Source organism: Sphaerodactylus townsendi, linkage group LG01 (genome assembly GCF_021028975.2).
Source record: "Sphaerodactylus townsendi isolate TG3544 linkage group LG01, MPM_Stown_v2.3, whole genome shotgun sequence".
NCBI classification, from domain to species: domain Eukaryota; kingdom Metazoa; phylum Chordata; class Lepidosauria; order Squamata; family Sphaerodactylidae; genus Sphaerodactylus; species Sphaerodactylus townsendi.
Window position 1 is genome coordinate 19,664,883 of NC_059425.1, and position 70,371 is coordinate 19,735,253.

General features: G+C 46.0%; 3 protein-coding genes across 7 annotated transcripts; 1 reads left to right on the top strand and 2 right to left on the bottom strand.

Moving 5' to 3' along the window:
• Positions 1–562: 562 nt before the first annotated feature.
• GNG3 (G protein subunit gamma 3) lies at positions 563–12,509 on the top strand. Its single transcript, XM_048512727.1, has 3 exons — positions 563–849; positions 7,256–7,370; positions 11,763–12,509. Exons 2-3 carry the CDS (start codon positions 7,263–7,265, stop codon positions 11,889–11,891), a joined length of 237 nt encoding a protein of 78 aa, XP_048368684.1. The 5' UTR covers positions 563–849; positions 7,256–7,262; the 3' UTR covers positions 11,892–12,509.
• Positions 12,510–15,741: 3,232 nt separating this feature from the next.
• LOC125441837 (adenylosuccinate synthetase isozyme 2-like) lies at positions 15,742–32,603 on the bottom strand. Of its 2 annotated transcripts, none has more exons than XM_048512784.1 (14): positions 32,328–32,603; positions 30,551–30,653; positions 30,202–30,270; positions 28,042–28,092; positions 27,892–27,958; positions 26,127–26,234; positions 23,810–23,891; positions 21,880–22,006; positions 20,932–21,086; positions 19,995–20,119; positions 18,979–19,000; positions 17,605–17,686; positions 16,224–16,373; positions 15,742–16,043 (listed from the first exon to the last, which is right to left on the bottom strand). In XM_048512784.1, the coding sequence occupies exons 1-12, from the start codon at positions 32,550–32,552 to the stop codon at positions 17,669–17,671; spliced, it is 1,152 nt and encodes a 383-aa protein (XP_048368741.1). In that variant the 5' UTR covers positions 32,553–32,603; the 3' UTR covers positions 15,742–16,043; positions 16,224–16,373; positions 17,605–17,668. The 2 variants fall into 2 exon arrangements, with proteins under 2 accessions (XP_048368741.1, XP_048368732.1); XM_048512775.1 differs by having other exon boundaries at positions 17,605–17,660; positions 18,955–19,000; positions 32,328–32,602.
• Positions 32,604–34,026: 1,423 nt separating this feature from the next.
• On the bottom strand, positions 34,027–59,818 carry HNRNPUL2 (heterogeneous nuclear ribonucleoprotein U like 2). 4 transcript variants are annotated; one of them, XM_048512738.1, is made up of 16 exons: positions 59,001–59,818; positions 54,997–55,129; positions 54,037–54,110; positions 53,121–53,260; positions 48,904–49,119; positions 45,704–45,794; positions 45,482–45,594; positions 44,563–44,826; positions 43,615–43,737; positions 42,995–43,123; positions 41,231–41,399; positions 40,888–41,088; positions 39,817–39,861; positions 39,228–39,328; positions 38,932–39,039; positions 34,027–36,978 (listed from the first exon to the last, which is right to left on the bottom strand). In XM_048512738.1, the coding sequence occupies exons 1-16, from the start codon at positions 59,497–59,499 to the stop codon at positions 36,910–36,912; spliced, it is 2,475 nt and encodes an 824-aa protein (XP_048368695.1). In that variant the 5' UTR covers positions 59,500–59,818; the 3' UTR covers positions 34,027–36,909. The 4 variants fall into 4 exon arrangements, with proteins under 4 accessions (XP_048368695.1, XP_048368702.1, XP_048368710.1 ...); XM_048512745.1 differs by lacking the exon at positions 39,817–39,861 and having other exon boundaries at positions 59,001–59,816; XM_048512753.1 differs by lacking the exon at positions 48,904–49,119 and having other exon boundaries at positions 59,001–59,815.
• Between the last annotated feature and the right edge of the window lie 10,553 nt (positions 59,819–70,371).

Here is a 70,371-nt window from a genome sequence, read left to right on the forward strand (position 1 = left end):
GGCGTGGAAATGAGACTCCCTCCCCCTCTCTCCTTGCCCACCTGTTTTGTTTTTAATATTAGAAGCCAAAGGCTTTCTGCCCTCCTAAAACAAGGATGCGAGCTTCCAAGTCGCAACGAATGCTTTGTCACCTGTAACTGAAAAGCAGGTCTCTGATGCCTCCTTTTCATTGCTGTGCAAATACACAGAATACCATCATCACTAACCTAACGTGTCAACAGGAAAGGAGGCAGTTTTGGGTGCTGAAGTCCACCAGAAAGTGTGGAGGGGGTCTGGAAGAAGGAAAAAAAGTGGGCAGTGCCCTGATGTCAGATTTCCAAATGAAAGGGAGATGCAGGCACTGTACTGCAGCTCTCATGCGCTCGTACCACTATGTGCACAGGGGGGTGTTAGCCTCCCCCCAAACCCTAGCTGTTTTCTTCCTGTTTTGCTGTCTGCTGCCTCTCGATCTCCTCAATGGAAAGACTCCCCATGTGCCAACCAGACCCGTTCAGCCCAGTGAAGCAGCTGTCTTTTCAACTGGGTGTGGGCAACTGCACCACCACCACCCCCTGCCACAGAGATGGTTTGTTCCCAGCCTTAAGTGGCTTGTAGCATCCTCAAGGTACCGGTCCATTGAATTAAGCTTCATCCTGGAAGAGGTGGGGGAGACACCGGTGTGGAGTCATCAGAGATCAGGGAGGGGAGAGAACGGCTGCTAAGGGGCTGTGGGGAGAAACACCCCACTCCTTCCTCTACCAACCAGGCCAGTGGGAGGAAGAGTCTCCCACCAGCCAGATCATCACCACCCGAGGCTGAAACCTGAATTTTCCTCCATCTCTTCATTGCCAGCAGGCATCATCAAAAGAGGTCAGTCGCTTCAGCTGGTGCAGTTATTTGGCAAATGGAGACTCTTCAGGGCAGAGACCTAAAAGGGTACAGAGGGTAGACAAAAGGAGTCAGGAGCGCGGTAGCAATGATAGTCTTGTGTATCTCACCAGAGCACTGTAGGAATTTCAGATTTCCTAGCTGGTGAATGGCAGGGGGTGGGGAAGAACTGGAAAAAGCAGAAGGTAACTGGGAAGGGCTTTGGAGCAGAGATTTCTCCCTGCCAGGTATACCAGAAGAGGGTGGGATAGATATACTGACATGTGGCCAAAATAACAGGCGTACTGCTGTTCTGGTTTTTTTATGCCAGGGACTGCCATGATTTCTGCGTTGTAACATTCCTTCCCTCTTCAATGGATTTTCCACCCGTTTGCTTTCTACCTGCAGAGAAAGGAATGTGACATATGGAGGGAGATGGGTAGGGCAGAAAAATTGGGCACTGCCTAGGTACATTTGCAGAGGTGGGTACTTCTTCTTGAGGTAGAGGTTATTAAACATGGAAGAAAAAAACCCAGCTTCTTTGTCTAGAAAAAAAATCCCTAGCGGGGAAAATTAAGCCTCACCACACAGTATAAATTGATTACGCTACTGTGGATAACATAGGAGCCAAGGCCCCAAAAGAAAAACCTTAAGGGGGGAGAGGGGAACACAGGATGAGAGAATACTCTCTGAGGGGTTAATTTAGAAAAGAACCCCAAAAATGGTTTATTTCTGATCGTTTTACAATCCACCCTGTTGCTCAGAGGGAAGGAAATATTTCCTGGTGTTCTCCATCATAACAACTCTCTTACGAGGTTGAACACCATCACGTTTGTACTGTTATGCAGGCTGTAAAAGCAGCTAATTTCTAAATAGAGAACTGTTATGGCTTTAGCAAGCTTCGCAGCCAGACACCGAGGCCTGGAATCCTTTCTCCCAAGTGGTGTGAGAAAAACATTCAGGCCATGCGCAGAGACGCTCTTGTGAGTTATTACTTCCTGTGACCCAGGTGTGTGGGGTTTGTTTTTTTTTCAAAGACAAGCTTCAGGTATAAATTAAGCCACATGAATGTGAGGGATTCCTCCCACTGGTTAGCGCTGCTGAAAGGTAATATTTGTGCTTCAGCTAATGTGCATTTTATACACAGCTTTGGTATGGAGACTATATACATGTCAGGATGAGTGGAACATAAAGGAGCTCAGGGTAATGCGTACGCACGTCCTGAACCTTCAGTGTGGACAAGGGCTTAGACCTCAATCCTAAGCATACTTATTAGGGAGTAAATATTGTTGGATTCAGAATACACGCTTAGCCTGTTTCCCATGCAGGTCTTGGCTATGATGTAATTCTAGTACAACCGCAGCATGCAGACAAAAGGCTATAAACAGAATTGGTGTACTGTAAGTGGTCAGCAAACTGGTTTTTTGCCAGGATTTGAACATAAGAACATAAGAACTAGCCTGCTGGATCAGACCAGAGTCCATCTAGTCCAGCACTCTGCTACTCGCAGTGGCCCACCAGGTGCCTTTGGGAGCTCACCTGCAGGATGTGAAAGCAATGGCCTTCTGCTGCTGCTGCTCCTGAGCACCTGGTCTGCTAAGGCATTTGCAATCTGAGATCAAGGAGGATCAAGATTGAATCCTTGTTTGCCTGGATCCTGCTGGCTGACCTGGACCAGGCATTTGCACGTATTCAGACTAACTGCTGCAGTACTTAGGAGTGTTAAAACTATGACCAAAGAGATCCCAGTTCAAATTTACCTTCAGCTGCCAAGCAACAAGTGACTTTGGGAATCATTCTCTCTAGAGCCAGCCTCACAAGATGGTTGCAGAAATAAAAGTTGAGTGGGAAATCTGTGCCAATAAGTCATAAACAATAGTAAAGAAAACCCACTTGATGGGGCTATGGCAAGGGCTTATACACAATTTCAGTGGGGAACTCGCCTTGCAGAACTGTTCTGAGACCCCTAACAATGCCCTAAAAATATCTGCCAAGCTTGGGGGTCCTAGTAGTTGGGAATCAGGCAGCAGCCTCCATTTTTACAGGGAAACACCTGCAAGGCAGCCTTTTGCTAGGAAGCAGGGCTGGCATCAGTTTATCCTGAGGTGGGGCAGCTGCCAGGGCCCAGAGCTTCCAATGAGGTCCAGTATTGCTGACCCCACCCATGCATGGTCAGGTGAGGGAGACACATAGGTGGGTGGTCCAAAAGGCATGAGGAAAGCTTGGTGACAGGCAGAAGGAGGTCCCAGCCCCCCTGCCCAAGACCTGGAACCTGGAAACCCTTCAGCGCAATTCCACATTTTGTTTGTGGGATTGTTGTTCATTGGGATCACTCCACACCTGTTCAAAGGCACGTCCATCTTAATTATTATGGTTTCTAGCATCTGAAATAGATTCCTGAACCAACTGACCCCAAATTCTATTTAAAAGCTTTGATCAGGACACGTGGCAATGTTTTTACTATCTAGTGTTGCCAACCTCTAGGTGGGGCCTGGAGATTTCCTATTTTTGCTGATCTCCAGCCAGTAGAGGTCAGTTTCCCTAGAGAAAATGGCTACTTTGGAAGGTGGACTCTATGATATTATGATCTTCCCAAACCCCACCCTCCCAGTCCACCCTGAAAATTTCCAGGTTTTTCCCAACCTAAAGCTGGTAATCCTAAACCGTCCTCTTAAAAGCTGTGTATACAGTGGTGAGATTCAAATCATTTAACAACTGGTTCCGCTGGTGGGATTCAAATAATTTAATAACTGGTTGTTTACAAGCACCCTTTTAACAACCGGTTCTGCCGAAGTAGCGCGAACCACCACTGTGTGTATATGACGTGAATTCGTGGTAGTAATAATAATTTCTGACTTACCTTCATATTAAAACCAGATACCCTGTTTTCCCGAATATAAGACATCCCCTGAAAATAAGACGTAGTAGAGGTTTTGCTGAAGTGCGAAATATAAGGCATCCCCGGAAAGTAAGACGTAGCAAAGTTTTTGTTTGGAAGCATGCCCGACGAACAGAACACAGAAAAAATAAGACATCCCCTGAAAATAAGACTTAGCGCATCTTTGGGAGCAAAAATTAATATAAGACACTGTCTTATTTTCGGGGAAACACGGTAGTAATATTCGTGGTTTGAATTCCCTCTTCAAACCTGTGCTAGTTAACAATTTAAATATGCGTATGTGTGTTTGTGATTTGGTAATTTATCTGTGCTTTCCGTTTCTCTGAGAATCCAATGTGGCTTACATGGTTCTCCCTTCATTTTGTCCTCACAGCAGCCCCATGAGGTAGGTTATGCTGAGAGAGGGAGTGGCCTGAAAAAGAGGGTGCCCAAAGTTCCCCTCAGGACTGGCAGATCCTCATCTTACATTCCAGGGTTCCCCAACCCTGTTGAGCCTGTGGACATTTCGAATTCTGCCATGGCATGATGGTGGGTTCAGCAACAAAATGGCTGCTACTGGAGGTGTAGCCAGCCACAAAATGATTACTACAGCTCAGTTTCAGTAACAGAGGTAGATTCTTGTGCTGTGGTAGCAGCTGCTGCCAAAGCAACATTTTAAAAAATCCTTATGGCCAATCAAATCCCCAATAGTTGATCAGAAGCCTTGCTACGCAAATGCCCTACCTGGCCTCACCCACTTTCTAAAAACACCCGAAAATATATTGGTGGGTGCCATGGGGATCCCTGCTCTAATCGCTACATTACATCGCTGGCTCTCATTTAGACAGAAGCTATATCAGAGTGTGAATTCAAGTAGACTGTGGAGATATGTGCATTGGGCGGGGGGGGGGGGGCAGCTTTCAAAACTGGGCCCTTCAACACAAATTTGGTAAGGCTACATCACTGAAGATATGGAGTTCCCTTCAAAGGTCCATCTAGTCCAGCCTCCTGTTTCCAAGATTGGCTGTAGAAATGCCTTGCCTCCAGAAGATCCACAGCCAGGAGATAGGGTTACCCACTCTGAGTTGAAAAATACCTGGAGGTTTTGGGAGTGGAGGGTGGGTTTGAAGAAGGAATGGACTTCAGTGGGATATAATGCCATAGAGGCCATTTCTCAAGTAAGCTAATCTCTGTTGCCTGGGGATCACTTGTAATCCCAGGGCATCTCCAGCCACCAACTGGAGGTTGGAAGCCCTAATGATGAAGGAAACAATGCTTCCCTATTGAACATCCCCAGAATTTGGTATCAAAAGCACACTGTGTCTTATCATGGAGCTTCTATTTCACTATCACAGATAAGAGAGTGATCTTCCAGAAGTTCTACAGCATGGGTGTCCAACTCTGGTGCTTCAGATGTTTATGGACTACAATTCCCATAAGCCTTGTTTCCAAGATTGCAGATGTTCTCTGAGCTTACCACTGCCTGCTGGTGTGTAGCAACTCTAGCCTTTCTTGGTGATTTCCCATCCAAAAACTAACCTGATTAGCTTCCTTGATCAGGCTAGCCTAGGACCCCACTGAAGTCCATTCCTTCTTCAAACCCGCCCTCCACTCCCAAAATCTCCAGGTATTTTTCAACTCAGAGCGGGTAACCCTATCTCCTGGCTGTGGACTTTCTGGAGACAAGGCATTTCTACAGCCAATCTTGGAAACAGGGCCATGCCAGCAGGGGCTGATGGAAATTGTAGTCCATGAACATCTGGAGCACTAGAGTTGGACACCCTCCACAGCATTTAAGTTCCCACCATAGAATGGTAGTGCTTTGCATGACATTAAAAAACATAAGCACATAAACACATACAGTGAAATCAAAACAGTTAAAAGCAACCCCGAATTTCACTCCCCGCCCCCATTAAGTTGCACCTGACTTATGGCAACCCATCATGTGTTTTTCAAGGGAACAGGTGTTCTCTCTCAAAACATAAGGACTGGAGAGCAGATGTTCTCTGAGCTTACCACTGCCTGCGGGTGTGTAGCAACTCTAGCCTTTCTTGGAGACTTCCCATCCAAACACTAACCTGATTAGCCTCCTTGATCAGGCTAGCCTAGGCCACCCAGGATCATACCACTCTAGTCTTCTTCCACCTACACTGACTTCCAGTTTGCTTCTGGGCTCAATTCAAAGTACTGGTATTGACCTTTTAAGCCCTGTACCACCTGGGACCAAAGTACCTTAAGGATTCCTTCCATATGAACCTATCTGCCCATTCCAGTTGTCTCTGGAAGCCCTGCTTCAGTTGCCCCCACCCTCCAAAGCTAGATGGGTGGCAGCTCGAGAAAGCTCTTCTTGGTTGTGGCCCCCAAACTCTGAAACTTCCTCTCCAGAAAGAACTGTCCGCCTCTCTCTATTGCTGTCCTTCACCTGCAGGTGAATACTTTCTTATTTTGACTGGCATATCCCCAATAATGGTTCCTGGCTCTGCTTCTAGTGTCGTTGAATTGTTTTAACTGTATTTTTAATTACTCTATTTTTTAAAAAAAATTTGTAACATTCACTGCCTTGTGGATCCTGGTTAGGTGGAAAGTTGGCTTCATTTTAAAAAAATAGCCATAATTTAATGCTACAATTTTAAGATTCTGAATCAAAAGAATCTAATCTTATTCCCCAGATAAGCCTCCACAGCTCAGGCAGCAGAGCGGGGAATCAAAGCTGGTTCCTCCAGATCAAAGTACACCTGCTGATAATCACTATGCCACTGCTGCTCCTGTAAAGTTATAGTTGTAAGCATAACTTTAAAAGGGGATTAGACAGATTCACTGAAAAGAGGCCTATTAGTGGCTACTAGCCATGGTGACTAAAGGGAACATCCTCATTCAGAGACAATAAACCTTTGATTCCCAGTGCCAGGGAAATATCAGGGAATGTTGGTTTCTCAGGACAACTAGTTGGCCATGGGTGAAACAAGAATAAAGTTGTTTAGACTGGTCCTTCTCCAGATAAATTAGGGACATAATTCCCATCGCTCTTCGTCAGCATGGCCCTGGCCATGCTGGTAGTCGATGGAATTGTAGTTCCTGAACATCTGGAGAGTCAAGAGGTTCCTACCCTGGTCTAGTTCCTAGACCAGGGTAGGGGAACCTGCGGCTCTCAGATGTTCAGGAACTACAATTCCCATCAGCCTCTCAGCATGGCCAATTGGCCATGCTGGTAAGCTGATAGAGAGAAACAATTCAGGCTATCTAGGCTGATGTCATTATGGTTTGATCCAGCAGGGTTCTTAAGTTCTTACCACATTTCCAGCAGCAGCATGCCAGGAACTTAGAAGCAGCTCAGGGAAAAGGCATGAAGGTAATAACTATTCCTATATGTTGTCCACAGTTGCTGGCATCCAGAGGTAGACTGTATCTGAACATGGAGGTTCCATTTAGCTATAGCTGTTAGCAGTCTCCTTCACAAATTTGTCTGTTTAAAAAGTGCCAGTCACATGCTCTCTCACCCATCTCCAGTTTCTTGCCTTGTGCCCTTTACAGCATCGCCATGAAAGGTGAGACACCAGTCAACAGCACCATGAGCATTGGGCAGGCCCGGAAGATGGTAGAGCAAATCGGTGAAAGATCGGAGAGCCGAGTATTGTGCAGAATAAAGGAATTATGAAAGCGGATGGCGCTTACACGGGTGGCTTACTCCCTTTACTTCAGGGGCTGGACTAAGGAAAACATTCCGAAAACTGTGGAGGCTGTTCCCCTGCCCCCCCCCTTCCACGGTGTGTCTCCATGAAGCACCACTGAATTTGGCAGTGACAACACTGTAGCTACTAGGCTTGTAAGCTTAGCTGGTATATCTACACCTCTGGCCAAGCATGGCAGTATAGAGACTGCAAGATTCTCTGCAGTGTTTCAAGATTTACTGAAACCATTCTACCCTGGAAAAAAGGATTCTTGTTGTGGAGGCCCTAGCTCATTCCTTGGGAGGGGGGATTTGATCCTGCTCTTTCAAAAAAGCCAATTAAACACCCCCTCTTCAGTACTTTGGTGATTACAGTTTTTAGAAATGATTATTCTGCTGACAAGTTTGATTGCTTTCAGTCTCATATTCTAAGTTCTAAGGTTGGTAAAGTGCCTGGGCAAATTGTTAATGAAAAGCAATACGGAATCGTGTCCTTAAGCTAGAGGACCATTGAAGAGACTAGCTATGTATTAAATGATTGATGGTATGGAACAGGCCACCATGGTGGCGAACCTATGGGACTCCAGATGTTCATGGACTACAGTTCCCATCAGCCCCCTGCCAGCATGGCCAATTGGCCATGCTGGCAGGGGCTGATGGGAATTGTAGACCATGAACATCTGGAATGCCATAGGTTCGCCACCACTGGAATAGGGCTACCAACCTCCAGATGGGTTCACCATAATATTATTTCATGTTGGGGCACCTGAAGTCAGTAATCACCAAAAAGCTGCACCATAGTGGTTTAACCAGCTGAATGGCAGCCTGTATTTCACAAATCTTTCAATAAAGATCAATAAACTCAAAACACATAAACATATCTATTTTATTTTCTTGCTTCCAACTCATGTTTAAATGCAACCAAGATTACATATAGGGTGTTGTGGGTTTTCCAGGTTGTAGGTCTGTGTTCCAGTAGTATTTTCTCCTGACGTTTTACCTGCATCTGTAGCTGGCAAGAAAAACCCACAATACCCTAGTGATTCCGGCCGTGAAAACCTTTGAAAATATAAGATTACATGCATTTGAGTCTTATGTGAGCATTGGAGTCATACTTACTCAAATATTGTGTTTATAATTGTGCTATGATTAAGCACATAAATGACCTGGAAGTAGGGCTGGGTAGCGTGGTGGCCAAGTTTGCAGATGATACCAAATTATGTAGGGTGGTGAGAACCACAAAGGATTGCGAAGAGCTCCAAGCGGACCTTGATAAATTAGGTGAGTGGGCTCAGAAATGGCAAATGCAGTTCAATGTGTAGCAAAATGGTAAAAGTGATGCATCATAGGGGCAAAAAATCCAAACTTCACATAACCGCGCTACAGGGGTCAGTGCTATCAGTCACAGACCAGGAAAGGGATTTAGGCGTCTTAGTTGATAGTTCCATGGGAATGTCAACTCAATGCATGGCAGCTGTAAAAAAGGCAAACTCTATGCTGGGGATAATTAGGAAAGGAAGTGATAATAAAACTGCAAAGATTGTCATGCCCCTTATATAAAGCAGTGGATGCTTAACCGCGACTTGGAGTACTGTGTCCAGTTCTGGTCGCCGCATCTCAAAAAAGCAGATGTATTGAGGGAGATAGAAAAAGTGCAGAGAAGCGGGCAACAAAAGGATGATTGAGGGGACTGGAGCACCTTCCTTAGTTGAGGAGAGCGCTGGGTGCCGCGTTTGGGACTCTTTAGTTTGGAGAGGAGGCTGCTGAGGGGGGATATGATTGAAGTCTCCCTACAAAGACAATGCATGGGGTAGAAAATGTTGACAGAGGAGAATTTTCTTCTCTCTTTCTCTGGCAATACTAGAAACCAGGGGGCATTCATTGAAAATGCTGGGGGGGGAAGAAATTAGGACTAATTAAAGCGAAACACTTCTTCACTTGCCAACGTGTGATTGGTGTTTGGAATATGCTGCCACGGAGGAGGTGGTGATGGCCACTAACCTGGATAGCTTTAAAAGGGGCTTGGACAGATTTATGGAGGAGAAGTCGATTTATGGCTACCAATCTTGATCCTCTTTGATCTGAGATTGCAAATGCCTTAACAGACCAGGTGATCGGGAGCAACAGCCGCAGAAGGCCATTGCGTTCACCTCCTGCATGTGAGCTCCCAAAGGCACCTGGTGGGCCACTGCGAGTAGCAGAGAGCTGGACTAGATGGACTTTGGTCTGATCCAGCTGGCTTGTTCTTATGTTCTTATAAGAGGGTGCATTTAAACATGTCAGTTGGAAAAGGGAAAACATAGATGTGTTATATTGAGCGACCTTTACTGACAGAATTTTTGAAATACAGGCTGCCATTCAGCCAGTTAAGCCACTAGGTGCAGATTTTGGGTGGTTACTAACCTCCACATGGGGCCTGGAGTTCTCCAGGAAATTACAATAGTTTGCCAGACTACTGAGGTCAGTCCTCCCCGAAAGCTTCCGCGGGCAATCTCTGGCACCACACCCCACCGAGGTCCCTCCCCTCCCCAACCTCTGACCTTCTCAGGCAGCAGCCCCAAATTGCCAGGAATTTTCCAAGCAAGCTTTGGCAACCCTAATGTGGAGCCCTGCTTTGTAAATTTAACATGCATGATGGGATCCCAGGATTTGGGTTTTATAAGGGGAGGGGTGCCCATTAAGGGACTGAAACCAGCCTCCCTCCTGATGGAAAAGAGTCACCATTTGCGGTCTTGCTTAATTGTCTTGACTCTCAGCACAGATATTGCTGCTCTGCTCCGAGAAGCTGGAGCCCTTTGCACAACCTGAGGCACGCCAGGCCTGCTGACCGGGCCACAACCCTTCCAACTTTTATTTGGCTCCTGTGCTGAGAAGGCTCAAATGCTGCATGTTTGTAGGACCCAAATTGCCACTGCCACAGTGGACAGGTTTGGTCCCAAAGAACTGCATTGCATTTTAAACCTGTTCAAAAACAAAGGTGTTTTTTTGGGGGCGGGGGTGTGTGTGTGTGTGTGTGGCTGTCCAGCAATCAATAGGTTGCGGAGTTATGCCCTCATGTGGCAAGAGATGGTATTTATCCTACCCAAACTAATCTGGAACTCTTAAACTGTCATTTTCAGAGGGTAGTTTGGTTTCTTTGTCTGCAGAACAGTTAGATTCCACCCAGAAGCACTCTGAAGAACTAGATTTTCAGGGTATACACTTTTGAGAGGCAACGCTCCCTTTGCCAGACAGGGAGTTTTGACTCTTGAAAGCTTATACCCTAAAATGTTGTTGGTCTCTTAGGTGCTACTGGACTGTCCTAAAACATCAGCAGCTTCTCTTGAGGAGAACGTTGCCAGGGGGAAGAATTCCCCTTAATGAGCTCTCCTCCCGAGTATGATACTGTACTGATACTTTATTTTAAGTTTGTCTGCATAAAATCCATGAATAATGGAGAACCGGAGACCCTAGAAGCTGTGTTTTTGGTTGTGGTGGTGCGGTTTGGGCCTACCTCAAAGTCAACCCAGAGGAATGAAGGATACTCTGTGCAGTTGTGGAAACCACAAGCACACATAAATGGACAGAACCAGCCGGCAGCAGGGAACACCAAAGCCTTCTGTAGGCCGGGGGTGGGTGTTAGACTGGGGAGACCCGGGTTTAAGCGGTTAGTTGCTGTTTTATCTAAACCTTGGGTTTTATCTAAGCCTTGGGTTGTTGTGAAGATAACATGGAGATGGAAAACCAACTACGCTGACCTGCAGTCGTTTGAGGAATAGTGCGATAAAAAATAGAATGCAACATTCAATGCAATATGCAAGCATAAAAGTCAGAGGGTGAGGGGGCACGCATTGCACCAGGCATGCACTGGGGGGGTACACACAGAAAAATCACTCTTCCTCTCGGCACCTTAGTGAAACAGTGCAGGCTGGAGAATCGGCCTGTTCCCTTCAGGCTGAAAACGACCTGGTGGGAACTACACTTCCCAGGAGACCTTGCAAGTCTCGAGAAGGTCTCATGGCGGGAAGCTGCAGATTCCCGCAAGAGCCATTCTTCACAGCCTGAAGGGAACCTGGAGAAAATGGATTCTCCAGCCTGCACTGTTTCACTAAGGTAAGGGGGGATGGTGGAAAACACAAGTGTGCACCAGGCTCAGTATGGCCCAACTACGCCTCTGATAAAAGGCAAGAGAAACCGTTTTGTATTGAGATCTTTAGATGCTAGCTGAATAATGATCACAGCCAATGAAGGTGGGAACTCAGCCTCCAAAGTCTAGTGACAAAACCAAAACATCACATTCACTTTTGCCTTCTCTGTCACTTGTTTCAACAGCTGGGCCAGGCCTCACAATTCCAAGAATTCTCCCTTGTCTCTCCTCCCTTTTCCCTCCAGGTTTCCAAGGCGGCAGCTGACCTGATGACTTACTGCGATGCTCATGCCTGCGAGGACCCCCTCATCACCCCCGTGCCCACCTCCGAAAACCCTTTCCGGGAGAAGAAATTCTTCTGTGCTCTGCTCTGAGCGACGCCTGCCCCACATCATCAGCCTCTTGGGCCCAGTGGGCATCCAGCCTGCTCCCCTTCCCCCCCTCTCTGAACATCCTCAGCACCAAATCAGGGTGGAATTAGGGCTACGAAGACACGAGGTATCTTGGGAAACAAGACTGCCACTCGGCGGGCCGCTGGAGTGGGGTGGGGAGCTGGTACCCGTTTCCTCTTGCAGGCTCCCCATCAATCGAAAATATTTTGTCACACGCTTTGATCGAGCACAACAAACCAGTTCTCTGCGAGTGAGGTAGTACCCTGCCCTCCTACGAAGGAAAAAGCCCCCACTCAATTGAGTATAACAGCAGCCATGCTTCCAGGGGGGCCCCCGTCACCAACCAAAAACACAGCGACTCACCTGTAATGTGAACCTGTCCCCCAGCCTTGAATCTCTCCTTCAGTGTAGCCAATTAGAGGTGCTGAAGCCGTCTCCTCCCTGTGCCCCCCCCCTGTGCCCCCTCCCCACACGATAATGCCCACAGAAGGGTTCAGGGTGTCCCAACTCCAAGACCCAGGTGGTTTGGGCTGGCCGTGCCCACCCACAGTGTACCAGAGAGCACAGAAAATAATTAAATTGAATCTGGAAATCACAAAACGTTGTCACTGTTATGGGGATGAAAGCGAGGGAAGCATCAGGGCCTCTGACAAATGAGGTGTGATACTGTCACCTGACAAAGTTAAAGGGTGTAGTAGTAACTGAATTTCAGAGCTCAGACTGACGGTGGCTGAAATGGGCTAAACTCTGGTTTCACGAGCCAAGCGACGGCCGACTGAAGAAAATTGGTGCTGCGTGACTTGTTGCCCCATGCATAATTATAAAATTATAATTATAAAATTATGCATGGGGTAGAAAATGTTGACAGAATTTTTCTCTTTCTCACAATACTAGAACCAGGGGGCATTCATTGAAAATGCTGGGGGGGAAGAATTAGGACTAATAAAAGGAAACACTTCTTCACGCAACGTGTGATTGGTGTTTGGAATATGCTGCCACAGGAGGTGGTGATGGAGAAGTCGAAGTCAATTGGCCATGCTGGTAGGGGCTGATGGGAATTGTAGTTCCTGAACATCTGGAGAGCCGCAGGTTCCCTACCCCTGATCTATGGCTACCAATCTTGATCCTCCTTGATCTGAGATTGCAAAGGCCTTAGCAGACCAGGTGCTCAGGAGCAGCAGCAGCAGAAGGCCATTGCTTTCACATCCTGCAGGTGAGCTCCCAAAGGCACCTGGTGGGCCACTGCAAGTAGCAGAGAGCTGGACTAGATGGACTCTGGTCTGATCCAGCAGGCTAGTTCTTATGTTCTTATGCCAGGTTTCAAAAGCTGATTCAGAGACTCACATAATTTTGCAAAATGTTACTACTGCTGCTGACTGGAAGGTATTTTTCTGGCTGTTGTGGGTTGTTTGGGCTGTGTGGTTGTGGTTTGTGTTTCAGCACCTAATATTTCACCCGCATCTACAGCCGGCATCATTAGAGGCATGTCACGGTAAGACGATTCTCTCTGTGGCACAGTGTGGAGGGTTGTTTCCCTTCCAAATTTGGGGTCTTCACTTTTCCTTTAGAATGGGATTAAGCCAGAAATGACTAAAATATGGGGGGAAACACCAGAGTTGAATGCGGTAGTTCAAGGGTGAGGGAAGATGGGGGGCAGGATTCTTCACACAGCAAAACATAAACAAATGTCATCAAGATACATCACGCCGAGCCTGGGCACCAGAGATCCTAGTGATAAAATAATTCATTGCTCTTTATTGATATCTGTCTACAGTGAAAAACTGGCAACTCCAAAAAATGCCCAGAAAATCCCGCTGGGCCTCAGGCGCGCGGGCAACGTGACAACATAAGGAAGTTCCCTTTCAAAGCGGCAGAAATAATATATCAGGTTGGGAGGGAGTGGTGCCGTGAAAAAAGGATTGTGTCAGACTGGTGTTCTGTCACCCCTGGAAAAAATCTCTTCTTCTGTTTCAAAAATAAAAGATTCTTGTTCTGACACAGGCTCAGAAATGAAAAACAATAGACGGGCAAAAGATTCTACAGTGAATCCCCCCAGGGAATTCCCAGGCCCTGCCTGGGAAAGGGTTTCATTTGCACTGGTATTTTTTATCAGAGCCTGGGACTCTTATTAAATGCAGGGATCTAAACCGGCCAGGTATTTCTCCACAAAATCATGGGAGAGAACAAGGGACAGCAGACATGGTCTGCAACACAAGGGAAGAGATAGCAGGATCCTCCCCCAACAGTGGATTAAACTGATGGCTCCGTTATTAGGAGAGGTAAAACTGCCCACTTGTGTTGGGATTTCCCGTACTTAGGACCACCCTGTCCTGGAGAGCCAAGGCGAAATCATCCGCGATCCGTATGGTTTGGGTTCAGATGTAAAACCAAATGCGGAGTTGGCTCTGCATGAACAAGCACCAAAGAAACTCAGGAGTCCCCGGTCTTTTGAAGCTTGTGGGCACCTTTGGAATTCTGGGACAGGATGGCAGGCGGCTGACGTGGGAAGAGCGCCAACCGTAAAATGTCACTGAGTGAGGTTATATATAACTCTGATACGTACCTCTTCAACATTTCAGTGTGTTAAACAGGATGCTAATCAGATACCTTGCTAGGCAAAAGCCTGACCTAGCCCTGCCCACTTGGCAGGCACCAGGAAAAAGGGATTGGTGGATGCCATGTTGGAAACCCCTGGGCTAGCTCGATCCCTCCCTCGCAACAATTGGATTTGTTACTTCCCATTTTGCACAAGTTGCCATGACACCCAAACCAACAAACTACAGCTGGTATTTGCCCTGAAAACCAGGACTGCCAGTGGAACAGCAAACCAAAGTCTGCAGCGCCACTGCAACAAACCACAAGTTGCCAGTTTCGATGTAATGGCCAAGCTACGTGACAAGCTGGAATATGTCCGGAGGAGGGCAACCAAAATGGTAAAAGGTCTGGAGTCCATCCCTATGAAGAGAGACTTGGGGAGCTGGGGATGTTTAGTTTGGAGAAGCGAAGGTTAAGGGGGGGGGGCACGATAGCTATGTTTAAATATTTGAAGGGATGCCATGCCATGTCAAAGAGGGAGCAAACTTGTTTTCTGCTGCCTCAGAGACTAGGACACGGAGAAATGGATTCAAAGTGCAGGAAAAGAGATTCCACCTAAACATTAGGAAGAACTTTCTGTTAGGGCTGTTTGACAGTGGAATTCACTGCCTTGGAGAGTGATGGAGTCTCCTTTGGAGGTTTTTAAACAGAGGCTGGATGAACATATGTCGGGAGTGCTTTGATTGTGTATTCCTGCATGGCAGGGGTTGGACTGGATGGCCCTTGTTGTCTCTTCCAACTCTATGATTCTAAGTACAGAGGGCTACACAAGAGGAAGTCACTAAGTCAGACTGCGCATGTGGGGAGAGAAGTGAATCACGTGAGCGAGCCTAACATTCCTTGATTTGTTGTACGGTTTGGCATTATGGTTGAAGCGAAAAGCAGTGGGCAGACAGACACCTGGACACAGAAGTGCAGAATGGAGTGTGTTGGCCAAAAGAACTGGGTGGCACTGGCCTTTCGCTTCCAATATGGCAAATAGGCAGCAGAGCTGCATGGCAGGGATTGGGCTCCGTCATGGGGCTGGGAACCGTGTATAAGAGGGACTTGGCTGGGGTTAAGTCTCCGCAAGGGAGGGAGGGAGGGAGGAAGGGAGGGAGGGAGGGAGGAAGGAAGGAAGGAAGGAAGGAAGGAAGGAAGGAAGGAAGGAAGGAAGGAAGGAAGGAAGGAAGGAAGGAAGGAAGGAAGGAAGGAAGGAAGGAAGGAAGGAAGGAAGGAAGGAAGGAAGGAAGGAAGGAAGGAAGGAAGGAAGGAAGGAAGGAAGGAAGGAAGGAAGGAAGGAAGGAAGGAAGGAAGGAAGGGAGGGAGGGAGGGAGGGAGGGAGGGAGGGAGGGAGGGAGGGCTAAGCTGGGAAATGGAGGGGGAAGGTTGACCCCATCCCTATCCTTTCTGCCATCTGCTGCCAGTTTGGTCCGTGAAATGCATGTGGTGGCGGCACCCAGGAGGGCCCGCTGTCTTCTTCAAGAATGAGGATTCGGCTCCAGTCTCAGAAAAGTTTGATGATGGATGTGCGGGATTTTCCCACTCCCACCCACTTCACTGCAAGAGAAAGACAGAATTGGGAAGGGGGCGGTGAGAGCTTGAAGTGGGGCGGAGCCCCCCAGGGTACCAGCGGCAACTTCTGGTCTTGCGCTGATGGAGACGGCAACCTCAAAAAACCCGGCAGCCGCTCTCCAAGGGCTGCCACTCCGATCTCCAAAAAGGGGCAATTATGCTCACCTGGCACCCCAAGATAATCCTCGATGAATCGGATGTAGGCCTGGGCTTGCGGGGGCAACTCGCTGAAGCTGCGTGCTTCCTCGGTGCTGCACTGCCAGCCAGGCAGGGTCTTGTACTCCACAGTCACCTTGTTGAGGAGCTCCTGGTTTGCTGTAGGGGGTGACGGCGGTGGGACAGAAACTGTTACTGCGAGCCAGAACAACATCCCTATTCCTCAGGAAAGCCAGCACTGCCCAAGATCGAGTCTCTCCCCCCGCCACCTTCTCTTTACCACTAAGAGAGAGAGAGGAAGGAGGGGACGGAGAGACGGCTGCCGGAGCCCATCGGGTTCTAGACGGGCCCACTGCTGCCAATGCATACTCAGCTGCTAGCACTCCACTACCCATGCTCCCTGCTGCAAGCGCTGTGCAAGGCCACAACACAATGAGCCCCAGAACACAATGAGCCCCAGCAGCTGAGAAGGCTTGTGAGCAAACAAAGGAATGGGACACAATCGTGTGGGAGGGAAAGAGGGTACAACCAGGGGGCCTGGTGGTGGGTGAAGGTTGGAACTCTTTCCCTTGAGCCCCCCCCCAAACCCTGGGACCAGACCCAGGAAAAAAGAACCCCTGATGCAAACTTTAGATAACTGAATCCCCTTATTCGTCCTGCAGGTCCTGGAGGCAGTGCTTAAAAAGAGTTAACCCCTGTCCTGCCTCTCCTCCAGTTCATTAGACACACATCCCTGAGAAAAGACAGCATGAATCTAACTGTAGTGTTTAATGCCCTCAAAGAAAAGGCTCAGCCCCAAGTGAACCGAAAACCTTGCAGAATACAGGAGGACTGGCTGTGATTAACTCAAGGGCAAGAAGCTTGGGCATTTTGTGCGTGCTCAAAGCCATTCCCTGTTGTGAATAAAAACATCAGCAAAGTCTTGCTGGGCCATGTGGTCCACTCCAGTTAAGCATTCTGGATCCCATGGTAGCCAGTCAGATGTTACCCGGAAACCAGCAAAGCAGGGATGCAACTGACCCCTTCTTTTGGGCCTCCAGCAACTGTTATTCAGAAGCAGGATGCCTCACAATATAGAACATCCACTGAATTGCTGTGGTTTAAAAGCAGTTTGAAGAGCTCTCCTCCCCAGTCAATGTGTCTGTTCCCAACAGCCATTATTACGTCACCCAACAGTAATTTCCCTGCGTTAATTATGCATGGTTTGAAGCCGTATTTCCTTTTCTGTATCAACCACAGCAAAGTGCAGCACCAATTAAAACCTTATTCTCTGGCCTCCAAAACACAGAAAAGAACCCATAAGGATCTGACCTATGAAAAGCTGTTGCTAGCTCTCCCCAACCCCCCCTACCGGGTTACCAAACAGATTCCTTTTCCCTATGGGAGTCACCTGGGAAGCTAGGTGGCATGCGTTTCTCATCCAGTCGGGTACTCCACACCAATTTTTGATCTCCTCAAAAGGTATCCAGGATGATTACCGCTTTCTGGTCACCGCCAGGCTGGGTGAAGAAAAAAAACATGGGGGGTGAAGCGAGAGGGCGCAAGTTACGGAGGGACACAAACATGCAACCAGACCGGTTAAGCAGAGAAACCGTGATTCTACTACATTGATATCCCCCAGGAATATTAGGGAAAAAGGCGCAGAGATGTAGCCGCCAAAATTTCCCCATGCGTAAATAATATCTATGCCTTAAGGTCAGGAAGTTCAAGTGCTGGGTTCTGATTCGGGTCATAATGCTTTACCCTCCTCCTCATTCAACATGGCCGGTCCTGAGGAGTGGCTGGCCCCTAGTAATGGATGTGTATTCCATGATACTAATGGGATTTTGGAACAACTAGTAGCTATTCAGATGCCCTCACCTATTGACCTTGCTATCTCCACTGTTACTCACATGCTACACTTCATTGTTACTCACTAAGCTGTGGCCACTCCTATTCAGATGCCTCTTACCTTATTGGACCTGCATACATACAGGTATGTGGTATATACTCTAATTTTGCTTTCCTTTTCCTACTATCAGATCCTCTGGAAGATGCTTGCCACGAAGATGCGAGGCTATAAACATCAGGAGAGAATGCTGCTAGAACACGGCCATGCAGCCCAGAAACCACACAGCACCCCAACTAGTAGCTGTTGATTGACTGCAAGAGAATACTCCAGACTATAACTCACCCTACAAATTTTTATCATGGAACACTGCTGGCAGGAAGAGCAAAGCTAATAATGATTCTGATTCTTATGCCTTTTGTCAACGCTTCCTTCCTTCAAGACAAACTATTAAGCTTCCTTTGCTGCACGTGTGTTTCCGGGGCTGTATGGTCAGTATGGTTCTTAGCAGCATTCTTCTCCTGACTGCTTCGCTTCCTATCGGCATTCAGGCTGGCATCTTCTTCAGAGGATCTGATGTTGCGAAAAGCAAGTGCAGGTATATATCTGTTGAGGTGTCCACTGTGGGTGTGGGAAACTTTGGTCTGTGAGTAACAAAGGCGGCAACCAGGTCAATAGTTGAGGGCATCTGAATAGAAGTATGAGTAACAAAGAAGACTATAGCCTGGGAGTAACCCTGTAGATAGCAAGGTCACTGGTGGGAGCATCTGAATAGAAGTATTCTGGCCTTTGTTTCTTTTGTCTATGGTCATCCTGTGTTTGTGTGGAGCTGGTTTGACACAGTCTTGACCCTAGTATTTTTCAATACTGGCAGCCAAGTTCTGTTCATTTTCATAGTTTCTTCCTTCGGATGATCTCCTCAAAGGTATCCAGGATATCAAGCTTGGTCACTGCAAGGCTATGAAGAAAAACATGGGGGGTGAAGGAGAGGGAAAAGTTACGGGAGGGACACAAACATGCAACCAGACCGGGTTAAGAGAAAACCATATTCTACTACATTGATATCCCCCAGGAATAGGAAAAGGCAGAGATGTAGCCAAAATTTCCCTCCATTTTAAATATCTATGCCTTAAGGTCAGGACCTGTATGGCTTTCAAGCAAAGAGGCAAACAGTAGTGGATTGCCATTGCCTGCCTTTGCATAACAATCCTGGACTTCCCTGGCAGTCTCTCATCCAAGAAAGAAGCTGCGTGGTGTATTGGTTAAGTGCTTGCACTGCCACTCACACAGTCAGGAGTTCGAGCCCCCTGTGGGTCAGATATCCTGGCAGCTGGCTCATGGTCAACTCAGCCATCCATCCATTCCTTGGTCAGTAAATGAGTATTGCTTGCAAGTTAATTTCGCGTTTATAGCCAGAATATTCTAGAACTACAGTTTGTCGGCCTACCAGCATGGCCAATTGGCCATGCTGATGAAAGAGGTTGATGGGAATTGTATGTTCCTGAACATCTGGAGAGTCGCGAGGTTCTTTCAATTCCGACTCTAGCATTACATAGCTAGGGAGTAAAGAATAGCTGGGGAAAGCAATGGCAAACTACCCCACAAAAACGGCTTGCCTATGAAATCACTGCTTGCAGTGGTGCCCCAGGGTCGGATACAACTGAAGGGGAAACTTTACCTTTTACATCCAAGAAAAAACAAGAGCCAATCATGCTTGGGTTCTGAGATCTAACGAGACTGTGCCATCCTGGGCCATCCAGGTTAGGGCAACTAAGACTACTGATTGCCAAGTTCTTTGCCTCAGTCGACAGTGCTATGGCTCTATGGAATACTGTGCAAAGGAGAACTCTGCTTGAAAGAAGATCTAAGCCTTCTTGGGGAATCTTAAAATGTGGCAATGTGGGGTGAAAAGGGAGAGACGCTCAGGCTGATGCAGGATGGGAGGGGCTTACGCGCTGAATCCATTGATCATATGGGCGTATTTCACCAGCACAAGATCCAACCAGCCACAGCGGCGCTTCCGGCCTGTGGTTACACCAAACTCACGCCCCCGGGACTGGAGCAGCTCTCCTATCTCCTGAAAGGTGTCCAAAACAACAGCAAAAAAACACATGTATTAGAAAGTTGTTTAGGTATTAGCTCCCCTACTCCTGCAAACATAGAAACATAGAGCTGGAAGGGATTCCAAGGGTCATCTAGTCCAACCCCCTGCATAATGCAGGAAATTCACGACTACCTTCCCCCCCAATCCCTCAGTGACTCCTGCTTTATGTCCAGAGGAAGGCAAAAAACTCCAGGATCCCTGGCCCATCTGGCCTGGTGGAAAATTGCTTCCTGACCCCAAAGTGGCACAACAGCCAAGGGCTGACTCATCCCTCGTTGTCCTCCTTCTCATGATCTAAGTTCACAGAATCGGCACTGCTGGCAGATGGCTAGCTGGCCTCTCCATAAAAACCTCCACAGGAGAGAGGTCACCACCTCCCGAGAATGCCTGTTCCATGGATGAACTGATCTTAACTGTCGGGAAGTTCTTCCTAATGTTTAGCCGAAAACTCTTTTGATTTAATTTCAAGTTCTGGACCGATTTTCTGATTGTCTCCTCAAGCCCAGAAGATATCAAACCCAGGATACTAAGCTTCGTCACTACCAGGCTACAAAGATAATGTGGAGTCTCCTTCTTTGGAGGTTTTTAAACAGAGGCTGGGTGGCCATCTGTCAGGAGCATCTTCCTGCAAGGCAGGGGGTTGAACTGGACGGCCCTCGTGGTCTCTTCCAATTCTGTGATTGCAACTCTATGGTTCCAACAGAGAACTAGATACAAAGCTTAAGATCCCCAGGATCGTCTGCCGAAGCCCCGCCCTTGCAACCCTGAAAAAGGCGCAGACTCACATTGTCCTGCTCCGTGGGGAACGTCCCAACGCCAACCCGGGTAGTGTAGGCTTTCACCACGCCATACACCTTGCCGATGTAGTGTGGAGGGATGCCGAGGCCGGTGCAGACGCCCCCCACTGTGCAATTGGAGGAGGTCACGAAGGGGTAGGTACCTTTGGGGAGACAAAAAGGCCACCAAGGTTGGACCAGGGCCTGAAAGCTGATCTTGGAGAATGGACTATCGTTCAGTTGAGCAGGCAGGTTGAATTGAAATTCAATCCCTAGTTATCCCCAAGCAGGGAAAATGAGATCTTCCCATCAGCAGAACAAGCAGGCAAACTATCTGATTCTCTGTGTGTGGCTGGTTTGTAAGCTTACCCACAACAGAAGGCAAACATAAGAACAAGCCTGCTGGATCAGACCAGAGTCCATCTAGTCCAGGGATCTGCAATCTCCAGAGCCGCAGGTTGCAGACCCCTGACCTAGTCCAGCCTTCTGCTACTCGCAGTGGCCCACCAGATGCCTTTGGGAGCTCACATGCAGGATGTGAAAGCAATCGCCTTCTGCTGCTGCTGCTGAGCACCTGGTCTGCTAAGGCATTTGCCATCTCAGATCAAGGAGGATCAAGATTGGTAGCCATAGATCAACTTCTCCTCCATAAATCTATCCAAGCCCAAACCTGGTCCCTTCCACAGGCAAAGCAGGGGATCCACTCTTGAGTTTGCCCCACTCACTCAGATTGAAGTGTCCTGCTGAGCGTTTGCAAAAACCATTTGCCCATTGTGGAACTTCACCTCTTCCTCCTCAGGAGCCCCAAGGCTATGAGCAGAACTACTGGTCAGACCAGAAAGGACTGGAACTGATGGACCGCTTGTTCCAGGTCAAATTTATTTATTTACTTAACCTGTACGTTCCTTTGGGTGTAGCAAGTAATAGTGGTGGACTCTAATCTGGACGAGTGCTTACCAAAATCGATGTCTAGCAAGGCAGCATTTGCCCCCTCCACAAGGATCTTCTTGGCTGGACCGTGCAGGGCTTGGTACATGAAATAAACACCATCCTTCACCAGTGGGCGGATCTTCTCTGCATATTCCTGTGGGGAAAAAATAAAATAATTAAATTCCAAACGAAGGAGCTCCATGTTTCATTTATTTAAAGCAAGGGATGAACTGCCTATTGCAATAACTGTAGAATTTGGCACTGGAAGTTCCTAATCCATGTGGTTGTGAAGAACAGCCCTGCCAGCTCCATCCAGACATTGTGTCAAACCACAGCTCAGGAGGGTGAATGAATTAACACACAGTGGCTTGCAAGGAACTCGCAAAACCACGGTTTGGTGCAAAGTGCTGCGCCGGCTACATTGGCTCCCAGTAGAGTTCCGGATCATCTTCAAGGTGTTGGTGCTGACCTTTAAGGCCTTACGCGGCTTGGGACCCTCGTATCGTCGAGACCGCATCACCCCATAGGTCCCCACACGGCCTCTTCGTTCAGTAGAGGCCAATTTACTGGTGGTCCCTGGCCCTCGAGTAGATGCGGGCTGGCAGCCTCCACATGGGCCAGGGCGCTTTACAGCCTTCTGGCCCCGCCGCCTGGTGGAATGCTTCCTTCCACCAGCTGTGTCCAGGTTCTCACCGGGACCTTGGTGAGTTCCGCAGGGCCTGTAAGACAGAGCTGTTCCGCCGGGTCTTTGGAGGGACCAGCTGCTGATAGTGCCCCCCCTTTTCTGGCTCCTACATCCGGGCCTGTAACATCCGATGGGACTCTGCCGTTCCTCCCTTTGGGGAAGGATTTTGGATGTCAGGTTATCGGGCGGAAACCACCTACGCTATATTTATGCTTTTATTCCAAGTGTTCAAGTGTTTAGCTAGTTTTACGCTGCTTTTATAAGTTTTATGCCAGTGAGTTTCGTATGATTGTATTTATTGTATGCTGTACACCGCCTGGAGCCCTTTGGGGACGGGGCGGTATAAAAGCCCAAAGAATGTATGTATGTATGTATGTATGTATGTATGTATGTATGTATGTATGTATGTATGTATGAAGAAAGAAAGAAAGAAAGAAAGAAAGAAAGAAAGAAAGAAAGAAAGAAAGAAAGAAAGAAAGAAAGAAAGAAAGAAAGAAAGAAAGAAAGAAAGAAAGAAAGAAAGAAAGAAAGAAAGAAAGGCTGGATAGACCAGCCATGGTTTGTAAGAAGAATCAGAAAGCACCACATGAGACAGGTTTGCTCATCTCAGTGTGGGCTAATAATCAGAGGTCTGAACTGACATGCTCCAGTGAACAGAACTCGCTCTGCCAGTGGAGGTCACAGGTCCACAGAAATGGGAGCAGTAATCAGGCGCAAAGCTGAACTCTGCAAAGCCACTAGAAAACCACAGTTTGTCTGTTGTACATTTGGGAGCTGAAAGGATAAGTGCAAGTTGTGATCTGGAGTGAAGGTTGAACAGGGATGCACAGCAGCAACACAATCCAGCAATATCTCACAAGCTGCAGAGAAGCCAGTTGTCAAAGGAATCAGGTGCAGTGCCGCCCCTTCTCCTGCCAATCATGGAATCATAGAGTTGGAGGAGACCCCAAGGGTCATTGTCCAACCCCCTGCCATACAGGAACACACACTCAGAGAACTCCTGATAGATGGCCATCCAGCCTCTCTTTAAAAACCTCCAAAGAAGGCAACTCCACCACACTCCACTGTCAAACAGCCCATACTGTCAGGAAGTTTTTCCTGATGTTTAGGTGGAATCTCTTTTCCTTCACCTTGAACCCACTACTCCTGGTCCTAGTCTCTGGAGCAGCAGAAAACAAGCTTGCTCCCTCACCAACATGACATCCCTTCAAATATCTAAACATGGCTAGAATGTCACCTCTTAACCTTTTCTTCACAAAACTAAACAATCACCTTTAGCTGTTGCAGTTCACCATCCGTGTCTATGGTGAGAGCTGGGTAGGTTGCTTTGTACTGCTGAGCCAAGACCTTGAACCTGAGAGACAGAGGTGTTACTTCTGAGTTAATCACATATAGGGAATCACATACCTACCTCTTCATGGACAGGTTTGTCATGGCCAGGGGTCTGCAACCTGAGGCTCTCCAGATGTTCATGGACTACAAATCCCATCCGCCCCTGCCAGCATGGCCATGCTGGTCATGGCTATACTACTCACAAGGGTTAAGTTGCAAAATTAAAATCAACAAAAAATTTATTACGTGTACACCAATAGGTAAATTGATAACCTTTCAGGTTTGGATTACAAACTGTTAGCTTTACAAAAATTGTAATACTACTACATACGCAGTAGATGTCAATATCTGATGACCAACCAAGACCATACACGTTTCGGCCTCTTCCTCGATGGTCAAAAGTAAACTATTTTCTACCAGACGCTCATACAGAAAACAATATATTTTAATCACAACCGGATGTTACTGTCTCTTATATTGTGATGTAGATATATAAGCCAAGCCATGAATTCCTTTACAAAGTTCCTGCACTCACATAATAATTTTCACAGATGTTATAATCTGCTGCAAAATTTTTGAATGTGTATGTCATCAGCTAGCAATGAAGGACAATCCAATTCAATGCATATTGACACAGATCTGGCCAGGTATACAGTGAAACAAACTGCTGCTCTTGACTGAAGCAGATCATGGGAGAGGTTTCTCCAGACCAGAATCAGAGCTGACCTGGTATCTCTGCAAAATACTGGCATGTGTCAAATACTGTTCAAAGGGACAGTACACTACAAACTGGAACAGGGCACCCTTGGAGAGAAGGAAGGAAGGAAGGAAGGAAGGAAGGAAGGAAGGAAGGAAGGAAGGAAGGAAGGAAGGAAGGAAGGAAGGAAGGAAGGAAGGAAGGAAAGAAGGAAGGAAGGAAGGAAGGAAGGTGGGAAGAGAAGGGAAGGGAGGAAGAGAGGAAGGAAGGAAGGAAGGAAGGAAGGAAGGAAGGAAGGAAGGAAGGAAGGAAGGAAGGAAGGAAGGAAGGAAGGAAGGAAGGAAGGAAGGAAGGAAGGAAGGAAGGAAGGAAGGAAGGAAGGAAGGTGTACAAGAAGTCTGCAATCATTATTTGTGAAATTCACTATTATGAGTAATAGCACCAAGAATATGCTGATGCAGCACTTATATAATTTAGAAGATGTATGAGTATAGACAATATGAACTATGAGTATAGACAACATGAACTCAAACTTGCGAGGCCCGTTAAGCCGGACAGAGAGCGACTGTCAAGAGGGGATTCTAAAAACTTAATGAGAATCAAAATTATGAGCTGCTTCTTGCAGGAAGCTCCTTGACTGTGACCCTGTTTTCTTTTGCCTGAGACAAAATAACTGAACTCGTGCAGTTCTCTCCTTATTTTACAACCATCCCTGTAAAATTAATTGCTGGTATTACATCATGTCCTTTCAAATGAGTTAAATGTTTAAAAGATGCTTATAATGATATTTTAATAAAGGATAACAGAGAGCCAAAGATTTTCTGTTTGTCACGTACTGCACACACAATGAACCTGACATATTGTTTATTTATTTATTTAATTTATATCCTGCCCTATATTTGTAGGGCTCAGGGCGGTTCACAACGCAAAGCTTAAAATAATGAATAACATTAAATTGCCTCCCATACCACCATCCCCCCCTCCCCCCCATGTATACCATCTTATTTGGGCCGTTATCTGTTGTGCTTGGTCCCCTCCCAGGAGGGTTAAAGTTTTTTTTACTGGGTTGCCATCCAATGTTAGGTTTTTGTTGGTTCATTGTTTGTATTTTAAATTAATTCTGTTTTAACTGTTATTTATGACTTTTAATTGTTTTATCCTGTACACCACCCAGAGTCCTTTGGGGGTGGGCAGTATAGTAAATCAATCAATCAATCAATCAATCAATCAAAAATCCCAATATAAAACATTAAAACCAATTAACAATAATACTACTACTCACCAAACACAACAGTAGAATTTAAACCAATGGCACTAAGTAATCCGTTTCCACTTCTATGCCCTTCCCCCTCAAGGCCAGAGATGATCCACTTTATTGTTGGGACCTCTCTTGCTAGATTACGGATCTGATTCCTAAAGCTTCCTAGGTCTAAACCTGGATCTCAATGTGGCCTGAAAAGAGTACTTTAGAGAAGACTATGTGATATTTCAAATTCCTCTTCCACCTCGAGGGCCCCAGCACACTACTCCTTCTGTACAGTCTCTACCCTCCCAACTTACTTCTTGGAGAACTCATCAAAATCTGCCAGCAGATCACAGATGCGCAGGCCAGTCCGGGAAGCTTTGGACGAATAAGCAGGACCAATCCCCTTCTTGGTTGTGCCAAGGCTGCAAAAGGAATAGCGCTGAAATGATACCTTCCAAAGAAACCACTACGACAGCTAATGTTGGAAGTAACGCTCTGTCATTCTTCCTAGGCTTTTTTTTAAAAAAAGGACGTCACTAGCAGCTTATGGTGAAGTCCAAACCACATGACTACGCTAGCAAGCACTAAAGGCAACATTTTGGCCCTTTCTGCACAAACCTTTCAAAATCTTTTGAAGCAAGAAATAAAACGTTTCCCCCACAGAGCTCCACGTCGTTTATAACCCCACATGTTTTATTTCCAGTCTCTAAACATTTTAAATAAATCCCCTTTTAAAACGACTGTCAGGCTGAAACATTCTGAAAACATCTCCAGTTGCTGTATGATCTATTGCAGGGGTCGGGAACCTTTTCAGTTCAAAGAGCCATTTGGCTCGCTCGCCCAGCCCCCGCGCGTACGCCCCCTCGCTCACCCCCCCCCGACTGCTTGTTTGCCCCCTCGCCCCCTTGCTCGCTCCCCCCACCCGCTTTCTCGCCCGCCCCCTCGCTCGCTCCCTCGCTTGCTCACACCCCCGCCCGCTTTCCCATGCCCCTGCCCCCTCAGCTCGCTGCTTCGCTTTTAGCCAGCCCGCCCACTCGGCCTCGCCCCTGTTCGCTCACAAGGCACCCCTCTCGCCTGCCTTTCCCGTGCTCCCGTCCCCTGGCTCACTCGCCCGCTTTCTGCAAGTAGCTCGCTCTGCTCTGCTTTCCAGTGCCCTGCCCCCCCCTTTGCTTGCTCACCAATTCGGCTTTCTGGCAGCCTGCTCCCATGCCCCACACTCTGCATTTTCGCCATTCGCCTGCTTTTCAAGGTTCTTCGCCCCCCCTGCTTTCGCCGGCTCGCCATCTTTCACTACCGCCCTCATCCTTCAACGACCCCCCCACCCGGCTTTCCCTGCCCTGCTCCTACTCGCTGCCCGCTTTCTCGCATCTCCCCACTCCGCTTTCTCGCCCGGCTCGCCGCCCCAAATTTCACTCGCAGACCCCGTCCACTTTCCGTGCCCTTCGTCCCCACCCCTCGGCTGCGCTCCTTGGCCCGCACTGCAGCTTCTGCTTTGTAACTCTCGGCCTACCACTTACCTGCTTCGCCTGCTGGCATTGCCTTAATTTCTGCCCAGGCTTCCCCAGGAAGGGGCAGCCATGCCAGAGCCACACGAAAAGCGGCAAAGAGCCGCTTGCGGCTCGTGAGCCGCGGGTTCCCGACCCCTGATCTATTGACTACGTTTCCCATGCTTCTCTGCTTCCCTGAACTTTCTCGACTTTATTTTCTGAGCTCACTCAGTTCCTCTTTGCCTGTCCATTTGCAGCATTTCTCTAATTTTTCTTTTACTTTGGGTGGGCCAATCTTGGAAGCGTCAAGTATACAAGGCTGTGAAGCAACAATTTAACACAGAAGTCAAAAATTTTAAAAGGAAAAAATCACAACATGGCAGCCAGGAATTGTTTTAAGGGGGTGAGCGCAGACATACATCTCAGAGTTGCTTTGAGGATAAAATATGGGAGGCCCCTGACAATGTAAGCTGCCTGAAACTCCTTGGAAGACCAGTAGGATAAAAAGAACAATAAAAACCCCTCTCCCAAATTCAGCTCGGGAAGAAATGCAAGCTCTTCCACCCCACCAGCGTGCCCGATATCTTCTTACTTTTTGCCACCTTGTAGCTGTCTCTGCTGTTCCTGGATCCCATCCACAGCCTGGTGGAAATTGAACACTGGTGAAAAGAAAAAGGGAAGATGTAAGAGGAGAAAGGCCAACCCCTCTTTTACTTGTTACCCATTTGGAGCAGACTCTCACCAAGATGAGCGCGATCTGAAATCACTGTTCGAGACTCCCAGCCTTCCAAACCTGAGGAGAAAGAACAATTCATGAAAACGATTACATCACTTCATTCAATAAATGCAGTACACCAACTCTTAAGGTCAAATTCATTTACTCACTTCACTGATCACCTACTTTTCTCAGTGAGACTTACAAAATATAAAAACCATTCAGACAGCATATTATTATTATTATTTATTAAACTTCTATACCGCCCCATCCAATAAACAGCACAATACGACCAGGACTGCAAAAGTAGAAAACAATGTAAACAGGAAACTGTCTCAGCTAAGAAGACATGACCTAGGGTTTCCCTGGGCAACCACACAATGCATTTCTCTTACTAATGAGTGAGTTTCCCAGTTAGAGACACAGTTTCTAGCTCAGGAAGTAGAATTTCTAAGCAGAGTCACACCCAGCAATTCTCCAGAAATCAAACATGAAAGGGACAACAGTTTGTTATCGCAAGCGTGCAAAACCCCATAAGTCAACGGTTGCAAGACGAACGCAACATTAGGCATTAAACAAAATTAGGCAAGATGTTACACAATCGGCACTGCTGTTGATTTATTAGACACAAACTTAGTTCCCCAGATTTGGGAGAAAGCCTCTTCCTGCCTCTCCAGCCATGTTGTTATACAAACCATGAACACCGAGAATGAGACCTAAAGTGTGTTGTAGAGGAAAAGGCAGTAGGAAATGGAATCCACGGGGAAGGACAGGAAGCACTGCTAAGTGGATAGAGGCAGCCACGCTAACCAAAGAGTTTATCACTGGAAAAGGTACTGTGTGACTTTTGTTTTTCAATTTTCGTTTGGAACAATACCCCTACCCAGAATCTGTAACTACTTCGAAACTGCTGCAGTTTAGCTGATGCAGATACTTCAACTGTAAGGAAATGATTTGGAAAAGGACTATCAGCAACCTTTTATAAAAGCATGAGTCAAGCCACGTTTAATTATTTACTTCATTTATACCCTACCTTTCTTCCCACTGGGGACCTAAGGTGGCATAAATAATTATTCTGCATTTTATCCTCACAACCCTGCAAGGTAGATTAGCCTGAGAGTGTGTGACTGGCCCAAGGTCACCCAGCAACCTCCCATGGGAGAGTGGAGATTCAGACCTCGTTCTTCTAGATCCTAGTCTGACACTACTACATCATGCTGATTCAAACATCAAAGTTCAGAGGAAGAGATCAACCAAGGTACAGTATAAGAAAGCCCATTTGTGCAACTGAAAATATACAACCTAATATTACTAATGATTTTCAGTCCACAGTAATTGATTAGAAACTCATAACAGCCTTCCGCTGTTCTCAGAGCTTCAAGAACAGAGGCTAGATTGCTGGCCGTATACAGCAGGGCCTTCTCATTAGTGGCCCCATGTGTGAAACTTCCTAGGGAAACTTAACTTTTATTTCCAGAAGGGCCAATTTCTAAATGGGTCGTGATTTACATTTCTCTTGCCAATTCAAGCTTTCAATGTTCACTCTGTTTTCTATATTTCCATTAGAAAAACAGTATTACGCAGTGGTTAAAGTGCTGGGTTCAGACCTGGGAGAACTAAGTTAGAATCCCCACTCTGCCATGGAAGCTTATTTGGTGATCTTGGACGACTCTCTCTCTTAGCCTAATTTACCTCAAAGGATTGCTGTAATAGCACAATGGGGGACAGAATGTGATACACTGCCCTAGACTCCTTGAAGGAAAAGCAGTATAGAAACATGATCACCTGTTTGTTTGTTTTTCTGGAAATTATTGGGTTATAATTACCTTGGGTACCTTGAACATCTATCTGCATACAAATACTTATTTACTGAAAATATTTATATCTGCTTTCCTTGTGCATTTGCAGGACTCAGAGCAGCTTACGCATCAATAGAATGAATTAATGATTGAAAATTGCCTTAACCTCAGCTTTTGTGTCCAAACCATCAACATTTCTGTTAATGAAAAAGATTCACAAAACTGACGAATACACTAGCTGTTGCCCTGGAGACCAAACTTTGCAACTCACAATTAACATTATGACAACGACCTAGGGTTCCCTCAATCAGCTCTTCTCTGTTTCCTCCTTAACACTATTTCCCCCTAACTTCAGAGGCAGCTACAGGTGGGGGGAAGGATCACTCACCTGGCCCTCTCTTAAGATTTTTCTCAGCTTCCTCAAAGAGTCCTGGTAGGTGGATGACGACACCATTTCCTGAGACAGTGAAATAATACAGGCATAAACAACCATTCTGGAGGAAACAGAGGGGGAAATCATTGTATAAGGAAGACGCTCTGAAAGTTGAACAGCGCCATCAAAATTTATCAAGAAAAGATAAGCAGGAGCAGCGACCGAAGAAACATGAATAGTGCTATGGAGAAACTACGGAGGACTTGTTGGCAGCAGCTAAAGCGAGGGTTTAAATCTGGATTCCTATCAGATACATCAGAGTACGCTGCCTTTCACAATCATGGCAGCATGAACAGTTTCTCACCAATGAATGACGTGGCACTGTGGTTGATCACACCGCTTGGCAAGAGATGGAAGTTGTATTCAACCGAATCCACCACAACAGTATGACCTGCATTGTTGCCTCCCTGTAAAGAGACATAAGATGTTTGGGGATGGGGCTGAGGCACCTTTGTCATCTTCCACGCTCTCCATTTTCTTCAGAGAATTAACCTTTTGCACCTGGTGTGAGACAGCCAGATACCCCTTACTTTAAAAAAAAGATGTTCCTTTCCACAAGCTCTGCAGAACAGAACGGATGCTGTTCGAAACAAATGAAGTCAGTGAGGGTGGTGTTACTCCAACAAATGTTGTTTTCTACACTAATGTGTAACCCTAACCCGCCCCAGGCTCTCTCCCCACTGCAGGGCTCTCAGTGACCCTCCTGCGTTGTCCTCTCCTCAACAGCTCCTGTTTTCCTCCTGCCTGTCCTGCCACAGAACTGTCTGCCAAATTCTCAAAAAAAAAAAAAAACCCAGGTCCTCCTTATCTTTTTTGGCTTTCATCTGACTTGTCATCCTTTGTTCCTCTTCCCTTTCAGAAACCTTCTGAGCACCCCTCTTTTGCCTCCAGACCAATGTTTCCCAACCTTTTCGAGGTCAGGGTACCCTTGACCTCGCTCTTTATATCTCACGGTACCCCTGCCACCACACCCCACCTTCCCCTCCCATTGCCCCTGCTTGCCACACACCCCACCTTCCCCTCCCAGGGTGAAGGGAAGCATGGGGGGTGGCTGCTGACCTTGCGGCAGGCCCTGCCCCATGGGCCAGCTCCATGTCCTTGCTGGCGCAGGTGGGAGACACCACAAAAATGAGGGGGGGGCAGTAGTGTTGCCACGGTACCCCTGGGACATGCTCACGGCACCCCAGGGTACCACGGAACCCTGGTTGAGAATGGCTGCTCCAGACGCATCCTCATATAGTCCCTTGCAACCACCCTTCCCAGTTGGGCAACCCTGAGATTCTTGTTCGCTTCTCCCCAAGCCACCACCTTCCTCATTCTAGACACCCCTTCTATTTAGGTCTACAGACCTCCGCCATCTCACAGAGACCTTCCTCAGCCGCCTCTTCTTAAATGTCTCAACCCACTTTGTCTCCATGAGACTTTTCAAACTTGTGCCCCATATCAATCCCCCAGCCCTACTAAGTGCAATCTCCCATGACAATCCCTCCCCCCTCCCCCCCATAAAACTTTGCTCACTTCCCTAATGATTATTCCTTTCACCAACACTGTTCTCCATTTCCTTGCAGTTTTCTTCAGGTCTACAATTTCTGCGACTTTTTCTCCTTCACCCCAGGGCGGTTCCTGCTCTTCCCACCTACCCACGGCTCCACTCTTACCTCTCTACAGAGTTCTTCTCCCATTCCCACAATCCCCCACCCCGTTTTCTCCTACTTTCCAGCACTCAACTCTCATAATACTTTCTTGTATGTTCTGGGGCTAGGAAGGCATTTTCCTACAGGCCAGGTTGGCCGGGGATACTAGAGGTGCTCCGCCTCCCTCTGGGCATCGTGTAGGGGTCACTGGGGAAGTTCCTGCATTGGGCAAGGGGGTGGACTAGATTATCTTTGGGGTCGCGTCCACTTCTGTGTTTCTCAGAGTCCAGGTTCTTCCCTTCAGACACCTGAACCTCTCCCCATTTCCATATCGTGTCCGCACCCCCCTAATTCTCTCCTTATTATCTGGTTTTTTCAGCCTTCATCCTTCCCCACAACGACCCAAGCGTGAGGACCAGTACCCCCAACCTCTCCCGCTTTGCTCACCTGGCACCGGCAGACGAGGTCGGCATCCTGGCTGAGCAGGTCGACCACCTTTCCTTTGCCCTCATCCCCCCACTGCGCCCCCAGCACCACCGTCACACGGTTCCCCGGCGGACCGGGCCACGACGATGCCTGCGGGGCGGCCCCCGTCCGGAGCCGCTTCTCCTCCGGGCCATCGTCTCCCCCGTTCAGCAGGCCGCCGCTTCCCGCGCTCTTTGCTCCCGCCATGTGCAGCACCAGCGACGGAGAAAGGAAAAGCCGACTCTAACATGGCGCCGGCCTTAGCGGCTTCGCTGCCAGCAAGCAAAATGGCGGCGCCCTTTTGCGTCCTGGGATTATTTGCAGAACGTAACATGGCGCCGTCTCAAGCGTCATTAGCATCAACTGCAGGCCGCATTCAGCCGCTTAATCCAAAGGGCTCTGCCTCGGGCAACCTTTAGTGCCTCAAAATCCTCTCAATGCAGCGGCAACTATAGTTTACTATGAGGTTGAAAGCCACACGGAGTTCCTCAGGCCAGGATTTTCAGCTGCCAAACCCGGCTTTAAAATCTTCAGGAATTACCATTGATCTCTTGCCTACGGAGATCAATTCCCCTATGGCAGCTTTGGCGACTGCCCCCCCGCCCCCCAAGCTTCACCCCCCCAAATCTGCAGGGATTCTCAAACTCAAGTGTTGGCAATTTTATCCCAAGCACAAGCAGAAAATATGTACTTTGTAAAAGGTGGGAGAAATGCACATTACAGTTTAAAATAGTGACAACTCTTGATACACGTCCTTTATGAAGACCCTAACAACCTTACCAGACCAAGACAAAGGTCCAACTTTCTGGTGCCACACCAGCAAGGCCATGGAGTAGCTAACCCTTTAGGAGTTGAAAAACAGGCGTAATACCCCAGACACTCTGTCATTAGGTCTGATTTTTAGAAAGAAAAGCATATTCAGAGCCAGTGGTGAAGAATGAGTTTTGCTGAAGGATGATATACTTTACATACTCAAGATAACAGCCGGTTCAATTTAGCTGTCGATAGAAGCATAATAGCACTAAAAAGCCCAGCTGAAGAGATAAACTGCACTGGACAAAATAACCATACTGTATTCAATTTTTATGAACCCAAAAGCCTTGGAATTTGTATTTTCTGTTATGACGTGCTATTTTTCACCTGGCTACTCTGCAGTACAGCAACCCAACTATGATGTTACCCCATATTCGTGAATTGGTATTTGGTTAATTCAGGGATATAAAGAAATCCACTTTCATTTTAAGCCTAACCCCCAAAGTCACTGCTGTACCTCACATTTGGAACATCTATAAATTACAGATTACAGTATGGATCGTTTCTGTTAAAAAATACTTTGGATTTATAACCCCCTCCCCCTTCGGTCCTGTAAGGAGACTCAACTCCTTTCCTTTCCTCTCCCCAAACGAACACCTTGAGTTAATTGTGACTAGCGCAAGGTCACCCAGCATGAATGTAGGGGTGGGCAAACCCGGTTCTCCAGATTTAAGGTTCACCTGTGCTAAATCATTACACCAAACTGGATCCTTTCTCATGCACAAGAGATTCCATGAGCAGGAAAAGGAACATAAAATTGTTATAGCTTCATTGAAATAGCTGAAAGTACTGAAGATGGCAAGACGACCCTGGTAGAATTCCACCCCTATGCAACCTTGAACGAAAAGGAAGGTCCAGTTGACTTTGGTCTTTTTCAGTTTTTTTATTGGAGGTGGGGAGAAAAGACGAGCAAAAAGCATAACGACACCGAAGAAGTCAGTGCAGCAACAGAATGATGTGGAGTCAAGCGAATGGTTATTTATTCTAAAAATGGAAGTTTATCAACCTACATATGCCAGAATTGTTAAGGAAAGAAAGTTACAGATGTAAACAACCACAGTTACATGTTCAATGGCAAACCCCTTTTTTACTGGCCACTTAAACGTTTTACAGTTTGTAAAAACATTTACAGCCTCCGTTTCGCTCGAGCTTTCCATCTACAGCAACTAAGACATACAATCATGAAAAACACTAACAGATTTTAAACAGGCTGGATTTCCTTTTTTTGTAATTTTTTTCCATTTAATTATTTTTCTTTTTTTTTTAAACAAAAATGTGCAGAAAAAAGAAGACATCTACCGAAGTTGCCAAGATTTCGCGTTCTGATGGTCTAGGATGCGACAGTTTGAGTCATTCTCCCCAGGGAAAAAGTACTGTAGTTCTCGTTTAACTGTGACAGATACTTCCCAAAGGTGTTGAAGCTAGTCTGGGTCCGGTGCCTGTTCCACCTCATCTTGTGATCCTGAAAGACACACCAGGGGGGACCTGCTTGCTTACATCAAGGCTGCCGGTGCCATTGTGCTGGAAAGAGCACCCCAAATTAACACTTCATAGCATCAAGACATCACGCACCCACACAAGTGTTCAGCTACTGAAGATATTTGCGCGCTCTCGCTCTCTCTCACACACACCCCTCTTCCCCAGAAGAATATTTTCTAATGGCCTGAAGCGTTTAAAATACCAGTTTAACTTTGTTATAAAAACAGTTGTCACACAAACATTCTTGAATACACACATGCATGGAGATAGAAGAATCCTGCTTCTCTCTAACTCCTGTATTTTGAGCAAGGGCAAGAGGGCTGGGAGTCAGCTGCCTTCCCCTTCCCTCTACTCCCTTATCTAAGGATCGATGCCTTCTGGAGCTGGCAGGCCTCCATTCTTTTATCTAGCTGGGATGCAGGAAATTAGCACTCTCGTGGGGAGACAAAGCAACTTACAAAGGCTTTTTGAGTGTATTCTAAAAAAAACCCCAGAATTTTAAAAGAAAAATTTAAAAGTTTGAATTTCAAACAGTGAATCACAAGGAATGGAGGCAAATCTTCAGTCCCTGTGGCAGGAGATTCAGACACAATTAGGTAAGCTGGAGACAGATTCAGAAACCAGGGATAGTAACACCATTCACATCCAAGGAAGGAGGGCATCCTGTCCTAAAAAGCCTTTCCCCCAGTCCCCCCTCCCCATCCCTTTTGTTCTGTGGGAAAATCTTATGGGGAAGCAAAATTAATTATCAGATCCCTGTATTTTAGGATGAGAAATACTATTCATCTTCTCTCCCCTACCACCTTAAAAAAGAGAAAGAAAAAAGAAGCAAGAGAAAGATGCCCGCTACTGAACAAACCCACTTGGCTGTTTGAAAAGGGATAGTTTTTTCCCCTCCATGTAATCAGACAAATACCACAGAGAACATCTTAAGCACTGGGCACACTAATTTTTTAAAAAAGTATTTCAATAGAAACCCACAGAACAGACCTCAAACCCTCTGAAAACTGAACTTCAAAGGCCAGGTTTTGGAAAGTTAATATTTTTCAAACGAGGGGCACATACAACTCTCCCCCAACCCCCTAAATAAGCATAGTCCCTCTTTTTGCCCCCTTTCCCACTTAGTTTCCTATATACAGAGCCTACCAAGTTTGTATCAAAACCACAACAAGCACAGAGTGAATTGAGTCCTCTCCCCCACCCCAGCCTGCTGCCCCCCCTGCACTAAGTGTATAAAATTGTTGCTATTCTCAGCGTTAAGCTCCTCAAAAGGGGACATTACATGCTTGCACAATTTTGCTTATATACATGTTAGGCGCCAACAATGAGAAGATCCTGCGGAAACCCTGAGAAAAAATGTTCCTTCCACTCCACTGACAAGAGCGCAGATGCTACACAGAGAGAAAGGGGCCAGCTAAGCTTTGGGAGGAAGGGCATGTGTGCAGGGGGACACCCAGGGCAGCCTGCTTTGGCCATGGAAAACGAGGCAGCAGCTCTACAGCTCAAATTCTCAGACTTCCTTCTGCGAGATGGATTACAGTATCACACTAAGAGGGTTCAGGAAGACTCCTGGAGGAGCAGGGAGAGGCTCAAGAGAAGCCTCGGGCCTGGGACACACAATGCCCAGCAGGCCTCCCAGCAATTCACTGTCTGAAAACACAGGCTGAACACAGAGAGGAAAAGGGAGCACCACAACCTCCTTCTCCGCGTCTCCAAGATGGAATATGTGTCACTCAACATGAAGAAGATTCATGCCACTGTCCACCCACCAAAAAACAAAGTGGCAAACAAGAACCTTAAATATGGTTTTCCTGCAATAGTTGGTGGTCAGAATGTACACTCCCCCATTTGCATGAGCCACCTTTTCCCCAGCATTCTCTCACAAACGCCCTCTCAATGAGCATCTCTCAGGAGCTCTGTGCCCCCACCCTGGCTGCCAGTCCAGCTGTTCTACGATGTCACGTTTTCCTGTCCAATCACAGGCAGCGCTAAGTGCTGCTTTCCTTTTTGCGCAGATGTTTTGATTACAAATGTCTAAACTAGGTTTGAAATGTTTTTTTTCTTTTTTTATAGAATAAGACAATATTCTTTCAACAAACTTTAAAAAAAAATTTACAATTTTTGTTTAAACCTCCCCACCCCCACCCCCCTTTACCCCTGCTGCCTCTTTCCCAACAGCCCTCTTTCCATTGGTTGCATCTTGGGAAATTACAAGACACTTCCCCTCAGTAGAATCTCGTTGCTTGGCTGAAGGGTGAAGATCACTGGGGTTTCACCGGTACCCCTGGTAGCCATAGTAGTTCCTGTAATATCGGTCTCTGTCTTGGTAGTAGTTCTGCCACTAAAAGGAAACACAAGGAAGCGGTGATTATTTTAAGGGATTTCCACCCCACTTCTCAGCTAAAAAGCAATCGAAAGTGGCTAACATAAAACCAGAAGCAATTAAAGTATCAATCCCAAGGACCCCTATTTTTTTAATTTAAGCATTTCTGATGGATCCCTAAAGCCTTCTTCATCACTGCCACACACCACACTCTGGATAGCCTCTTTTTTCAAAAGTACCTAAGAACATAAGAAAGAGCCTGCTGCATCAGACCAGAGTCCATCTAGTCCAGCACTCTGCTACTCACAGTAGCCCACCAGATGCCTTTGGGAGCTCACATGCAGGATGTGAAAGCAATGGCCTTCTGCTGCAGCTGCTCCCGAGCACCTGGACTGCTAAGGCATTTGCAATCTCAGATCAAGAATGGTAGCCATAGATCGACTTCTCCTCCATAAATCTGTCCAAGCCCCTTTTTAAAGCTATCCAGGTTAGTGGCCATTACCACCTCCTGCGGCAGATTATTCCAAACACCAATCACGCGTTGCGTGAAGAAATGTTTCCTCTTATTAGTCCTAATTCTTCCCCCCAGCATTTTCAGTGTATGCCCCCTGGTTTTAGTATTGTGAGAAAGAGAGTGTGTTATGCCTACTTCATGAAGGCTTTCATCCTCTTACATCTTTGGAACAATACAGTGAGCCCGGGAAACCTGCTTTAAAGCATGGTTGATAACAAACATGCTTGTATTGCCTATACAAGGCCAGCACAGAATTGTAAGAGTTGGAAGGGGCAAAAACAAGTCATCTTGTTTAACCCCCTGCTCAATGCAGGATCAATGTTCATCTGGTGCTGCCTGAAGTCTGCCAGCGAGGAGGAGGTCCCCATCTCCTCAGGCAGGCAATACCACTGCTGAACAAACCTAATGTCCAGCTGGTACCTAAACTTGTGTGCACCACACTGACAGTGTACTATGTGGTCGGGCCAAAGGCAAGCAGAACGATGACAACAGGCAGTTCATTCTTGGCAGTGGAGCAGATTGGGAAGGCTGTCTGACTTCATTCCCCCTCAACTAAGGTGACCAACTCCATGTTGTGAAATGCCTAGAGATCAGGGGCGGAGGGGATTGTAATGCCACAGATTCCACCCGCTGAAGCTGCCACTTTCGCTAAAGGAACTGATCTGTCAACTGGAGATCTGTTGTAATTCCAAATCTCCAGGCCCCACCTGAAGGCTAACAACCCTGTCCTCAGCTAATTCTGCACGAGTGGCTGGTTGGCTGAGCAGGAGCCATCTTCATTCTATGTGGGTGCTCTGTTTTCTGTTTACTTTCTCTTTCCATTCACAGGCACAGCTGATTCTTCTACTTTAATTTTGTTCTTGCTGCCTGTGGCACGTATAAGCTTTCTAGCAAAGCCCTGGCAGCATGTGGAAACGTACTGTCCCATCAGAATGCTCCAGGAAGCAAGTTCCTGTCTTACTGCCCTCAAAGCCAATAAAGAGCTTAACAGGGGCAATAACAAGTCAAACCAGGCAGCCGGGAAAGGGAGGGAAGCAGGAGCAGGTTCACTCACGATAGGCAGCTTTTAAATGGAATTCCCCGAAAGCTACACTTCTGAGTTTCAAGCATTAGCACCAGATTGTTTTGTTAGCTCAGATGTCCTCACTTTCCGTTGATGCTTTTATTTCTGTTGCCACCTGAGTGGTATTTTGCAGAGAAAGTGCTGATTTGCTTTTATTATTGTGCTGCTTTTTCATTTATGTTTTTTTTATTGTAAGGCCCTTTGAGTAACTTCATCACGAGGTTGAACGTTCGGGCAGGCACTACTGTCCTTTGCGCTGAGAATAAACACTTCCTTTGCAGAGCTATTATAGCCATAAGTGAAAGACAGTTCTAGCAGTAACGACCTCCAGGAATGGGCTCAACAGAAATGTGCACAAATCTATCTCAAAAGAGTTTGGCTTGCAACCTCTTACCTCCCGATTGTAGTCCCTGTAGTAGTCTCTGTATCTGTTATACTCATAATCACGTCCATAGAAACGGTTGTAGTCCCCCCTGTATCTGTCATAGAAGTTGCGGTAGCCCTGCAAGACACAACAGCATTCAGCCTGGGGCAGTCCACAGAGAATCCCACGTCTGTCCTGAATACCCACCATTTTTCAAGCGGTTTAAGCGGCTCCACCCGCACCATGCCCCTTGAAGCCACTGTAATTAATTTTCAGGTTCTCCACTGCCGCCTGCTTGGTGAACAAGAAGCTGAAGGGATACTTACACCACCACCTCTGTTCCCAGGCTGTCCCCAGTACTGCTGTTGCTGCTGCTGCTGCTGCTGCCCATAAACCCGATTGTCATAACCTCGGCGCTGCCCACCAACTGAAAAGGGGGAGGGGCAAGACAACAGTGTCAACACAGCTGCAAAATTAAGAACCTCTGCTGCAGCCAAGCTGCCAGCTGATCTGAGGTCTCCCCAGGAAGGCAGCACATGTTTACAGAAGGAAACATTAGAAAAAAAATGGGGAGGCGGGGAAGCTAAGTTGCTATCCACATTCTATACCTTTCTCAAAAGAACAGGCCAAGAACACAAAAGAACAGTTGCCATGTGCAGATATATTACTGTCAGCAAAAGCTTCTCTGCAACTTGCTGGCCAGTCAAAACCTCACTTTTCTCCTAAATCTGCTGCCAGGGGTGATCATTGCAAAAACTGACAACATACAGACTGAGGACTATACAAATGTCTCCCCAAACATGATCTCAATGCAGTTTCTCCCAATCCTCTACCCCAAAGCAATGCTGTGGTACCCAACCCCCTTCCCACCTCCCTGCCCTGCCCCGATCCCCGCAGACCCCATACGCTACTCACACAGCAGCCCGGGGGGGTGCTGCATACTTGGATGCCTGGGCTGAGCTGCCAAAAAGAAAAAGAAAGGCTCTCAGTGACCATTTAGTTTCCAGCTTTCTCCCAAATCCACTACAAGGGACTGCCTTCTCTGCCACAGAAACTACGCCTGCCGCGGGCTTCAGCAGAAGCGATGAACAGGGAGCCTCATCATTGAGCAAGAAGCAGCAGGTGCATAGAACACAGGTTAAGAGACAGCATTACAAAGGCCTATCTAGTCCAGTGAGTGCTGTGCTACAATCCGGTGTGGAGATAGGAAGAAACTGTAGAAAGGACCAGGAAGCAGACATATATAGACACATACATACATTAAGACCAATGGCATATTCAGTTCAGATAAAACAGAATCCTTTACTGGCTAAAGGAGCAAAAGGAACTTAGGAAAACCTTTCCTAGATTGCTTGCAGTAACAAGACCCAACTGATGGACTCTCTCATCCCTGTTGCTCAGGACTGTAAGAGCAGAAGAACCAGGCTCTGGCCCAAAGGAATGAGACAGGGAGGAAAGTAACTTAAAAAGGGGAGCCCCAAAATGAGACTGGAAACACAGAAGCCACACAAGTGTGGACGACTGTCAAACTGGCACCTTGGGATAAGCAAGGATAGGCGGAGAACGCTGAGTCCACCGGGCTTTGTTTCTTTTGTGCTTAACAATTCTTACTCTGTGTTTCCATAGGGATAAGGGCAACTTGCCATAACAGGCTATACAACTTCGATACGTGACATTCTTTCCAGAGGGCAAGAAGTTGCACCATGAGTCTTAATGGGTCAAAAAAGTTCAAACACAAGTGAAAATAACTGGACTGGCACAACCAGATGCTGCAAACATTTCCTTTCCCGAAGGCAATCAAGCTCCAATGGAGAACAGCATATCTGGAAGGCAAAGTGTGCTGACACTCCCAATGGGGGTGCCACCTGGGAAACCCTGCCTTCACAGAGCAGGCACATACTTCCTTGGGGGCACTCCCTCAACGCACATGGACAGCATTTCAGGATAACTTCCAGACCGCGGTCCTTGCTACCTGCAAAGACTCACCATATCCCTGGCCACGGTTGCGGTTCTGGCGGTTGCGTTTGTTGCGGTTGTTGCGTCTGTTTGTTCGCTTCTCGGAGGGCGGAAGCAGTTTTCGGGCCTCCTCCTTGTATTTGGTAACCAGGGGCTGAGCCTCTTCCTTTGCAAGCTCTTCGTACAGGACTTCATCGATGTAGTCACACTTCTCCGGAAGGGAGAAGTTGGCTGAGATCAGAAAGGGACAGCAAGAAAAGATGTAGGGGTGAGAGGGAAACTCTTGGGTTGTCCTGCTTCTCAGGACGGAAAGAAACCTCTGGCTCCACTACCTGCCCAGATGTGTTTCCCCCAAACCCTTTGTTGAGCCCACCTTTCATTTCCAGCATCACTGACTCAGGCACATCATCCTTCTCAGTCTCCTTCCTCAATTCCAGCCTCTGCTTCCAGTCCTCTTCATTGGGGACAATTAAAATCACCTTGCGTGAGAATCCCTTGAAGTTAAGTAGCTTCCTCCGTTGGCCAGAATTGTACACATTACACTGATGAGAGGAAAAGACAGGCATTAGAAATACAAACACTCCCACCCCTCACAAAGGGCCAAGAGCCATAAAAAATGCCCTATAGTCCTACTTGGGCAGAATAGAGATCACACACTACCATAAAGCCAGAACAGTGTAGTGGTTAAGAGCAATGGATTCTAATCTGGTGAACCAGGTTTGTTTCCCAGCTCCTCCACAGCACACTTTTCTCAGCCCCACATGCCTCACAAGGTGTATCTTGTGGGGAAAGGAAGAGAAGGAGTTTCTTAAGCTGCTTTGAGACTCAGTTGAAAAAAGCAGGGTATAAATCCTCCTTCTAAAGCCATAATAATTTGGCTTCTAGCCAATTACGCCAGCTCACCCAGCTAGTGAAGTCAGAAAAGTAATTTCCCCAACATAGCATTTGACCTGGAATTTGGCTCAAATGTGAAATTATTTGCAAAGAGCTGCCAACAGACCAAAGGTCTTCCTAGCCCAGCATTCCATCTCCAACAGCAGCCAGCTATAATGCTGCCAAGATGATAAACATTTGAGCCCAAGTACCTGAGGTTGGGTCCTACTTATCTGTTCCCACTATCAAGAGAACTTCCCTCAGTGTAGGAATCACAGAAGGTTCCCTGAACAGTGAGAAGTGCCACCATTAGTGGAATGACTCAGCAGAAAGCACACCACAACCCCAAATTGAGTTTTCGCTTCCATTTTCAACTAATATGACAGACAGCGGCATGAGTTTGTCTGTTCTTAAACATTAAATCTTGCAATGCGTTTCATGTGGTTATCATGCAGGAAACACAACAAAGATTCTTTTCACCTTCCAGTCAATTTCACAGGGTGGCTACAAATTATGGTATAATGAGATTAATTTCTCTTTTTGCACATGTTACACTTTTACAACCCTATTTAACATACTTTACCCTCAAGCTGTTCTTTTTGTACTAACAATATCAACCTCTTAGAGTCAGTCAGTGCCTTTTATTAGCATAAAACAGCAAAATATAAAATATTGTTCATCAAGAATGAACAAAATAAACACAGTAAAACAGTGACTATCATTTTGAAATAATCGCCAAAAAGGAAGCAACTGTTCGTACCTCTTAGAGGAATTAGGATCTAACCCCTTAAGAATCTGTCCCTTTCTGAAGTTTACTTCATATCATTTTTAGGTTCCTGTCTACATGTTCAACTCCCATGAAAAGATTTCACCTCCACCAACATGAAAATGTAGAATGTCCATTATAAGTGTGGAGATAGGGGATGCCTTCCAGCCTACCTGGCAATTGAAACTACTCCTCCCAAGTCTGTCAATTCTCACACAAATTATAGCTCTGCTCTTTCTCTCCCACTGTTTAAAAACATACCTGGACAATTAGATAGCATTGCTTAAAAGCTTTTTAGGCTCAGAAGCATAAATCTAGATCATGCTATAGTCACACACAATCAGTCTATTCTTCACCATTCAAAACTTCCTTTTCCTCAAGGGAGACCCACATGTCACCTTCCCTGCAGGTTCATGAAGCCATCAATACATTTCTTACTCCAGCAATCTTTTAAAATCACAGGTATAATCACATTATAGAGATCATAATACACAGTACCTGATCAAGAATGAAATTCCTTTTTGTCCTGGGGGCAATCTGAACCAGCTTACTAACACAACGGGCAGCTTGCTGAGTTAGTTGATCTTGACTTTTGGTGTCCAGTTCTTCAACTTCAGGCCCCCTGGTCTAACAAGGGAAAAAATATGGAGAGGAGCAGTTAATCAAGTCAGACATGCTCCAACCTGCTGCTAGCTTAATTTCAGTGTGAAAGCCCAGGACAAAAGCAGCAAGTTTGGGGAAGCACACCTATTCCCCTCCACCATTAGAAAAACGGGAAGGTTTGGAAAGCATGAAAAACCCTCCTGTGAAATATTTTTGTCTTTGGAACAAAGACAAGGGTTTTATTCATTCCAATATTTTTATGTAAGCCAATTTAAAGCATTAATACCTGTACATACTCTAGACAAGTAAAGCCTATATTCAAACATGCCTAATTTTTTTCCCACTGTTATCTAATACAGCCACCAATAACAAAACCCCCGAAATTTCCGATGCTGCTGACACAGAGAAAAGTGAAGCTGACAGCAACCAGAAAAATAGTCAACATTTCTGCTATCGGGTCCATCTAGCCAGGGTGAGGAAGTCTCCTCACTTGAACATAACCTTTGGTAGCTTACTCTCATTTGGAAAAGAACAGCATCCGTCCCCAAGACATTGTAGCGTTTGTCTGGATTATCTTGGATGTGCTTCTGCGTCCACTGGGTTTTCCCACACCCTGGTAGTCCAACCATCAACAGCACCTAGAATGGATGAGAGAAAAGCCCAGATTTAGAAAAGAAAAAAAAACACCAGTGGCATGAGGAGTGTCGTCCTATACCATGCCAGCAGCTGCAACAACTCCATTAAGACACTATCAGTGTGAATTCAGACAGAGACCAAAACATGATTCTAACCATTACACAGGAAGAAAATATAGCTTTCTTTTCCTCCTGTCCCTCGAGACAGAGAAATAACATTGTGCTAGGGAATGGAAAGCCAAGGTCCACACCTGCTCAGCTGTGAAGCTCACTTTGGGCCAGCTACTTATTTATCAGTCTAGTGCACATCACAGGGTTGTAATGAAGATGGAGGAAAGAAGAACAGTGTGAGTGTCTCTGGGTCCCAGTTACAGAGAAAAGGTGCAATAAAAATAAAGGGAGAGGAGGATTCCTTCATCTACATTTTTTAAAAACTACTAGAAAGCCCGCCAGTTGTAACCTTCCATTCTTTTTCCAAAAGACATTCTACTTCTCACAAATAGCACTAGTGAAACTAAGGTGGGTGAGACAGAGGAGATGAGGCTTTTCTTCCTAGTGCACATTCTTTCAGAGTCTGGAGGTGCACAGGACTCAGCTGCTTCTTGCAAGCAGATTCAAGAAGAACAATGTCCACTCCCACCCACAGTCCATAAGAATCAGATTTCACCTGCCTTGCCTGGAGGGTAAAGATACAATCCAGTAGCAAAGCCTAGCTCAAAGAAGGAAGGGTAGAGGAGGTGGTAACAGCTGTGGATACACAGTACACACCTAAGAGGGTATATAGAGAAAAAGTGATTTCTGTGAACAGAACAATGAAGTCTACATTACCTCACACTCCTCAGTGGTCTTGGGCGGCTGAGGGGTGCGCACACGATCCTCAACAGGTACACTATGAATGAACATGTATTCCTCAGGAACTGGAAAGAATGGCTCCTCCTTTTGGCCAAAATTCAGCTCCACAGAGCAGTTCTTGCACAGCACATGCGGCAGCAAAGCTCTGTCACCCAGCGATTCCTTGCTGATCCGGAAGGCCACACCCAGGTCTTCCCCGTTCTTGGAGAAGGAGAGCTCCACCTCATCGCTTTCGAAGTTCTACAACACAAGGCACAGAAGCACGTGAGCAACAACCCTTCCAGCAGCAACCAGACACAGCTTGTCAAAGAAACATGCTTCTGAAGCCATGTTCTAATAGTCTTGGAACACAGCAAGTTGGCCTTTGGCAGCCCTAGCCAACAGCATGGCCAGTTATGGGGACACCCTTGTAAGCAGCATCAAGGCAAACCTCCGCAATGGCAAGCTGAATGGTACAGCACCATGGAAAGGAAGAAGAAGAGGAGTTTGGATTTATATCCCACCCTTTAAGGAGACTCAAAGGGGCTTACAATCTCCTTTTCCTTCCCCCCACCCCCACAACAAACACCCTGTGAGGTGGGTGGGGCTGAGAGAGCTCTGAAGAACTGTGACTAGCCCAAGGTCACCCAGCTAGCGTGTGTTGGAGTGCACAGGCTAATCTAGTTCCCCAGATAAGCCTCCACAGCTCAAGTGGCAGAGCAAAGAATCAAACCCGGTTCTTCAGATTAGAGACCACCTGCTCTTAACCACTACGCCATTCACTGCATGAGCTTACTTAGAATTATGCATTACACTGTGGTTGTATGTTAGCACAGTTCCCCCAAACCCAGCCTACTTTGAAGATGGCAAGGAAGCCCCTCAAGAGCTGGCCCAAGGCCTCTCTTACTGCACTTACAGCAAAGCAACTGATCACATCATTCTCCCCAAAGGGCTGACCATATTCTTCGAACTGCCCATTTTCAGCCTTCAACCCTCGTCCATCGTAGCCATAAGAAAACTCATCCTCACCTGGAAGAGAGCAAAACTTATTACAGCTGTACCGTGGACAACAAGACCAGAGAAACTGCCAACACCTTAGCTGAGCAGAGATGCCACCCCGGAGGACATTTTTGTTTACCTAGCTGTGTACGAGAGAGATCGACAGACCATCCAACGCGAAGCAGTGAGGTCTCTGTGCAGCCTTCCTTCAGTGGGAGGTTTTGAGCCACCTAAGACAGAGGAAGGGAGAGCAGCCACCTGATGTATCTGGTGAAATGCTGGAAAACAGGCCTAGGAGCGACAGCCATTCCAGCCTAGGCCAGCTTTCCCTGCAGACTTTTGCTATGATGCAATGAGTTCTATTTAAACATAGATCACAACATTCTCCTTCATGAACAGGTCCCCACACTGCCTTCATCTGAAGCAGTTAATGCTATGCCAATATGGAAACGTCCCCCTCATAGCCACCACTGAGTTCTGTCTGCAGATGTGAACAATAAATTCGTTTTGTCAAAGGCTTTCATGGCCGGAATCACTGGGGTATTGTGGGGTTTCTGGGCTATATGGCCGTGTTCCAGTAGCATTTTCTCCTGACATTTCGCCTGCATCTGTAGCTGGAAACTTCAGAGGAACTGATGATAGTAAAGCAAGAGGAGTATATATGCCAGCCACAGATGCAGGCGAAACATCAGGAAAAAATGCTATTGAAACAAGGCCATACAGCCCAGAAACCCCACAATGCCCCAATACATTTGTTGTTTGGTCCTTCTGCTGGCAGCTCTCCAAAAGTGAGCAACAGCACCTTTGAGCAATTGCCACAGTAGTTTCAAGGTAGTTATTTTACAGCAGAAGCAAGAGACTTGAATGAAGGTCTTCACCTCATCTCCTCGGCAAACAAAAGTCATCGCTCCCACACATACACTGGGGGTTTATCTTTCCTTTTCCAAAGGGGCTAAATTCGTGCAACCACAAAGGCACAGCCACAGAAAGCCTTGAATGTACCCTAGTTGGACAACAGTGGCATTTCCCATGAAAAGGCCAAGAGGGAGCTAAATGGATGGTCTGGAAAGAGAAACCTGATGGGTGCAGCGCCTCTGAATACATTTCGTAACGTTCAATCTCAGGTTTGAAAGTGATGGGGGTTTCTGCAGACACACAATATGGAAAATGATGTTGCCGACTGGATGTCTTATTTATACATCACATTCCTCAATGAGGCTTCCCTTCTATTTCAAATTTGAAGGATGTAGGGCCAAATCAAGGCGTGCCATCTCCCTAATCCGGGAACAATCTTTCTACTCCCAGCTGTCACTTCCTAGACAGCTCAGCACAGGTTCATAGGAAATAACCTACCGCTTCCTGGAACATTTACATTAAATAGATAATATTTAAGAACTACATTTGTATAACCTGCCTTCATCAGGCAGACTATAAAACATTTTAAAATGTTCAGACAGCACAAGACATCCAATAGACAATCAAATAAAACTAGCATTACAGAACAAGGGGTAAAAAAAACTGACTAAAGCATGGCATACCATAATGCAGAAAGTGTGTTACAAAGGTTAAAGACAATGCAGTAAAAGCAAGATGATACATACAATAAACTTCAAACTTATTCCCTTATAAAAGCAACCTTTTGAACTGTTCCCTTATACCACAGTTCTAAGCCCCTTTTGTATCTATTAAAAAAGGCACCCCTGAAGATTTCTGTTTTGCACATTCTCTAAGATGACAAGCGTGGGGACCCCCTTTCTGACCTCCTCAACTAGGCTATTCCACAAGGAACACACACACACACGCGAACAGGCAGTTGCCAATGTTACCCATTTGCAGGGTGGCACCTCCAGAGTAATGTGCCTGGATAAGTAAAGCTGTTGCAGCACAGCATAGCAGAAAAGTAGGTAGGTCCAAGGCAATAAAATAAAGGGCTTTATAATATCCAGAATCTTGAACTGAACCTGGTAGCTGACTTGCAATGCAGAATGGGCATGAAACACATGTTCTGCCTGGTGTCCTATAGCAACAGGGGCGTGGCATTCTTTACAAACTGGTGCCTCCAATGTATTGTCGAAGGCTTTCACGGCCGGATTCAACTGGTTGTGGTGGGTTTTCCGGGCTATGTCCACGGCCACACAGCCCGGAAAACCCACCGCAACCCACCCACCTCCAAATTTGGCAGACCCACACAGAGTGCTAGCCTCAAGATAATCATGGCTGATTTGCCCATGTGCCTCTCTAAGTCAACGCAGCAGGCTATTTTCTGTGTCAAATGAAGCTGGAAGAATGCATTAACTTATTTCTCTAGCAATAATGCTGGAACCAATATAAACCCTAGGCTCCTAGCTGTCAACAAGGGTCAGTGGGACCCCACTGGATAAGGGAAGAATAACGGCTTTCAAGGCCTTCTCAGCCAACATTAACTATCTTATCAGGATTCAGTTTCAGCCACAAAAGTAAAGTCCAGGACTTCTACATTATTACCAGGGGATATGGATAAAGGAATATAGAGTTGGGTGTCATTAGCATATTGATGACAGCCAACTACAAAACCACAAATGATTTATCCTAAAGGCTTTACATAGAGATTGAACAGCATGGGGGATATGACTGTTCCTTGTGGGACCCCACAGGACAGATATCATGCTGATGGGCTCTCTGTCTGATCCATAATGAATCTTTTACACTAATCCAAAACACATCCCGATACTTGCTTCTCTCCAAATGTCTGAACCATCTGGTATGGGCCACCATATCAATGACTACTTGATAAATTCAATAGAATCAACAAAAGAGGCATGGCTCTTGTCTACATTTAGGCAGAGATCATCAACAAAAGCCATCACGCCATCTCCATTGAACAGACGGGCCTGAAGTCTTACTGAAAAGGGTCAAGAGCAGATGAGCCATCCAGAAAGACCTGAAGTTGATTCATAACCACTCCATGCCCAGAGAAGGCACATTAACCACCAGGAGATAATTGGCTTCATCACTTTTCTGGAGTGATGGAGCCCCAAGTCAGTGTTTTATGATGGAAGTCAAGGACTCATTAATATGGTCTTTGCATGGTTTTAGCAACCAGGATGGACAAGGATCCACAGCACAAGCATTGGTTTGCACAGATCCCAAGAGACCGTCAACATCCATCGAGGTAACTGTGTCCAAAATGATCTAAAAATGGACCAGACAATGCCATTTCTTCTGTCTGGCCTTCTCACAACCAGCATCCAATCTGAGAGATTTTAATCAGCAAAGTATTTTTTTGCAAAAGTCTCACAATTTATCACCTGTTCCTGAGTTTAATGGCACAGATTTAAGAGTCAGCAAGTGCCTAAATACCTTCAACAACTCAGCTGGTCGCGAACTAGTTGATTCATTGGGAGTAGAGAAGTAGGCTTTCTTTGCCGCTGTCAGCGCCGCCTCATAGGTCTTCCAATGAGCTCTATAGCACGCTCTGTCGGCTTCACTCTTAGTTTTCCGCCAACGCCGCTCTAGACGTCTCCCGGCCCTCTTCATGTCACCCAGCTCCGCAGTAAACCAAGGGGCTGGGCTCCACTTCGACGGCGGGATGGGATGGAGGTTAGCTAATCAGCGACCACTCTTATGTATCACCGGCCATCTTTGAAAACTCCCACCCCCATCTCTACCGGCTCCCATCTACACTGAAATTCCACATTCATTCATTGCAAGGGCATTTTAGTGGGTGTGGCAACTGCCGCTCCTCCCCTATAAACAAACATTTTTGTGACACCAAAAAAGACTTCAAATTTATTGTTGGCTAAATATGAAATCAATAGATTCGGTTGTATTAACCGAGGTTTAAATTAAATCAGTTGTTGTGAATGGTCACCATGCTTTTTTAAATTTCTAGTTTCGCCAAACGTCACAGCCACACTGTTCATAGACTTGGACCCTCTATCACTCTGTGTATTTCTCATGTGCTGACTGAGGATTCTCTTCAGCTGTCTGATGAAAACAGGCTCTAGCCATAATAGGTTGTGCTACAATAAACCTGTGAAGTCTTTAAGGTGGCACACGATTGCTTAATGGCTTATTTGATACAACAGACCAACACAGCTACCCACCTAATTAATTAATTAGTATCAGGACTTCAGCAGGGCATAGCCAAGGAGGATGTTTGCAACTGCAGTGCTAAGCCCTACAAGTACCCTAGTGCACACACAGACAGCCTCCCCCTCACCAACTGCAGGTCTCCAGCGGCCCCCTACTCAATCACTGAAGAGCAAGATGTCTGAAAGAATAAGCCTACCACCCCCTCCCCAGCAGATGTTAAGACCACCCCAGCCCTTGTTTTCTCTCCCCACACCTGCTGACGGCATCAAAACAGAGAGCTATATGTACTGCTTATCAGTGGTGGTGAACCTTTGGCACTCCAGATGTTATGGACTACAATTCCCATCAGCCCCTGCCAGCATGGCCAATTGGCCCTCCCTGCCCTCCCTTGCATGTCACCCCTCCCCCCTCTCTCTTCCCTTGCATGCCACCAATTGGCCATGCTGGCGGGGGCTGATGGGAATTGTAGTCCATAACATCTGGAGTGCCAAAGGTTCGCCACCACGGGCTTAGGCGCTACAGTTATTTGCAAGAAAGCTCTTGGCTTCAGCTTTGTTATTAACCATAAATGAGTCTTTTGAGAGAGGGAGCTCGGGGGGACCAACAATCAGGACAGTTCAGCCCTGCCTGCAGAAATAGTCATTTGTGAAGTGAACCAGCCCTGAGAGTACTGGCCTCACACTTGCTTGTCTGCTTATTTAGGAGCTGTGGTACAGTCATTCTGAATTTGAAATGTGTTATTACTCCCTCATTGGTGACCAAAGCAGAAATATTGTTTTATGGCAGTGGTGACAAACCTATGGCACAGGTGCCAGAGGTGGCACTCAGAGACTTTTCTGTGGGCACGTGTGCAGAGTTTGTCATTGGGGGGGGGGGGATCACTCCCACACACACATCTAGGCTGGCCTGGGCATGATCCTTTACCTGGCAGTAAGTTCGGTTGCTGGCAATGGGGCTTGCTTCTGAGTAAACCCTCCTAGGGTTATGATTCACCCATTCAAAGTGTTGCACGGTTGCTTCACCAAGCTTACTCCTGAGTAACGAGTGCCTTGGAGCCAGCCATTTTTTCTAAACTGAAACCTCAGTATTCAGGTTAAATTGCTGTGTTGGCACTTTGCAATAAATAAGTGGGTTTTGGGTTGCAATTTGGGCACTCAGCCTCAAAAACGTTCACCATCACTGTTTTATGGTGATATTGCCAAGCGACTGGATTCGATCCTATTGATATTCCACTGATAGAAAAGGAATATTTTCCCAATTGCTCCCTTTCCTGTACCTTCTACAAGCCACATAGATTTTTGTTTTTGAAGATTCACTCAGACCCCTTTTGGAGGAGGATGTGTCACGGCAGGCTACTGAGAGAAAGGGACAGCAGGGAAATATTGGCTTCCATCAGCAGAACATCAGTAGCGTCGAGAAATGTATAAACATTTAAGATACCCAAAATTTCTGAAGTCCTGGGGGTAAGATGCCCCCTTCAAACAAATTTTGGGAACATCTGAAATACATGAAATAATTTCCGATCAAACGTTATTTCTTTTACTGACGATATTAAATGGATCATTTGCTACTTAGTGAGCATATAACTTTGCACTATTTGACAAATTTACGAATTCTGAAGTATTACCTAATATCTTCATTTTCTATAAGGAAATGTTTACTAGAGAAAGTAGCAAATTGCTGCATTATGCCACCACAGAACATGAATCTTTATTACTACCTGACAGGTAGGAATAAATAAGCTGAAGGTAGAAAATAATTCTGTAATAAACAAAATATGTTTGAAAAGAAACTCTCATAGAATAAGAACAGGCAACACAGCAGCAATCCATAGAAAAGAGAAATGCCGAGGAGGATCTTGACAAGTATGCAACATCTCAGCAGTGTTTCCACCTCCTTCCAGTCTGTACGTATAATGCTGGACATGTCCAGAGGTCTGAGACTCTTGGAACAATCCAAAGGGCTCTTGGCCTGTAGCCCAGAGTGAACCAGTAGCTAGATGTAAAACATATGCAGGGTACGATTTTGTCTGAGTTTTATTTATTCTGCTTGTGTACATTGTCGCTTGTTTAAATTAAATGTTTCTCTGAACATCTCAGGGTCAGGGAATAAATGAAATAAATCCCTTTACTAATGCTGTGGGGTGGAACATTTTCCATATCTTTTAAAGAAAACCTTCTCCTCTCCCCGCCTCCCCATGCAAATATAGTCTAGCTACAGTTGTCAAGATTGTTGTGCTGTAGATCAATCATGTTAGATGGGCTAAGCACGGGTTATGAAGGATGGACAAATTCCAGTGCTTCTACAGGTCCAGGCACAAACATGGAGTAGTTACCTTTTGTCACTAAATTTAAAAATTACTATTATTTAAGTTTGGACTGGAAAATTTACCCGCAAAAACCACATCCCTGTCCAGGATTAGGGCTGTCAGAATATGACACAGTAACATTGCTGAAACCAAGCAAGTTTTATCAGAAACCTTTGTGAGAAGCTGCTCAGAAAATCCATGTAAGCCCTACTGAAGGACAGGCAAGATACTAATAAGCTAAAATAAACCACAGAGCTGCACATGTGAAGACCAAAGAAAAATGAAAGAACATCAACTTAAATAACTACTATACTTTCTTAAAATGCCCACATACACAAAGAGATCCAGAAGGGGCCAAAGTGCTACATGCTCCCATTCACATTGAAGGGTTCTCTTTCATGAGCACCCCCAAAACAGTTTGCCCAGATAAATGCATCGTGTGTCAATCTACATTACTCAGATCACACTTTCTGCTGAAAATGTCAAAGAAGTCAAGTGACAATGATGCCCTTTTACCACTTACACTGGCCAAACCAGCCATCTCTCCTCAGGATAAGTGGTCCCATGCTATCAGCTGAATGTCTGGAAACACACGGGAACCAGCTGATGAAAATTTTAATCTCCCTCAGCTACTCAATAACAAATTTAAAAGCTGACATACTTCAGCCAAACTTTCAAAGGGGCGGGAAGAAACCTGTGGGGAAGCAACTAAGTTTATGTCAAATCTGCAGATGAATTCTATCATTCTGGCTCACAGTCAGCTTTGAGGAAGAGCTACTGCATTAATAAAGAGGGACAAAGTTAAGTCCTTTAGGCCTTTGCACATATCAACTTATTTGCCAATTTGAAACTGGTCAAGAGTGCTCCACTCTGAGGGAATTCTTTTCGACCAAATCTTGTCTTCATCTCTGCATAATTACGTAACATATCTTATATACCAGTGCAGCCTGGCCCACTACCTTCATTCTGCAGTAACTTCTTCCCACCGCTTTCTGTCTGTAACCCTTTCTGTCTGTAATATATCACACTGAATATAACTACAGTTGAAGAAAATATTTTATACGTCTGATGCTGTGTGCGCACTGACTCGCAAAAGCATTTTGCTGCAAAATGTTCAGTAAAAGCATAATTGTTTTAGTGTGGAGTGAAATTTTCATAAAACAAGCCTCCTCACCTTGGCCTCAAAGCAGACTTTCCCCTTTGCCACTCCATGTGTGCTTCTCGCCCCCGACCAAAGGTTGGGAAATTTCTCAGAGAACAGCGGCTGCCCTCCATAACGGTCCTTAGTGGCTCTGAAGTGGAGATCAGATGTATCTGTGAGAGAGAGGAGAACAATAAACATTTAAAACATTTTTTTTCTAATGCTGTGGAACAGTCCTAGAAGTAAAACTTGGACATGGATGAGCAGTGCCCCGTGAAAAGGAAAAAAACTATGTGAGCTCCAGATGGTATTCAGTGATCAAATGACACTTCTGTAAACCTTTAAACCACTGGTTAATGCACAGTAAAGTCATTCTCTCCAAATAAACTCAGAGACTAAATAAAATGCAGATAGTTCTTCCTCTTCACTAGCTGGTGAAGACAATGAGGCTAATTTCTGTCTGTTCCTCTCTCCAAAGTTTCTACTTCACTGGGTTCTCTCTTGGCCTCTCACATCATGAAAAAAACACACACACAGTATTTCTGTATCAACAATTACTTTCACTGTAACTGCATCAAGGAAGCTCTAACATAACCCATCCTAAACATAATTACAGTTTTCGTCTACACTATCGTTACTGTAATGATATAGCATCACCAGAGGGCAGATCACTAATACTCTTTCTGACATGGGATGCAACCAAAATCCACTGGAACTTTACTTATGCACAGATTTCTCTCTCATATTTTTATCATGCCCTTCCTTCCCAAGTGCTCCCTTTTTTGGCACTACAAACACCTGGCGAAGGAGGTCATGAAATAAATTTTCTGGTTCAGAGGGGATTTGAACTGGGATCTTAAGGAGCCTAGCCCAGTCACACTGGTTTACATGAAGTTATGCTTTATTGGGTCATTATACAGATGTAGTACTGTAAAGAACAAACACGTACGGGTGTCCAAAATCACAGCATTTTCATCATCTTCTTCTCTAGCCTCCTCTTCTGGTGGTGGTGGAGACTTGGATCTGCATCAAAAAGGAAGGAAACAGCAGTATGATCAGGTTAAAAATGCATTCAGCTCATAAACTGGTATGTAGAAGGCACTGGCACCAAAATGCCACAATTATTCTCAATCTCCTGTGCTTCATTTAACATTGCTGCATGTCTTTTGTTTTTTTTGCATTTGAGATCAAAGAACGTCTCTCAGCTCATTTTACTAGGGAAATCATAGTAAGAAATAGATTATAAACCTTCTCACCCCTCCGCCTGAATAAATGCTAATTCAGAGTACTCTCTTAGCTTAAGAGACACTGCTCGAAGCACTGCCAATCCAAGAGATACACGTCTGCTTTACAGAACATCACTTCAAATAAAAGAGAAATGTATTTTTAAAAATATGCAGATACTGGGAAATGCAGGAGTTGAAACAGGATTGAAACTGTGAGAAATACTATGAAGTAAAGCATTTTAAAAATCTTTTTAAAATAAGAGATGCTCATGAAGCCAAGATGCTTCCCATTTTAGTACTAAAAATCGCCTTGATTGCCTGAGTTTGCCTAATGCAGAACAAAAGATAGTTTGCTATTCACTGGTGGATCACTAGCCAATCCTTGGTGGAACATCAAGAACCTGATAACTGTTATGATTTTTGCAAAGTGGTATGACCCAGCTAAGCATGTCCTATTTTTTTAACTAAGAGATTATACTTAATACAGAATAATTTTGTCACCTAATATGTCCCCTATCTTGTAAAAATCCATCAGTGTAAGGGATCTGGTACTAAACAGATAAAGTATTGCAGAGTGTTTACCCCACTCCTGGCTCAGTGTGACCAACCCCCCACAAACCCTAGGCTTCACTGTCTGAACATAAGCGGGCTTGAATTCCTTGCCAAAACCATGTACATCTCACCGGCTGTTGTATGCCTCTTCTCGAAACTCATAATAGGCACGGCCGTGCTCTTCCTTCTCTTCACGCTGTCTTTTTAGTCCACGGCGTTCTCCATCTGAACCAGCCTGCTTTGCTTTCTCATCATCTTCATTTGCTATGAGGAGAGTAAAGGATTAAAAAAGCAGTTTATATTGAAGATCATCTGAAAATTATTCTTGCTATCATTTTTACCATACTTAATACCTATTAAGTATTTATCTTGAATTCTTATGGCTTATCTTGAATTCTTGGTGTTCAGGTGCTTGGGAGCAGCAGCAGGCCATTGCTTTCACATCCTGCATGTGAGCTCCCAAAGGCATCTGGTGGACCACTGCGAATAGCAGAGTGCTGGACTAGGTGGACTCTGGTCTGATCCAGCAGGCTAGTTCTTATGTTCTTATGTTCAATGTAACATAAACAATCACTGTAAGCAATCCCCACATTGTAAGCAATCCTGGTGTTCTAGCCAGCATTTACTAATTCATGCTATGCAAGACCTGAAAGATGAAGTAACATTTTTTTTGCAGCACACCCAAAACATCCACAAATTGAATCTGGGGTAAATTCAGTACTCTGAGGCAAATATTGTTAGGTGGCAATATGTCCCCAAGTTAATGCATGTTTGTGGAGCCAAAATGTTTCTTGATACCTATCTCTGAACCCTGGCGATTAGAAACCAAAAATAAAAATGTGAAATAAAAACCCTGCTCTTTTAATCACTAATGTTACTTGCATGTAGTATTTTCAACCCCACTGAACACATTCTCCGTGGTGAGAGATGGTACAATTGCTAGGAATGCCAGACTAAGTTTTGGGAGACCCAGGTTTGAATCCCTATTCCGCCTGGGAATTTTACAGGTTGACCTTGAATGAATCATACTCTCAGCCTAACCTACTTCACATGGTTGATGTGAGGATCAAATGAAAGGGAGAATGCTGTAATCTACTATGGGAATCTGCTGAGAAGAAAAGTGGGGTATGTTCTCCAGTAAGAGTCCACTGTACAAGCTAACCAACTGCAAACAGAACACTTCCATTTCAATACTTCCTTGGATCAGAAACTCAGGAGACAATTTTTCCCCCACAGTGCATTACATTTGCTGAAATTAAATGAAAGCACTCAAACCCAGAAATCTATGGATTTCAGTATTGGTTTTACATCCCAGGTGCTGTTTTGTTCACAGAGAGAACAACTGAACTAGCTTTGCTTAAAGTTGTACAACCAATATCCATGTCCATTCTGCCACAAAAATGCAACCAGAGTGAAATTTTCCCTCAGATTACGCACAGATTTATAAAAGTTTCCTTCTGCTGTTAGATTTCAGAACTTCTGCAAACCAAGGACAGATTTTGAACACATGCAGAAATGGGACAAAGTCAAAGATAAAAACCTCCAAAGAACTTATTGTGTGCTTCACAGTAACTTCTTATTTCTTCCTTTTAAGTCTCTCAGAATGACCAATTCTGCCACAATGTTTTCATGAATAGAAACCATTACATTTTCAATCATTAAAAGAAATGGAGTATCTGGTAAGTATCACAATCATGCCTGAGAGTCTTTTCCACTTATCAATACTATGCTTGCTACATAGAACTGTTCATAAAAGTATTGTCGATTTTTCTATCATAAGCACATCCAGGCAATTATATTAAGAATATCTGAAAATTGCAGCCAGGTGTCATGTGACTCAGAAGCAACATGTTAAACTGCTCTTAATCATTACGCTTCTAAAAATTTTAATAAACACACATTTGGTATAGTTTTCATGTTTACGATAACCAAAGTTTTGTTCTCAAGATTTCATATGGAATTTCTACTCTCTGGTACTGAAGCTTCCAAGTACCACAGACAAGAAAGACGTAAATTTCACAGGTCTCTGAACATACACAAGTAATGTAATGAGAGATGTGACTGAAACATTAACACTGATATAACTTGAATCCATGGCCCCTTCTGCACACGCAGAATAATGCACATTCAACCCACTTTCACAACTGTTTGAAAGTGGATTTTGATATTCCGCACAGTAAAATCCAGCTTCACAATGCATTGAAAGTGGATTGAAACTGCAGTACGCTACACTACAAACTATTAGAGCAGTTTATACTAAAACAAAAACCTGTCATATGAAGCAACAGTGTGAGCACCTGCCCTCTCAGAATAGCACCTAAAATCTGAGAAGCACTACCATGGAAATATTTTGCTCCATTCTCTAGCTATCCAAGACCAATATTATCCTGCTGCATCAAATACCTATCAGAAAAGTTTGCACTGGTTTACAGAAGCAGTGCAAAATATCAGTGAAGAGTCTGACTGATGAACCACAACTTTCCAACTCAGTTTTAATACCTGCTGCACACTCTCCATTGTGACAATCCACTAGTCTACCAGGGGAAAGCAAAATGGGAAGGGAAATGCTTTTGAGAATGTTTTGCAGTTCTGAAATAACGTGGAGCACTCTGAACATTTGAAGCATATCACATGAAATGCTAAGAACTACTACTAGATGAAAATACAGCTATGGTGCCCAGAAAGGTTTTTCTACCCATCACATTATTTAATTACCACATTTTGATATTGTGCTTCCTCCTAGCAGCTCAGGCTGTCATATATCTTTTTCTCCCTGCCATCACCTTATGTCAACCATTCGCAACAACCCTGCACAATAAGGGAAGTCAACAGCATCTGGAGCCTCAAGGCTGAGTAGAGGTTTGAAATTCAGCCTTCCCTGGTTCCAAGTCCAAGAATTCTAACCCATGCCTCAAACTGATTCTCTAATCATCTCTATAAATCCAGAACTATAAATATTATTACAAGAGTAATACTCTCACACTTCAAGCCTGTCTTCACATAGAAAAACCCAAAGACACCTGTGAGTGAAGCTTGACTTGAACTGGGGGCTCTTAAAAACACTCATACCACCAGAGCGCCTGAACTTCACAGTACACATAAAAGATACAACCTTGCTTGTCCTGAGGCCTTTACCATCTAACATCTGACAGGGAGAAACCAACAGAGGGAACGGAGGGAAAAAAGGTGGAAGTAAAGGTGAGCAGGGAAGGAATCTGTGTTCAGTTACTGTAACAATTTGTAAGATTTAAAGTCCTAGAGTATCTTAAAAACAGAATTTTAAATGTCAGAGTACACATAGGCTGATTCTGCATGGGCCAAAAACAGCAGTGTGAAAATGGTGTGAAAATGGTGTAAAAGGGTTTAAAACAGTGTAAAAGGGTTTATACTGTTTTCATACCGTTTTCACACCACTGTTTTTGGCCCATGCGGAATCAGCCTGATAAAAGGTCCAAAAGCACGATATTATGCATATTTACTTGGGAGCAAGCCCTAGGAATCTTTACATGTAACTAATAAATACACAACTACTGCGGTGAATCGTGAATCGTGTGGAAGCTATAAAGACTGGACGCGCGAATAAACTAGATAACACTTCAAAGTCTTTCAGTTTCGCCTCCCCCATACAGAAACCTACACAACACCGATCCATCATTTTACGCTAGCTGCACAATCCTCTACAAATTTATTCCTGGATACACCCACTGCATTTTTAGGCTTGCGTCGTAAAGGTGCAATCCAATTCGGGGAGTGGGCGCTCTCCGGGATACACTTCTGAGCCAGTTTCCAAGGAATCTGGGGGTCGGGATGCAAAACTCGTGTCGTCTCATATGGGGATTATGTGCCTATAGGGCTTTCTATCGCGTGGCGATCATGATGAACGGTTGAGGTTGGGAGAGAGACTCAGGCTGCGAAATCGCCACCACACACACACACACGCACACCCCTGGGATTATTACACGACAGGAAAACAACCAGGCGAATCACAGCCGAAAAGATCGCGGGGTTCAGCGTCAATCCGCGTCCTTCCCTCCTCCTCCTCTTCCCCACCCACGGCGTGGAAAAGAAACGAGCCCTGGGCCCTGCGTGGGGACTCAACGACGCCCCTCCGCGCCCGATCCCCTTCCCGCCTTACCGGCCTGGTCGTCTTCTTGTTTGGCCTCCGCGTCTGCCGCCGCTTCGTCCGCGCCGGGGCCTCCTTCCTCCTGGGAGGGCTGAGCGCCGTTGACTCCGCCGCCGCTGCCGCCCGCCTGGGCCTGGCCCTCGCCCGCATCCCCGGAGGGCTGAGCAAGGAGGGCCTGGCCCTCGCCCTCACCCGGCCCAGACTGCATCTGCTCCTCCTCGTCGGCCAGCAGCGCCTCCTCGTCCTCGTCTTCCTCCTCCTCGTCCTCCTCGTCTTCTTCGTCCTCGTCGTCGTCGTCGTTTTCGCCGCCCGCCAAGCGGGCCCTGGCGAGGCTCTGCCCGGCCACCACGGCCGACTCCGCCCCGCCTTCGTCGGGCCCGGCCGCCAGCATCTCGGCGTCCAAGGCCTCCTGGAGGCGCTGGGCCAGCTCCACTTTCAGGCCGCGGGAATCCAGGCCTCTCCGCCCGAGCTCGGCCCGCAGCTCCGTCACCTTCAGCCGCTTCACGTCCATGGCGCGCGCGCTCCGCTGAGGGGGGAGGGGGGAGGAGGAGGGAGGGGGAGGAAGAAGAGAGACGAGAGAGAGAGGGGGAAAAATTAATCGGCAAGAAAGGCGCTTATCCGGCTCGCGCTCTCGCCGACGGAACTGCGCCTGCGCAGTTTCGCTCTCTCCTCGTTTTCTCCCCCAATCCTCGCGCTCGCCCGCCTCAGCGGCGGAGGCCTCCTCCCGTGCAATCCCAGTCGCGCGCGCTAAGGCCACTGCGCCTGCGCCGGGGAGCGGGCCTCGTTGCTATCACGCAGGCGCCGGCTGGTGCGCAGGCGAAACGGGAGCGACTGTTTAGAGGAGTGGCCGCGTTGCGCAGGCGCGGACCTCTGACGCTCGAGACGCCGATGCATGCGTTTTGAGTAGACTCGGGGAATTGCGCATGCGTATTCTTAGTTGTACTCAGCGTGCGTTGGCTCTCTCTCTTTTTAAAACGCCACCCCTCCCACAGGGTTCAGAGCGCAAAAGATGGACTGTGGCCGTAACGTTAATACGCTTGCGTGGCTTTTTTTCCCCTCTCTCTCAACGGGTCTCCGCTTGGTACTGCGCATGCGGTGACTGGTTTTTGGCGCTGCGGCCTACTTGCACAATGGTAAATTTTACGCGGGTAGGAAACGGCTCGGCTGTCCCGTGGGATTTTTTAATTGGCTAAAGCTCACCAATCGCAACGAATACGTTACTAATCTGCCCAGAAACAGTCAAGGTTTATTTCTGATTGGATGATTGAAGGCGAGCTTCTGCTTTGCGCTTCTATTCTGAAGCTGCCATACTGATATTTTCCATTTTGCCATACTGATATTTTCCACATTCCCCTTCGTCAGTATTCTGCATTTTGAGCAAATGTGTAAAAGGCAGAAATGCAGTTTTCCAAATGCTGTAATGTTGTCAACACTGCTTTCCCATGTCAGAGGAAGCCACACCTATTGAGGCACACCTGCCTTGCAAATAAAGTCTGTCATGACAAAACAGAGCCACCCTTTTTCTTTTCCTCCCAACATGTATGGCAGGTTGTTGTTTTTTAAAATCCCTGCCATGTTTTCCTTGGTAGTGCTGACGTAGTGCTGCCAACCTCCAGACTAGAAATCTCTCAGGATTACAGTTGATCTCCATGCAACAGAGATTGGTTCCTCAGGAGAAAATACATGCGTTTTATCCCTATGAGGTCCCTCCCCTCTCAGATCCTGCCTTTAGGCTCCACCTGCAAAAATCTACAGTATTTCCCAACCCACAGCTGGCAACCCTAGAATATTGGGAGTTCTCAAACTCAGGGTGCGGCCTGGAGTTCTCCCACAATTTCAATTGATCTCTAGATTACAGAGATCAGGAGGAAAGGACAGGTTAAAAGGACAGAGTCCATCGCTGCAGAGGGGAGTTCTAAGAACATAAGTGCCATGCAGGATTGGACTGAAGGCCCAGAAAGTCCATCATTCTGTTAACTCAGTGACCAGCCAGCTCCTAGGAAAGCTGCAACAGCATCATCCTGTCTGTGCTTTCCAGAACTTTATTTAAAGAAGCTTATGGCCTCTAGTACAAGAGGGAGTAGATATCAATCATAACAGAAAACTGGGCTGCTGAAAGTGGAGACTATAGCCTGGATGAGTATAATTAATTATTGGTTGAAAGTATACCTAATACACAACAGGCCTAATACCACTTTTCCTGGACCAACAACCAAAAAAATACTAGGCCTAGCTCCGGACCAATTGCTGGCATCAGGGTCTTAAGAGGGCAAAGAAGAAGAGTTGGATTTATATCCCCCCTTTCTCTCCTGTAGGAGACTCAAAGGGGCTTACACACTCCTTTCCCTTTCCCCCTCAAAACAAACACCCTGTGAGGCAGGTGGGGCTGAGAGAGCTCCGAAGAACTGTGACTAGCCCAAGGTCACCCAGCTGGCATGTGTTGGGGTGCACAAGCTAATTTAGTTCTCCAGATAAGCCTCCACAGCTCAAGTGGGAGAGTGGGAAATCAAACCCGGTTCTCTGCTCTTAACCACTATACCACACTGGCTTGTCAACATCTTATTGACATCAAGCTGCTGAATAACAGTGCTGTCCTCCAAAATCCATATGTGACATAAGAATGTATGGGAATTGCTGCTGCAACGTATTTAACAGCTATTACTTTTTCCAAATTCCAATGGGCTTTCCCAAGAGCTCAATTTAACATTGTTCCATTGGCCCTACTTAGTGGGAGATTTCAACAATGGCCTATGGAGGCATGGTTATGTCCTTGTAATGCAATTGCGATTGAGACAATCGCCCATCATCTATTACATTGTGAATTTTACAAGGACATTAGGAATAGCTTAATCTTGCCCCTGCTGACTAAATCTTTTGGATATTCTAGTTATTCTAGTCATTCTAGTGACTGGCGAGTTTGTATTCAGAGATAAGGATTCCACCATTTCATATGCATTGACAAACTTTTGTTATATAGCAGAATACGGAAATCATTTGTGTCGTGAAATTGCTCATTAGCTGCTCGTTAACATTGCTGTGCTGGTTTTTTATCTTTTGTGCTGGTCTATGACTATATTTAATAAAATGAAAATTTGTGTACCGTATATTGATACGTTGTTTTAGTCATAAACCACCTTGAGCAGGACTCTGGAACGTGGCATAAAAATTCCCTAAATAAGCAAGTAACTCTGTTGGTAGATAGCACATACTGGACGGGTTTAAACTTGTGCCACATTCTTATTTCACCTCCCATCAGATTCTTTGAACTGGAGACTCAAGGGATTGTACTCAGGACCTTCTGAATGGAAAGTCAATATCATGTCCTCATCCCAGCAATTCTTACACAGTATACAAAAGAAGAGAGGTACACTACATGGTGGAGAAAAAGACCACAGCAACGACAAAACTCATGCAACAGAAAACTGGTTTTAATAATATTATTAAAAACAGTTCTTATTATGATAACGAGGCACTTCCAGAACATTATGAGAAAACTAACTTCCAATGAGATCTCAACTAGTTTTAGAATAATGTACTCAGAAGAGTCACACTTGCAGGTAAACAGAGAGAGAGAGAGTACACTAAGCGGTTATATCCTGAGCACATAAATGTGAAATTATTAAAGTTAAAAGTTAAACACAACCAAAGCAGTGATCCCCGTTGAACACAACAAAAGGTAGAAACTAGCATAACTCCCACCAAAAAAAAGTGCTTACTTGAAGGCCAGACATCTCTAATGCGCTCCTTTTAAACATCAAAGTTAACCGACAAGAATTAAGAGAGCATACATGGTATCTAAATCAATTGTGTTAAACTCACATCTTTATTTGCTTATCCCTACAGGTTTATTGTAATCTTCAGAATCAAAGTAAGTCAGTTTGCTCTTATAATCGGGCAGAGGGGAATTAACTTAATTTTCCCACCAATTTTATTCCCATTAATATTGTAATACTTTTGCGCTCCCAAACTTCTCCGCATGTTGTCCACATTTGGCAAGACATTTGATAATCTGTGTTCCTTGGTTTGAGTGTCATGTGGTGAAATACTTCAGTAAATATATGTCATCAACATGGTGTATACAATATTTTATTTTACATGCAAGTTCAGAAGGGAAGTGTGGTAATCCCCGTTATTGGGAAAGTATGCACTTTTTTTGTGCATCTAGTGATCACTGTGCTCCCACTGTATCTTCCCACCAACATGTTGATCTCTTAAATGCTTGTGTGACATGCTTCACGTCACACGGAGGTATATTAATTAATAGATGTGTGTGTTGTTATGCCTTTACTCTGCTTCCAACTTCTGGTACCCCTATAAATAATCACCAGCAATACCCTATACATTAATGATCATTCACAGTCTTGCTCAGGTCTTGCAAACTGAAGGGTGTGGTCAAGTCACATACAATTGATGTCAACCCCTTAGGTCAGGGGTCCCCAAACTTTTTAAACAGGGGGCCAGTTCACTGTCCCTCAGACTGTTGGAGGGCCGGACTAAAAAAAACTATGAACAAATTCCTATGCACAAATGATTGTAAAATGTTTGATTTCACCTTTCAGCCTTTCTGTCATGGTCTATTTTTAGAACAGTGACCAAAGTATGTCAAGTACAGGGCAGGCTCCAAATATTGTTGGGGAGGCTGTGGAATACCTTCCCCTGTAAAAAAAAGCAGAACTTTCCCAATGAAGCATTCCATCTAACCCAGGATTAGGTATCTTCCTGGGTTCCTTTCCTCTAACCTAGCAGCCATGAGCTTATTCGCCAGCCTGGCTGATGGCAGCATGGGAGTGAGGCGGAACAGAAAGCCTGAGAGCAACACATGGAGTAGCCGAGAGGGAAGGGCGGAGCAGGAGTTGCCACGTGTAAGGTTTCCAACTCTGGGTCAGAAAATTCATGGAGATTTGGGGGTGCCATCATGTAATTGCAATCAACAGCCGTTGGGGCCGGTTCCTCCTCTCCCTCGAGCCCCCACTGCACATGAATGGAGCCATCGCCACCATGCCTGGCGGGCCGGATAAATGCCTTCAGGGGGCCACATTTGGCCCCCGGGCTGTAGTTTGGGGACCCCTGCCTTAGGTTTTCAAGGAAAAAGGTGAGCAGAAGTGGTTTCCCATTGCCTGCAGCAGATGCATTTACATTATACTTAAAGCTGCAAACAAAATAAAGATAGGAGGGAGGAAATGTTACAAAAAGAAGCTAGCTTAAAACAAGATGCAATCAAAACGTGCAATCAATGCATTCATTGATTGAGGACTACACTTAACTAGTACTGACAAAGAGGTAAAGTAGGATTAACATCAAACCTAATCTAGGCAAGTAGTTCAGGGTGATACACTGGTCCAATTAGATAATTACGGGGACCATTCAGAGATTTATCTAACTATTAGCATCTGTAAAGAGTGACTTTTGCTAATGTATACAAATCTGTAATGATCTAGAAACCCCAAATTCTTTTGTAAACCTGGAGGGGCAATAGTATTGAGCTTGCTGATTAGATCCTAAATAAGCAGTTACACAATGGATTCTCCTTTTGAGGAATGGAAAATGGTAGAATGCCTTCAAAGACTAAAATGTTCACCTACAGCAGTGATGGCGAACCTTTTCGAGACCGAGCGCCCAGATTGCAACCCAAAACCCACTTATTTATCGCAAAGTGCCAACATGGCAATTTAACCTGAAAACTGAGGTTTTAGTTTAGAAAAAAACGGTTGGCTCCGAGGCGTGTGTTACTCAGGAGTAAGCTTGGTGGTAGTTGGTGGCTTTGCTTTGAAGCAACTGTGCAACTCTTCCAATGGGTAAATCATGATCCTAGGAGGGTTTACTCAGAAGCAAGCCCCATTGCCAGCAACCAAGCTTATTCCCAGGTAAAGATTGCATTTTTGTTCTTCCCATGAAAATCAATGGGGTTTAACAGCACTTAACAGGGTTACCTACACTGCTTCCCCAAAATTAGGTCTTCGGTTTAATGCTAATAATCAAACGGCCCAGGCCAGCCTAGATGTGTGATGGTGGGGCACTCTGTTTGCGCGTGCCCACAGAGAGGGCTCTGAGTGCCACCTCTGGCACCCGTGCCATAGGTTCGCCACCACTGACCTACAGATATCCAAATATTGCAATTTTTAACATCAGGTTTTTGGGACATTTCTTGTGGCACTGAAGAAGAACAGTTTGGATTTATAATTCCACCCCACCCCCCTTCTCTTCTGTAAAGAGGTTGAAGGTGGCTTACAAACTCCTTTCCCTTCCTCTCCCTACAACAGACACCTTGTGAGGTAGGTGGGGCTGAGAGAGTTCTAAACGAAATGTGACTAGCCCGAGATCGCCCAGCAGGCTTCATGTGGAGGAGCGGAGAAACAAATATGGTTCGCCAGATAAAGAGTCCATCACTCACGTGGAGGAGTGGGGAATCAAACCACTTGCTCTTAACCATTACACCACGCTCTCATATCTGATTAATTTGTACAATGTCGATCTTTTCTACACAGGTTATTTGCTCCAGATATGATGCTATTGGGGAGGGGGAGGGTTAGGTTCCTGCTTCCCCACAGCTTTGTGGTGCATTTGTGTACCTCCTGATTTCCCCCCAGGTTCTGGAAATTTAATCACAGCTAAGCCTAGATGGCCGCTGTATGGGGTTTTTTTATTATTTGATGTATAAACCACTGTCCACGTCAGACACGCTCAGAGTATGGGAAAGTGCAGATTTTCCCAGTCATTGTCACACAGCAGCCATGTTCCCTCCCCGTGTCCTCATAGTTGTTATCCCTTTTCATGCCACCTGGGTAGCTTTTTGAGTATTTTGAAGTGGAAGTTGACATATTAGTACCTACACATCTAATTTCGAACAGTGCCCTCTAAATCTACAAATAGAGGCACACTGACCTCCCAGTCGATCTTTCTGCAGACTTAGGAGACACCCCACCCCCACCCCGAGTTTGCAGAAAAATCTAAAAAGGATGGATGGATTTAAATCCCACCATGGCAGAGGTCTTCTCTGGGCCGAGTTGCCATGTAGAAGGATACCATGCTGAAGGTGGCACCCCCTCCTGCCCCTCCCTCATTCCCCTTCCCTTGCATGCCATCCCTCCCTCCCCCCGCTAGGGTGGGTGTGATAGGAATATATGTGTGTATTAAGGCAAGCAATTTTATTATGCGTATTGTTATAAGTATTAGAGAGATGTAAGATTTAAGCAAAACACTGGCTCTTGCAAGAAGCTGTAAATTCACTGATAGCTAAGGGTAAAAAAATGCAACAAGAAGCCCAAAAGAGATAATGGGAGAAAACAGGCTTGGTTGATATAGCAACCCAAATCCTGGTATGGGGCAAGGTGACATAAAGAGTATGCCCAAATATAGAAAGCAAAGGTGGGCTATGGGAGGGCGGGTGGAGATTAAGAGCATGACAGGCAGTCTATACGTCTTCACAACCCAATCAATGGATAATGTTAGAAGAGTTGCTTGGGAAGGTCTAATGGAAAAGTTATAAGGCATGTTTGCGAACAGTAGAGCTCTGAGACTCCTCCCTGACTCACAGGAGAGAGCTCTCCCAAAACTGCAGTTTTGAACAAATGATAAAACTTTGAAACTGAGAAATCTTATGAAACTGGTTTATTTTAACCTGGCAGAGTGAGCTTTGCTCTGTGCTTATCAGGTGGGCCATGTCCAGATGCTGGAGGCCCGCCCTTCCCTTGCATGCCACCGTCTCCCTCCCCTCCCTCCCTTTCACTTGCCACCCCTCCCTCCCTTCCCTTGCATGCCACCTCTCTGGCATGGACGTAGGTAAGGGGGGGTGTTCTCGGGTCTGAACCCCCCCATTCATGTCCGAAGCTCCACCCACCCATTTTAAAAACCTTTTAGTGCTTTTTCGGTTTTTGGCCTGCAGGGGGCGCATTGTTTGGGCTATCAGCACCAAACTTTCAGGGATTGTTTGGGGAACTCTCCTGATAATAGTATCCGGGTTTGGTGAGGTTTGGTTCAGGGGGTCCAAAGTATGGACTCCCAAAGGGGGTGCCCCATCCTCCATTGTTTCCAGTGGGAGCTAATAGAAGATGGGGGCCACACCTTTGAGGGTCCATAACTTTGGACCCCCTGAACCAAACTTCACCAAACCTGGGATATGTTATCAGGAGAGTCTCTTATTGATATCACCCAGGTTTGGTGAAGTTTGGTCCAGGGAGTCCAAAGCTATGGACTCCCAAAGGGGGTGCCCCCATCCCCCATTGTTTCCAATGGGAGCTAATAGGAGATGGGGCTACATCTTTGAGGGTCCATAACTTTAGACCACCTGAACCAAACTTCACAAAACCTGGGTGGTATCATTAGGAGAGACTCCTAAAGATACCCTGAAAGTTTGGTGCTTCTAGCTTAACCATTGCACCCCCGACAGCAGGCACCCCCCAAATTTCCCCAGATTCTCCTTTTAAATCCACCCCCTTCGGCATGGATTTAAAGGGAGAATCTGAGGTCCTCAGTTTAGAAGAAGAAGAAGAGTTTGGATTTATATCCCCCCTTTCTTTCCTGTAGGAGACTCAAAGGGGCTTACAATCTCCTTGCCCTTGCTCCCTCACAACAAACACCCTGTGAGGTGGGTGGGGCTGAGAGAGCTCCGAGAAGCTGTGACTAGCCCAAGGTCACCCAGCTGGCGTGTTTTGGAGTGCACAGGCTAATCTAAATTCCCCAGATAAGCCTCCACAGCTCAAGTGGCAGAGCAGGGAATCAAACCTGGTTCCTCCAGATTAGGATGCACCTGCTCTTAACCACTACGCCACATTGAAAGTGATGCTGTTTCTGGGTGGGGGATAATCCACCCCAAAACAGCATCACTTTCAATGTTGTTTAACTAGGGACCCTAGATTCTCCCTTTAAGGTGGATTTAAAAGGAGAATTTGGGCTCTCTAGTTTAAACACCATTGAAAGTGATGCTGTTTGGGGGTGGATTCCAGCATCACAGTGGCTGCCCAGGGGGAGCACAAAACTCAGATTTTGCACCAGGCTCCATTTTCCCTCTATGCCTCTGCCCAGAGGGGAGGGGCAGGGGAGGGCAGGGCAGGGCAGGGCAGGGGAGTCTGCCATTCCGGACCTCGCAGAGCTGCTTTTATAAGCGCTAGGCCAGGGGCAGGGCTTGGGGAGGCATGGCCATGCCCTAGGGGCAGGTGGGGGTGTGGCCATAAAAAATCTATACCTTCGTCCCTTGGCTGCTCTCTGGGCCAAGCCACCATGTTGAAGGATACCAAGAGGTGGTCCCGGCTGTGGTGGTCCCGGCAGCATTGCCTTTTGTGGGGAGGCTGGGTCCCCACAGTGGTAACAGTCCCCGCAGCATCACCCTTCAGATTGGGAAAGGCTGGGAGCCACGAGCCATGGTGGTCCTGGCAGTATCAATCTTTAGTGAGGGGCTTGGGAGCCTGGAGCTATATTGGAGAGTGGGAGTGGGAGCGTGAGCATGACAGCAGAGCCTGGGAGCTGATGGTGGACTTGCCCACCCCTCATTGCTGTATAGGGAGTGGAGGGAGAAGGGATTTCCCTCTCCCCCATGAGTTTTGCAGGCAGAATTGCGGGAGGAGGCATCATTGCGCTTGCCAGGAGTAGTTCCGTGCGATCTGGTGGGAGAAGAGTGGTGGGGTGGGGATGACCTGAAACCATGATTGGGAAGAGATGGGATTCCCCCTGTGAGTTTCATGGGTCTCCATTTGTACCTATATAATGGTACATCTCTGTACCAATTACTGGTTCACAAAAAAATCCTTTTAAATCTGCCTCCCCCGAAACAAGTGGTATGGATGTGGGGGAAATGGTTGCCAAACGGACCAGGGGAGGGAAATTCAAGGAAACCAATCATATACGGTTGCCAGCCTCCAGGTGAGGACCGGAGATCTCTTTAAATCAAGATCCGTTCCCCTGGACAAAATGGCTGCTTTGAAGGATCGACTCTATGGCATTGTACTCTGCTGAGGTTCCCCCCCCCCCCCTTACCAAACTCCACTGGACAAGTGCATGAGCCCAGGAAGGCACAGCTGGTGATATTAAATCTGGTGATCGTATTGTTTGGGTGTATGGGGTCAAGTCTGGCATCTAGGTTCATTGCAGTGTCTGGTTCCTAATGGTTGTATCCGTTAGGTGGTCCATCCTTGTTAGTGAGAAACTGTTTTAAAGTAAAAAAATGAACAAGGCATCCCTTGGTATTTATTTATTTACTGATTTCACTAATATTATGCCTTTCTTGCTGAGGCTCATGACAGATAACTAAACATAAAACAATTCCACTAGACAGTATCACGGTAAATATCCACTATAATTGCTGTTTGGCTAGGATTACAGACCTGGAAAAGAATGCAAACAACCAACAAAAGAGAAATCTAATACAGTAGGTGGATTGTGTAGGCAGAAGATAAGAGATGCTGTTAAACCGTGAAGTTGATATACTAAAAATCCTCAAGAAGTTGCTTTACATATGATCACCACAGCCAAATTGGTCTTTGCTCGAATTGGAACAAAAAAAAAAAAAAGGGCCCAAAATTAATGATTGGCTAATTAAAGTCAAAAAGACCTGCACGCTGGTCAAACAAATTGCCCACCCGCAAAACAGAGATACTTCCAGAGGAGACCCATTGTGCAGAGAATGGATCTTGCAGCCAAGTGGGGCAGAATTCTTAATTTCACCAAGTTTTCATGGTTCTGGTAGACATACTTGTACCTATCATGTATATTCCTTCTGTTATGTACATTTTTATTGCATCAAATAGATGTCGATTTAAAAATGGTGGAAGACAATGCGATATAAAGAAGCGGATACATACAATAAGCACTGTAATAGACTACAGTGGTGATGGCAAACCTTTTGGGCTCAGCATGTCAAAAATATAAAAATGCCTAACTTGACTCCGCTAATGTGTTCCCCCCTCCAGCAACAGAGAAACAATTATTTGCATATTAATTGATTTTTTAAAATTAAAGTCCAGTCATGTGTGGCACTATGTATTATATAAACATCAAATAATTACAAAAATGCCTCAAACTCAGACAGTGAGAATAATTGTTTGTCAGGTGTTAGTGAACACTGTCGTGTCCCCCAAAATGTTGTAGCGTGTCATAGGTTCACTATCATTGGACTACAATGCTATTTCCTTAGAAAAATGACTTCCTGGTCTCTGAAAAAAAAAAATGACCTCTTCCTCCTAACCACTTAATAGGAGGGCACTCCTGAATATTTGTTTTGTGCATTTTGCAGAATGATAGAATTGTGGGAGCCCTCCTGACCTTCTCAGGTAGACTTTGGCACTCCAGATGTTATGGACTACATTGGCAGGGGCTGATGGGAATTGTAATCCATAACTTCTGGAGTGCCAAAGGTTCGCCACCACGGGAATAGGCAGTTGCAAATCATACC

Excerpts from the sequence above, each read along its gene's own strand:
- GNG3 (XM_048512727.1), top strand. The coding sequence starts at position 7,263 with ATGAAAGGTGAGACACCAGTCAACAGCACCATGAGCATTGGGCAGGCC. Across the intron at positions 7,371-11,762 it reads GAGTATTGTGCAGAATAAAG|GTTTCCAAGGCGGCAGCTGA; the intron begins GAATTATGAAAG and ends TTTTCCCTCCAG.
- LOC125441837 (XM_048512775.1), bottom strand. The coding sequence starts at position 32,552 with ATGGCGGGAGCAAAGAGCGCGGGAAGCGGCGGCCTGCTGAACGGGGGA. Across the intron at positions 30,654-32,327 it reads ACCTCGTCTGCCGGTGCCAG|GGAGGCAACAATGCAGGTCA; the intron begins GTGAGCAAAGCG and ends GTCTCTTTACAG. Across the intron at positions 26,235-27,891 it reads CAGCTACAAGGTGGCAAAAA|CCTTGGCACAACCAAGAAGG; the intron begins GTAAGAAGATAT and ends TTCCTTTTGCAG.
- HNRNPUL2 (XM_048512738.1), bottom strand. The coding sequence starts at position 59,499 with ATGGACGTGAAGCGGCTGAAGGTGACGGAGCTGCGGGCCGAGCTCGGG. Across the intron at positions 55,130-59,000 it reads ACAAGAAGACGACCAGGCCG|CAAATGAAGATGATGAGAAA; the intron begins GTAAGGCGGGAA and ends CTCTCCTCATAG. Across the intron at positions 54,111-54,996 it reads GAAGAGGCATACAACAGCCG|ATCCAAGTCTCCACCACCAC; the intron begins GTGAGATGTACA and ends TTTTTGATGCAG.